The following is a 72,089-nucleotide window of genomic DNA, read 5'->3' as shown; positions in this document are numbered from 1 at the left end:
CACAAAGACAATGTCGCGAGCGAAGATTGCATCTCTCAGCATCCTTTGCATGTCCTCCAAATAATTATAACCAGAGTTCATTCTGCACTACCCTTAGACATACCATCTCTCAACATCCTTCACATGTACTCTAAATAATTATAACTAGAGCTCATTCCTACACTACTCTTGGATATACCATCACTTACATTCATGATAATGGCTATCTGGATCAAACATCAACATATGCATACTATGAATTTTTGCCACCACCACATATGTACATGATATAGGCTACAATTTCTTCCCCCCACCCTTATCCATATTGCATAACAAGAATTTCCTTCATGAAAACCGATGCCTATGTGGGTCAAAATTTACACCCATAGGCTATATGATATCTGCCTCTCTAAAATTGTCTTGCCGAAAAAATATTTCAATTTTTTACTCTTTTAACATGCTTAGGTTTACTCAGAGCCTCCATAGTTACCATCTTCTACATATATATATGAATAGAATTGTACCTTTGCACACCTATAAGTTGACCTCTTTAAACTCTTAGCATTGGTTGTATATCATGCCCACTATCTACTTATAAATAATAGAGCAAATAATTATGTCATGTAAACTGTCAACATAAGTATATACTAAAGGCTTTGCTATTTGGGTCTAGAAATAGACTCAAGGATGTTTGTAGAACTTTTCATAAATTATGGAGCTTATGTTGTTATGTATTCTAATATTTTTTGAGCACTTGTTAAATAATGTGCATATTTATGCATAGTGGTAGAATTTGTCCCAATAAAGTCCATTAAAAAAAGTGTCTTACATTCATGAAATTTATAAAATAAATTTTTATTTGAAAAAGATTGATATTTCTTTAAGTTATGTAGACTTCTATGTCATTTTGTGAGTCAAGTTTATTTTTATGTCACAAACAACAATAGTCTATAAATCTAAAAGGTCACACATGTTCTCAATCTTAAAAAATAGCAAAATTCATGTAATTTTTAAATTTATACATGGAATTCTAGATGTGTTTTCAAAAAATTGTTTTAAAGCCATTTTTGAGATTTCACACATTTTGGGAGGGAATCTTTTTAGGTAACCCTCGTTAGTTACCTATTTTTCTCACAATAGTGTTTGCCTAAATCGTATCAAAATGGGATTCGAAACATGCTTGAATCGCATCGAAATATACAAAAATCTGGTTACACACAATATGGTCTTCTTCCTTCATAGCTATGTGACCCTCTTGGGTGAAGGAAGAAGACCATATTGTGTGTAACTGAACTTTTTTATGTGACCCTCTCATAGCTGTGAGACCCTCTTGGGTGAAGGAAGAAGACCATATTGTATGTAACTGAATTGTTGTATGTGACCCTCTCATAGTAAATGTTAGGAGTAAGGGGGAGTGGTATGTAACCCTTAATCAATTGGGGGGAAATCTTTTTGCAAGCTTTCTATCATGAGCTTTTTAGGGAATTCAACAAAATCTATGAGCTTTTATTAGGATCTCTACCCAAAAGGACACACATTTATATACACACCGTATGGCTCTTTTTAGGTGTGGTAAAAAATCTCCTAATTCCAAAGAGTTGCAAAGGATCCTACATTAAAGGAGAAATTTTTTTAATGAGGTTTTTTGTATCCTAAAAATCTATGAGATTTTTTCACACATTTGGAGTTAGTCCTAGCCATATAAGATGCTAAATTTATCTACATATATCCTAAATACCTTTATGTATACATATAATCAATTTCTCCATATAGACCATGGCTGAGATATCAAGGAGAATAAATATGAGTTTTGCATAAAAGATATTCTACATGCTCTAAGTCCCTTGAAAAAAACAAATTTTTATGCATGCACAATTTGGCCTTTTTGATACCAGAAACATTGTAAGTCCCTTGAAAAAAGTATAAATTTTTATAGATGCACAATTTGGCCTTTTTGACACTAGAAATGAGCTTAGAAAGAAACAACTATAAACATGGGTACCTTTTGATGAGTTTGCTAAACCTTCACACCTGGCAAGAAAAAGGCCTCTGGAGGCCCTTGTTAGAGTCTGTACATGTGCAGAAACTAACAGGGGCCTAAAGAGGAATTTTTCTTGCCAAGTGTGCAGACTCTAGGGGCTTGAAGATGTGCCAAGTGTGCAGACTCTAGGGGCTTGAAGATGCCTTTTTCTTGCCAGGTGAAGGTTTACCAAACTCATTGAAAGGTACCCATGCCTACAGTTGTTTCTAGGGTTTTTGGGCCTTTTGAGCTCATTTTTGGTGTCAAAAAGGCCAAAATGTGCATCTATAAAAAGTTCATTAGAGCTTATAAAGATTATATTATCAAATGGTTATTAGAGATTTATTACTTTTTTAATCATTTCTAAAAGACCAAGTGATGTATCTATTAAAATTATTCAAAAAAAAGAGATTAAAGATTTTAATGGTTGTGTTATCTAATGATTACTTGCAAAGGGCATATTCTTTAAAGACCTTAGTTAGAGAAGGACCAACCGGGGGGAAAGTCATTCTAAAATTGTAGAAGCAGGTCAAGGAGCTATGAAAGGAGAAAACTGACATGAAGAAAGACCTAGTGAAAGCTCAATAGGACCACAAAGCTCAAATGGAGCGTTTGCAACAAACCATTTCAGATTTAACTCATCATTTGGAAGAAAGGAGTTAGCAAGTTATTGACCTTCACATGCAAGTCTCACATTCAGCTGGGGACAACTTCGTTATCCAATACTCCTGTCAGTTCTTTAAAGGATTCTTTAAAGACCTTGGTTACAGAAGGACCAACCAGGGGGAAAGCAATTCCAAAACTACGAAAGCAGGTCAAGGAGCTACGAAAGGAGAAAATTGACATGAAGAAAGACCTAGTGAAAGCCCAACAGGACCACAAAGCTCAAATAGAGCGCTTGCAATAGACCATTACTGATTTAACTCATTGTTTGGAAGAAACGAGTCAACAAGTTGTTGACTTTTGCCCACGGACAACTTTGTTATATGCAATACTCCTATCGATTTTGTTGGTCTGCTCTCTGAAAAACAAATGATGAGTTGATTCTCTAGTCTAATCAATTGGCGAACCAACTTAATAATGAAAGAGTGACTAATCGGAGGAAGCAATAACAAAAGGGGGATAGCTTGTACATTTGTAAGAGGATTATTTTTACGGGGTGAAATATTTAAGTGGTCCATTATTTGTCAAAAGCCTCTACCCCTTTGCCTCGTGATTGGAGTGAAATCAACCAATTTTTGCTAAAGTATACTTGTCCTACTTATAAAAGGGGGATGGAAGGGAGTTTTGACAGAGAGTTCGCAGAACGCCTAGCGGAATACACCACGGTTCTACTAGACAGGACTAAATGACTCCTATGGGGCCATGTTGAAGCCAGTAAACTTGTACAATGGGATGATGAACTTTGGCTTTGAGCACCATTAATATGCTTTGATCGAGCTGCTCTGATCCTATTGCTCACTATTGGACTATACCTAGTTCTTATTCTCTACATATCTATATTGATTATAATGAGGTTCATCTAGAAACTGTAGTACTAGAGGTCAAATATAGAAATTTGTAGAATTTTTTAGAATTGGTACTTCGAAGGATTCTGATTTTTATTCTTCCTCTATGGATAGGTGATTAATGATGGAGCGTGGGATCTGTTTATCCATGCAGTCAACCCACCGGGTTTGCCAAGTGTTAGCGGTGCTATATTATAGAAGATAATTATTCAATTCTAGTTATGTTCTATTGTCATTCTGTGCATTTTGCAAAACTCAGTATGTATTGGTTGAACCCCCAACATGAGGGTAGACATTTAAAGAGAAGTAGTGCAAGTAGGGGTTTGAAGAGGAGTGGTGCAGGTGCTAGGGACAACGAGGGAGGAGGGAAGAGGATTTTGATGGAAAATTAGAGGATTGGCCAATAGAGTGGGTTTTTGGGTTGGTGATGGTGTTGATCCTCCAAAATAAGTAGGAAAACTCGGGTCATATTGGCTAGATAATTTTTGGCAGGTTTATTTAAACGTAGCCGCCCTTTGATTAAAAACATTGGTGAGGGTCAGGTTATCACATGGAATACTTCGTGAGCTTGATGTCTCCCAATGTCCCTGCATACACAACATCATAGAGCAAGGGTAAACACATGGCAAGAAATGAAAAACCTCATCGTATTGAAGCGAAAATGGCAAGAACAAAGCAACAAATTAAATGTCATCATATTGAAGCTGAAATGGCAAGAACAAAGCAAAAAAGCTCATTGTCTTACTCCCCACCTTGGCCACATCAATGAAATGAGAGCAAGAAACCGAATTCTACATTGTAAAAGAGATACCATTAGGAAACCATTGAAGTGCATAAGCTTTATACATATGCTTACATTATGCATAATTTTTATACATATGGATTTATTAAATAAAGCTTTATGTATAAGATTAATACATATGCATAAGCTTTCTACATATGGCTTTATTGTATTGGCTTTATGAAATAAAGCTTTATACATATAGCTTAATGTATAAGCTTTATGCATATGACTTTATGAAATAAAGCCTTATGTTTTTGGCTTATTACATATCCATTAATCTTATGCTTAAAGCTTATGTATAAGGTTGTGCTTATACATAAGCTTAATGCATATGTACTAAGCCATAAACATAATTTAGCTTTATTGTATAGAACCATGTGTAAAGCTTATGTATAAGCTTTATACATAGGCATAAAGCTTTATGTATAAGCTGATCAAGACATATATATATGCTTTATTGTATAGAACCATGTGTAAAGCTTATGTATAAGCTTTATACATAGGCATAAAGCTTTATGTATAAGCTGATCAAGACATATATATATGCTTTATACATACAGCTTTCAAGAGCTTAAATCTATTTTAATATATATGCATAAGCTTTATACTTAAGAGCTTAAAGCTCTTAAGTACAATGCATAAGCTCTTAGCATAATATATATGCATAAGCTTTATACTTAAGAGCTTAAAGCTCCTAAGTACAATGCATAAGCTCTTAGCATAATGCACAAGAGCTTAAGAGCTTCAAACTCTTATGCATGGGATCTTGAAGTTATTAAGCACAATACATAAGAGCTTAAAGCTCTTACGCATTGTGCTTGATGTATAAGATCTTATGCATAAGAGCTTGAAGCTCTTAAGCACAATGCATAAGAGCTTAAGAGATTCTTATGCATAAGATTTGGTAGTTTACAAGATTTTATACACAACTAGTAATTAAATTCTTAACAAAAAAATTTGTAACATCATCAATGTCTACAACATCTATGCTAAACATCATCACTTACCTCATTATATGCTGGAAATGAAGAATCATTTTTTAAGCTATCCATGATAATATTGTCTTCATCAAAATGAACCAAAATTTGACAAGCTATCTATGTTATAGATGAAACATATTTAGCTAAGCTATCTATGATAATATTGCCTTCATGAAAGGGAGAACTAAAATTTGATAGGCTTTGAGTCTACCACCTCGTAGGTAGTTTATGTGCACTATTAAAAAGCTCTAACTCATTCATTTTTTAACCTCTCTTTGAACTAAAATTTGATAGGTTTTGAGTTCGCCACCTCGTAGGCACTTTATTTGCATTACAAAAAAGCTCTAATTCATTCATTTATGAGATTCTTCTCCTATCTTCAATTTCTTTTCTCCTTTAACTATAGCTTCAGTTCCTTTTCTAGGCATGTAGCTATTGTTGGAGTGAAATTATAAGAAAGTATATCAAACATATGCACATTTAAAATATATTTTATAGCAATTTATCTCATATATTTTTATAATACCATCAATCTTGTGTTGCATATGTCTTCTTAAACTTACTTGATATATATTGTTGAGGCTAATTCTCTTATATCACTTCATCAATCTATTTTTGAAGGAAAATTAGTGGTCCTACACATGCTTGTTAAGAAAACAAAAAGACTACTTTTTGGTTTTATTAACACTACTTTTTGGTTTTATTAACACTACTTTAATAACATGACATAAAAGTATCTTAGGACACTTTTATATATCATAGGAAACTTTTATGTCCTATTAACTAACAAACTTTGTGGAATTATTTTGACACATTGGTGTTGTAATATGTTTTCTTTTTTTGACATATAATCAAAGCACGTTAAAAAAATTTGGAAAATTCTTAGAAGCCTAGTTTACACATCAAGGATTTTGAAATTAGTAACAATTTAAAGATTAAGTACTGACCAATTTTTGAGGTTATTTGGGATGCTAGAGTCATAAGGTTTCAATTATTCAATCACCCATTGATTTTCTAAGCTTTTGGAGGCTTAAGAATTCAAAATCCACCTATAGCATAGTTTGGCTATAGTCTTTACATTTCACAATCTACCTATTATTAGCATAATTTGGACTATATTAAGTTCTAATTAAACTCAAAGTGACCTTAGATTTATAGATTCGATAGTATTTTTGGAGAGTTTAATTATGAAGATAAAAATTATTATTATTATTATTATTTTTGCTTATAAAACAAGTACCAAATTCAATCAAAATTTTCATATTACCTCTATAACACTATATTCGTGAGTTTGGGAATTTCCCAACTCCCATTTTTTGAATACTAAAAAGGTGGGACCTAGATAACATGCCTATAAGTTTTTCAAAACCATATCATGTGACCTATTGTTGGAAAGCGCTTGGAAAATGGAATCTAGTGAGCTATAGAGCGCTCAATTGGGAGTAACGGTGTTCAAGTTATGATTAATCCAAAGATTTGACCACGTGTCCCAAACTTATAGGAAATTTCCATATTCCCCAATATGGTGTTCTATAGGATGTTATGAATCATTTATAAGTTTTGGAAAAAGTAATCATGTCTAAAAGTCCATTTTAAAGAATTTTGTCATTAGAGTGGGTTGGGTAAAACATCCGTTAGTTCAAAAATATGAGCATTAGGTACTATTTTGGGGGTGGTTATGTAATAAGGGTCCTCACTTAAGTACACTTTCTAAGCTTTTTTGTAGAAAAAAACTATTCTTTTTAAAAAATGGCTAATCTCATCCATTGAAAAAGGAATTTAACATTGAGCTCTTTTAATGAAACATCACATCCTTAGTCATACACTTAAACATATGGTTTGATCCAAGATAAAAAATTACATCAATTTTCTTGCATCACAAATATAGTATATATAGCAGTTTCCATTTTTAAATAGGTAGACAATATGATCATAAAATGGTAATAACTTTCTTCTTTTAAATCCAATTTCATTTCCATTTTGCATGCCATAAAAACATGTAATGGTGATCTTAACATGATTTACTGAGTAATTTTTGCATATAATTTATATTTTAATTAATTATTATATGTCTTAAAGTTATACAAAAAGAGTAGTTTTTTATATATCATACTTTTTTAAAAAATTAATAATTTTTACTTGATTTAATGACACAATGGTAGGTAATTATGGTGACCAAGAGATTTTGCAGTAGAATCTCTATTTTATTTAAATGACACAATGATAGGCAATTACTCGTATAGTCAAATTTTAATTTTTAACGGTTAGATTTTTCAAGATCTTTATTGGAAATTTACTTTGGAATCTTAGAGAAGGTGAACATAATTAGTAAATTAATTATAGAAATTTATTTTGATGTGATTTATGTAGGCTAGTAGTGCTAATCATGGTAAATATATGAAAACAATTTGGTTTAATTTGAGTTAGAAAGGTCTATTTTCATCCATTTTATGTGAAAATAGCTCTACCTGAGTATTTCTTCCTTTCCAAGCCACCCTTGGAAGGGAAGCCTAACTTGGGTTGCCAAGCCTACTCGGTTATGTAATGTTATAAGCTTAGGTGCAAATTTGTAAGGTGGCCATGCATGTGCCCAAGTGTACATGATATGTCATCTACTCATGTGGAATTCATTTCACCTCAATATTGTGCCACTTCATTATGCCACCTCGTCATTGATGACATTGGCATGCCACCTCACTATGTCACCTCATCATTTACGACATAGCATGGCACCTCATTTGAAGTCAAGTCACATGTATTGACACATCATCAAAGAGGAGAGTTACTCTCTCACTTGAATTACCACATCATCAAAGAGGAGAGTTACTCTCTCACTTTAATTACCACATCATTAGTCAATGTCATTAGAACATCCACCATGTGAGCCTCTCACATCATCTTTGAGTTGGTACCACAAGTCACACATGTGTATGTCACATCAACAATCTACCCTGCCACGTCATTAACTCAAGTTACCATGTCATCATCACCCCATGCATGGATGCATCTATTCATAGTTTTGAAAACATGTATGTAAAACATAGTATATTTAATTTATAGATAATCCATACATGTGTATGTAAAATATTGTTATGATATCAAAAGGTTTTTAAATAAAATATACATGAATTAAAAAATATATTATTATATCTATATAAATTTATTTATTAAAAAATATTTTTAAAAATTAGATATTTTTTATTTCATGTAGTATATATTTATATAACTCAAAGGTATGCTCTTCTTATTTTAACCAATTAAAAAAATAAAATAAATAACATATGTAAATTAAATATTATATTTTTTATAGTTGAAAGAAATATTAAAAAAAAGTATTTTAAAATATGTAATATATGAAATTTATTTTCCATTTTAAAAATCTAACCAAAGATATCATGTGTTTAAAAAAAATCTTATCTATCAATCCATAATCATCCACACGATAATCATCCAATTGAATAAGAAAAATCTTATCTTATGAATTTGATTATTCAATACAACATAAGATAAGAGAGTGTTCTTTCTTACAAATGCACACACTTCTATGCTGATTTCATTTAACTCGATAGCTTGGTATGTAGTCTTCATAGCATTTTAGAGAATGGGCTCATAAAGTCGTAGGAGGAATGCTCACGAGCAAAAAAGAAAGTGGAAAGCACACCAATGAGTACCCTCTAATATTGGAGCCCTCACCTCCTCCACATGAACCTCCACCTCTCCCTACAATTGTCCCCCCTTGGTTTGGATAAACCATGTGAGCCTTCCTCTCCTCCTCCTCCTCCATCTAGTAAGAGAGTGGATGCAAGAGCCACCATAGGCAAGCTACCCATATGTCGTGTGTCAAAGAATCTCACTCCCTTGTCACAATCTTTTGTTCTCACATTCCTTATTAACCATCTTGATGTAGCCGAGTGTGGTCGGATTGATGAGCGTCTACAGAGCAAAGTGAGCACGGAGGTTCTCAATATTGTTTGTCACTCATATGCATTGATCAAGAAGAGGAAGACTTTAGATGCATTGGTAAATTATTGTGCTATTTTAGTGGCCATATGTAGATCCCACATGGCAAGTGAGATGAGTGCTATATATCACATTATTTGCATAGCACCACACACTCTTAGAGATGGTTCCTTGAGGAGACAAAGTCTAGAATGCAAGATAAGAGCTACATCGCGCGTTCTTTGCATATAGCACCATCCACTCTTAAATGTGGCAAAGTCTAGGTTTGTAGATGATGGCGGGGTATTGTGGGGTTCCAGTGGTCCTGCCCTTAGGTGTAATCATTTGATACACCAAGGTACTACTAGAGAAATTTTGGGAGGAGAATTGAAAGCCTCATGAGTGTTCAAGAAAGCGTTGCAAAAAAGTCTCAAAGGTTGTGTTCATCAAACATGGGGATTTCTTTCTTGAGGTGAGTCAAACATCCTCACCTCACCTCTTAGGATTAGCTAAAGATATTTTGAGCAATACATGCCATGCTAAAGATCTCTCACTACAACATGTCAACATTTTTTAGTAGCATCGAGGCCTTCACGATGTTAGGTCATTTTGTCCTACATAGTAAAATTTCATTGTGTAACAGTGAGAATAGCAACAAAATTTCACTACTATTTTTGTCGCTCAGTAGTAAAATTTCATTGCTAATGAGCAACAATTATAGCAATGAAATTTCACTGCTGTACTATGATTTTGATACTAGGTAGTGAAAGTAGCAACGAAATTTCACTGCTATACTATGATAAAAAATTCCATAGAGTTTTTGGAGATTGAAGTTAGGTTATACATGTTACATACATACAGAAAATGCTGACAGTTTTTAAAAAACATCCATCAAAACCCTTAAAGCCATGTTTGAAAAAAATGAAGATAATTGTTTTAGATGGATTTGACAGAGAACCGGAGTGAGGAGACACACGCACTGTAGACACCAATAGGTGGGGATAAACAATGAGTGGTACCTCCCCAAGTACACACAGTAGTATATATATCTATGGATAAGGCTAGGACCACTAGGCACTAAGTACGAAGCATACTTAGTGTACTTAGCAGTACTAGACTAACAAACTGTTACATAGGGTGGCCAGTGCCTTTACCCCAACAACCTCCCACTTAAAGGCAATGTGCCCTCAAGAGAAAGAAAAGAAAAAACAGCATATACATCATAATGTACAAGACCAGTAGACTGGCCTTAACCTATACCCATTAGCCGTCTGCAGTATGCAAACCGCTCAGCAGCCAATCCTTTTGTCAACAGATCTGCCGGATTGTCATCAGTGTGAACTTTCACAAGCTGAAGTTGCTTGTTCTCAAGCACCTCCCTGATAAAATGATACTTCACGTCGATGTGCTTTGTCTTTGCATGAAAAACAGGATTTCGTGCCAACTGTATGGCACTCTGACTGTCACAATGCAACAATGGAGTATCACTAGAGTAGCCCAAATCTGCCACTAGCCGAGATAGCCATATAGCTTCCTTGCATGCCTCAGTGGCTGCAATATATTCAGCTTCTGTAGTAGACAGAGCAATGCATTGCTGCATTCTAGATACCCACGACACTGCACCTCCAGTGAAAGTGAAAACATATCCGGTAGTAGACTTCCGGGTATCAGGGTGACCGGCATAATCAGAGTCTGTATAACCCTGCACTTTTGCATCTTGACTGTCGAAACATATACACAGGTCTTGTGTACCCTTTAGGTATCTCATGACACCTTTCACTGCATCCCAATGCTTCCTGCCAGGTTTAGCCATGTATCTACTAACCACTCCCACTGCAAACGCAATATCGGGCCTGGTTGCAACCATAGCATACATGAGACTGCCACACGCTGATGCATACGGAATCTTTGACATCTCAGCCCTCTCGGCATCTGTCTGAGGGCTGTCCAAAGCACTGATTTTCACATAAGGAGGCAATGGAGTACCAATACTCTTCCCCCCCTCCATGTGAAATCTCTGCAAGACCTTGCCAATGTATTCCTTCTGAGACAAGTATAGCAACCGCTTTTCCCTATCCCGAAGTATCCGCATGCCCAGTATATGGTTGGCATCACCAAGATCCTTCATATCAAAGGTCTGGTGCAATCTTTTCTTCAAGGCATCTATCTCCTTATGAGATTTTCCAGCAATCAACATATCATCCACATACAAGATGAGGATCAGTAAACTGCCATCTGAAGCTTTCTTGGTATACAAGCAGTGATCAATGTCACTTCTCCTATAACCTTGGGTTCGCATGAATGTATCAAACTTATGATACCATTCTCTGGGTGCCTGCTTAAGACCATAAAGACTTTTCTTCAGTCTGCACACAAGCTTCTCCTTTCCCTTCACTGTAAAACCTTCTGGCTGCTGCATAAAAATCTCTTCATGTAAATCACCATGAAGAAATGCCGTCTTCACATCCATTTGGATCAAGTCCATATCTGCATGTGCAACCAATGCTAATACAGTTCTGAGAGTTGTCATCTTAACGACGGGAGAGAATATCTCATCAAAGTCAACACCATATTCCTGCTTGAACCCCTTGGCAACCAGTCTGGCTTTATGCCTTGGCTTTTCACCAGGTGTGACTTTAAGTCGATAAACCCATTTGCATGGCAGTACTTTCTTGCCAGTAGGCAAGGGTACCAATTCCCAAGTGCCATTTTTGTGAAGACTGTCCATTTCAGACTTCATAGCAAGATCCCATTGAACCTTGTCTGCCCTCTGCCTAGCCTCTCTGTAGCATGAAGGCTCTCCACAATCAGTGAGCATTAGATAATCAAAGCCAGGAATAAATCTGTCTGGCTGCCATGTCGGTCTTGTTGACCTTCTAACCTGATGACCATTATCAGGAGGTGGCTGTCCAGCCTGTTCATTACCCAATTCTGGCTGCATTTGCATGTCAGGAAGGTCAACTAACTGTGGTACATCGATTGGGATATAATCTGCCATATCTGGCTGTCCATTTGGACCTGCTGCAGCATCATTTAATGGCTGATTATGCTGCTGTTGTGGCTGATTTACAGCCGGTTTGTGTTGCCCATGATGCCTGTCATCATCAATAGTTACTTTTAAAGGTCCCTGCTGTACAACAGGTTCCTTGAACATGACGGTTTCATCAAATACGACATCATTGCTGCGTATTAATTTTCTATTTGTGGGATCCCATAATCTGTAGCCCATCTCACCTTTGTCACCATACCCTAGGAAAATGCATTTCAGAGACTTTGGATCCAATTTAGTTTTGTCCTCCCTGCGTACATGCACATACACGACACAACCAAAGACCCGTAGGTGTTTGTAAGACGGAGGCTTACCCGTCCATGCCTCTTCAGGCACACCACCACATAATCTCTTATTCGGTGACCTATTTATAAGGTGCACAGCTGTCTTTACAGCTTCAGCCCAAAAAGTGTGGGGCAATGCAGCATGTGACAACATAGATCTGACCTTTTCTTGAATGGTCCTGAACATTTTCTCAGCGGTCCCATTCTGTGGAGGATCATACGGTGCAGATAACACCCTTTGAATGCCCTTTGCCTCACAGAATTCCTGGAACTCTTTGGACAAATACTCTCCACCATTGTCAGACCTCAAAGCTTTCAGTTTCTTGCCTGTCTCATTTTCAACCAGTGCAACAAACTTAGTGAAAGCAGTAAAGGTATCACTCTTTCTTTTAAGAGTGTAAACCCACACTTTGCGGGTGGCATCATCTATAAATGACAAAATGTACTTTGCTCCTCCTAAAGATACAGTAGGCATCTCACATACATCGGTATGGACAAGCTCCAAGAGCTGTAATTTCTGATTTGATGCCCTCTTATGAGGAATCTGTACTTGACGACCGTAGAGACAAAATTCACATTTCTTTAAATCTGAAAATTTTAGACTCGGCAAGTAACCAAAATGAGCCAGTTGCTCCATTCCCTTAACACTCATATGGCCAAGCCGGCTATGCCACAATGAAATCTTTGGCAGCTCGGCGGCATTTACATCGGAATGCGGACAATGTCCTGCATGAAGTGAATACAAAGTGTCAAGTTTGGGACCTCTGGCTATAGCCATTGCCCCTTTGCTGATTTTCCATTTCTGATTACCAAAAGTGGTATGATAACCATCGTCATCCAACAACCCTGTGGAAATCAAGTTCTTCTTCACCTCAGGAACATGCCTAACCCCTTTGAGCATCATCTGCTGGCCATTCTCAAGCACAAGTCTGACATCACCAATACCAATGATCGAACATGCATGGTTATCACCAAGAAATACAACTCCCTTCTTCCCAGCTGAATATCTGACAAACAGATCTCTGTAAGGAGTAACATGGAAAGAAGCTCCTGAATCTATAATCCAAGAATGCATATCTGATCCATCACCAGCATGAAGTGTATGAGCCTCCAGTGAAGAGGTGAAGCATACCTCACGTCCACTGTCACTGTCACTAACATAAGTAACATGCAGCTCCTCTTTTTCTTTGCCCTTAGACTTGCCTTGAGCCTTGCCTTCTTTGGCTCTTTCGTCGTTCTTTTTCTGAAAACATTTTTTCTCTACATGTCCCTTCTTGCCACAATAATTGCAGACAAGATCTTTCTTCGAGCGGGACTTGCTCCTTTCTCTTTCTTTGTCTTTACCACGTGTCTTTGACCTGCTGCGTGTATTCAAGGCATTTGACTTCCCAATAGCATTATTCTTTCTATTCATCTCTTCCTGTAGAAGAGCGCTCTCCACATCTGCAAATAACAGTATGGCATTCGAATTGCTAGTAGAAGTCCTGAATGTATCCCATGACTCAGGTAGAGAACATAGGATGAGTGTAGCTTTCAGCTCATCATCGAGCTTCAACCCTTGGTTGATCACCTGGCTGAATATGCTGTTGAACTCAATAATATGAGTGGACATAGGTGTCCCCTCCTTCATCTGAAGCCCAACAAGCTTCTTCAACCAATAAGCTTTGCCCGTGGCACTTTTCTTGGCATATGTATCCTCAAGACGCTGCCACATTCTCCACGCAGTAGGTTCATCTCTGATGCCTACAACCAGTGAATCAACAACTGTAAGCATTATGGTTGACATGGCCAAGTTGTCCATCTTCTCCCACTGCTCATCAGTAATGTTAGAGGGCTTAACACCCTTCTCCTTTATAGGTTTGTACTGGTCCTTCTGCATCAACACATTGTAGCACTGTGTCCTCCATATGTCGTAGTTTTTAGCTCCTTCAAGCTTCTTTATCTGGAACAAGGATGACACGTCGCTGCTGGAACTCATGGTAAAGAAGGAAGAGTTTGTTCCTCAATGGAACTGCCTGACTCCCTGTAGGCGTGCAATTAAGCACTAGTCACTCCAAGAAAATTCTCCCGCAGCGGAAGTACAGTCAAAAGTGAACTGTGTACTGTTTTAGTGGCACAAAACCACCTGAATATTCTTCTCCCACTTGCTGCAGAAACAGTACAGCAAGCTGATTCTGCTGTTTTTACTGGCGAAAATGCAGTACAGCTGCGTATAAACGCTTCAGAAAAAATCCCAGAACTGATATAATGATTTACAGCTGCACTTTTTTGAATTCTGCTGGTCAAAACAGGTCAAACCTGCTGTTTGACAGTCCCAGACTGTCAGAAAAAAGTAATTTTTTGATTTTTTATGAAGATCACTGATTTTAGACCTCCAATTGCTTCAGTAACTTCCCCCCCGACTGAATATACAGTCTAGAGGTGAAGTGGCTCAAAAGCCCTCTGAATGCGTGAAGATAATCAGAGATTTGACCAGAAGATCTAAATCAAATTTTGCACTTTCAGTGCATAATTGTGCTCCACAAGATAATCTGCTACATGTAGAATACTCCCACTTGACAGATTGCCGGTCAGGCTACAAAAGCCCCAATTTGACAAAAGTCAAAGTTGGACAAAATTGAACAAATCTGCCCCAAAAGTGAATGTACTCACAACAGCAAATTACAGCATTTGTCCCACGGACAATGGCATCAAAAGCCCCTTGAATTGACAGCACATTCCGTGCATTAACACAGTAAATGGCATCACGCTGCTACTGCTCACAAGGCATTTGACTGCATATCCATTTGGGTTGCATCCAACATAGCATACGCTGCAAGTATCAAGCATAGATCTGCCCAATGCATACACTCAGTGCCAACACTGACGTACAATCACTGGCCAAGTGATAAGACCTGTCTCGACACTGTTTGCGGCATAAGCTAAGCCTCAGTGCGAGTGTAAGCCCTGCCACAAGTAGAACACCTGCACCTGTACGTGTATATGCACAATACGCGGTACAAGGAAATGAAAATGGCAGGAATGGAAAGTACAATGCAAGTAATACAAAGTACCTGGCTAATGTGCCAATGGCAAATGTGAGAGGAGCAGCCCACAACAGTAATGATCAGATGATCAATGCGTAGAGCCAAGATCAACACACAGACTAGCAATAGGATCTCCACAAACAGGAGCAGCATCAAGGAGAAAAATGAGCAGATAGCTGCTCACAGCTGGTATATCGCATTGTGCAATACTTTCTAGCGCAAGAACAATTTACTAAAGAACTCTTGCATATTCCAAGGCTTGAGACTCGAAATTATCTGCCTCAATCACAAGCTCTGCTTCTCACTCGCAATGGACAGGTCGGCCAGAAGTAGATCAGCCCCCAACTCGCCCAGCCATTGGTATTTTGTTCAAACAGGCACTAGATGCTTTGCTGCAAGTGCTCCCAGCTTTCCCAAAAAATAAGCTTCAGATGGCGGCCACACAGCAGCCAGCACAGATTGCACCAGCAGCATGGAACAGCCCGCCAGAGATGCACCAGCAGCAGCCAAACGATGGCAGCAGCATGTCGTCGATTAAGCTGGACAGCAAGGAGTCGCCCAGCAGCAGCCAAACGATGGAGAGCAGGTCGTCGACCACAGAGGGAGCAGCCAGCTCAGAATCGGCAGCCCACAACTCAAGCGATGATCAGCCTCACAGAGAAACGACCAGCAGATCGAACTCGTCAAGGCCTCCAGCGTGAGAGAGAAGCGAACAGCAGCCCTCAAGCTCCATGATTGAGCTCAGACAACTCGCCCACAGCAGCCCGTCGGCTCTCCAAACGAGCTCCTCAAAACAGATCCGCTCACAGCAGCATCGAAGAGGGAGAAGAGAGCATCATGGGGAAGGGAGCCTTAGCTCTGATACCAGTTGACAGAGAACCGGAGTGAGGAGACACACACACTGTAGACACCAATAGGTGGGGATAAACAATGAGTGGTACCTCCCCAAGTACACACAGTAGTATATATATCTATGGATAAGGCTAGGACCACTAGGCACTAAGTACGAAGCATACTTAGTGTACTTAGCAGTACTAGACTAACAAACTGTTACATAGGGTGGCCAGTGCCTTTACCCCAACAGGATTCCTCCTGGCACAGCAGTGCGATATTTGGGATGCCAGATTAGACTAGATTTGTCACCTAAGTAGCAGATTGCCTCTCTTCTTCTGAGCATTCGGAAGAAGCTTTTGTATTGGAGTACAGCTCGGCTATCCTTGGCTGCTGGGAGGGTGGTGGTGGCAAATCAGGTGCTTTTAGCGACCATGTGGTACATTATGTCTTGCTGGATCTTCTCGAGCTCTTGCATTAGCCAGGTACAGAGGCTAATCAAGAACTTTCTTTGGTTTGGGCAGGATGGTCAGCCAGCCCGGGCAAAGGTTTCTTGGGCAGTTATTACACTGGCCCAGGGAGGCTTGGGCATTATAGATCTAGTGGATCAGAGTAGAGCCTTATTGGGAAAGCTTATTGTTCGGAGGCTGCTTCCAGGCGCTGAGCCTTGGAAAGAGCTTAGCTTCCTATTTGCGGAGTCTATCAGAGTCAGTTTTTTGAATATCGTGATAGAATCAGCTATCTGAGTTAGCTGTCTAAACAAAGGTTCGGAGATGTTCCTGATCTTGAGGAAAGGTGTTAAATTATTCAAGATTCACACCATTCTAAGGTTTCCTAAGACTTGTAGATGTGCCGCATGTTTGGTAGAAATCGATCCCCTACATCAAAGGAGGAATTGCAGGTCACCATCGTCTCAAAAGATAATTCTACATAGCTGACCTTACTAGCATGATTTAGTTGTATAGAATTCTGGTTACGCCTACGTGATTATATCAACGGAGATGAAGCACAACCTAGTGACAAACTGCTAATCTTGGATCATTTAAAAATCTTGTTTTGTATGTAGCTGCTAATGGCAAAGTGAACACAGTGAATTGAAGCACAACCTAGTGACAAACTGCTAATCTTGGATCATTTAAAAATCTTGTTTTGTATGTAGCTGCTAATGGCCAAGTGAACACAGTGAATTGAAGTGAATAAATGGTCAACAATTGATACGTGTCATCGATATAATCCCACGTGCGATGGGTTAATAAGGTAAATAACTATTTCAGATAAAAGAAACCATTGCATAACTCAGATATCCAAGGAGAGTTGCTAGATGAAGTTACCATAGGAATACGAGGTTGCATTCACTGATCCCATACACAGTTTCCACAAAAATCAGGTTTTCAGTAATAAATAAAAAGGAGGTGGAAGCAATATTCATAGAAAACCTATAAACTACATATATTGGAGTCGTAACATTTCCATTTTTACCTTTAATTTTTTAAAATTTAAAAAATCTACAAAATGTTAAGCACCTCAATCCTATTTTTGCTCCAAAACGTGCAAATTATTAAGGAAACCCTTTAAAATTTTGAGTGTGCAAGTTTTGTGATGTGTTGTCCCTCTGATCCTCTCCCAATATTGTTAAGCCAATTGATACGTGTTGACCATTGATATAATCCTACATGCAATGGGTTGTTGATGAAACAAAGAAAACCCTTCATAATGTTGAGTATGCAAGTTTTATGATTTGTAACTTGAGAAAAATATGTTTTATGAGCACTAGGTGGAAGTAGTGATAGTGAAACGGTGGGTAAAGTGGTTGGCTTTGAGGTTTTGTGCCACAAGTGGTTGTTGGTAGTCAGGTGTTGGTAGGCGAAGGGTTTGACACACGAGCGATTTGATGGCATTAAGGCCACAAGCGGCTTGTTGGCATAAGAATAGCATCTTAAAGAGTTTTCAAAACATAAATGTATACCACTAGCCTCACTGCTGCACCGCTTACAAATGCCCAAGTCTCCTCAATGATGGAGAAAAGATTTAGTATGGAGTACAAGTTACCTTACCGCAAGTGTCAAATCCATTTCTCACCTATAAGGTGGGTTTTGAAATCCCCTTACCACTCTTAAAGCTGCAAATTGATATTCGGCAAACAAGAAGTAACAAAGGGCACTCCTAGCAACCAAGCACTGATGGAGCACAATTGGAAGGGATGGATAAAAAACACCTAGAATACCTTTCACGAGGTCAAGGTATGATAGAAAGTAGGAAGGAGGGACTTATGCTAATATCATGAAAAAGCTAACCCATGACAATATAGCTTGCACCAGCATATACAACAATATAGCACCTATACACACTAAAAATCCGACTAACCATAAAATTTTAAAAAAAATATGAAGAGAAAGAGCACATCAAAATAAGAGAATGAAGTACGGATGTTATTACTACAGGCCATGAATATGGAATTTTTGTGGATTGATACAAGTGACCCTATCCTAGACCTGTATTGTCTGGATTAATACTATCAAGGGTAGCTAAGCATTCCTCATTTCCAAACCCACTCATGCTAATTTTATGCACCATTAGGGGACCGATGTTGAGCCACCTTTGTGGACCTATTCTCCCTACACTACAACAAAATGATAGTATAGCAACGTTTTTAGTAGCATTATTATAACTAAAAACTTTGGAAAATGTTGAGATAATTTTGTTGCTACTATGGATGGTACTATATCTGCTATTTTGTAGGAGCGCTACTCACACAGCAACATCATTAGTAGCAAAATTTTGTTGCTGCTGATGAGCAGCAAAAAACTCTACTAATAGCGTTGTTGAGCAGCCAAAAATGCTGCTAATAGCTGTGCTGAATAGCGAAATAATGTTGCTCAGTGAAAATAAACCTACAAAAAAAAAGTTAGGGTAAACTAGGAAGTTCTCACTCTCTCTCACAGAACTCCCCACTCTACCCCAACTTTTTAAAAAAAGTTGTATGTCCCAGTTGTCTCTCCCCGTGCATGTCTGTAGTTACCGACTACCAGCATACTTAGGTAGCACCCGGCATTCATTGGGAGCTTCTAGTGCATTACGGTACTTAACAACATGCATTGGAAGCTATTGACATGCCTAGGTAGCACCTGACATGCATTGGGTGCTCCCAGTGCATGCGGGTAGCTATCGACATACTTAGGTAGCACCTAGCATGCATTGGGAGATCCCGATGCATGTTGGTAGCTACGGGCATGCCTATGTAGCACCCTCCATGCATTGGAAGCTATCGGCATGCCTAGGTATTACTCAGCATGCATTGGAAGCTATCGACAGGCCGGTAGCTACCGGCATACTTAGGTAGCTACTGGCATGCATTGGAAGCTACTGGCATGCATTGGGTGCTCCCAGTGCATGCGGGTAGCTACTGACATACTTAGGTAGCACTCGGCATGCATTGGGAGCTGTCGGTGCATGTTGGTAGAACCCAACATGCCTAGGTTGCACCCTAGCATGCCAAGGTAGCACCCGACATACATTGGAAGCTACCGACATGTCGATAGATACCGGCATACTTAGGTAGCTACCGGCATGTCAGTAGTTATACTAGCATGCATTGAAAGCTACTGGCATGCCTAGGGAGCACCGCCAACATGCATTGGGTGTTCCTAGTGCATGTGGGTAGCTACCAAGATACTTAGGTAGCACCCGCTTGCATCGAGAGCTCCTGGTGCATGTTGGTAGAGCTACCAGCACACCTAGTAGCAACTGGTATCCATTGGAAGCTACCGACATGCCTATGTAACACCCAACATGCATTGGACGCTACTAGCATCCCTACGTAGCACTCGGCATGCCAAGGTATCTCCTAGTGCATGCCAATAATTACTTGTATGCATCATTTTTGTGCTGCTGAAAACACTGCTCAACAAACAACAAAAAGTGCTGTTGACCAACGTTTTTAGTAACAAAAAAATGCTGTTAAGGAGTGAAATAATGCTGCTGAGCAACGTTTTTTCACTGCAACATTAAAATCCCTGAGATTTTTCCTTCCAAAATGCTACTGAAACGCTACTAAAAAAATGTTGATGCTCCGATGTGTTGTAGTGCTATAGTTCCCCTTGCACCATTTCTTAGCTGTGAGAGTCACATGTTGTCCACAACATCCTACTTATGCTGGCATTATAGAACTTATTTTAGGTACTATGGGACACAGGACTCTCGCAATCCATGGTAGGAGAAACACCACAACGACATGATGACATGAGTGTACTTTACCTAGTGGGAGGACCCTATCAAGTAAGAAATACACAAGAAGAGCTTGTAAAGAAGGGGATGAGGGAAAAAGCTTATGCACTTATACCGTCATTCTATGGAATTATGTTACCAATTCCTTGTCCCTTCTAGAGCATGGTAGGTAATGGCCTAGACAACTTCGCTAGAGCGGTAGTAGGTACTTAGCTCACTTTTTTGTAGTACCCATGCCATATCACAATGAGGATGCACTCAGCCCGTTGCCTCGTACACCAGAGGAGACATATATAATAGAATCAAACCATGAGGATGATGAGCTTAGTGACACTGTGTTTGACCCAACGTATGACTTATGATGACCTATTGCATTGATTTTTTAAAGATTTTTTAAGGTTCACAAGAAGGGAAGTTCTCAACATTACAAGTACAATTCGCAAGACCGACTTCCCAACCATACAATCAACCAAGTGTATTCTAAACCAATCCTCAACTAATGCTATTATTTTCAATCATTTTTATAATTCTTGATTCAATGTTTTGAGTGCTTTCTTGCATCGTTCTATGAGACTGGTCTATCACTTTTCTAGTTATTCCTTCGATAATTATTTAGGATTTGGTCCTAGTTCGATCCTTACTAAGATCGACTATAAAGTATGCCAAACGAGTAACTCCACCTTCCTTAGTGTGCTCTCTTTAGTTAGAATAGAGCCTTCTAGGTGAATTTCGCAAGTGAAGATAGTTTAAAGAGAAAACAAAAACAAAAGAAAAAAAAGGCCCAAGAAGATAACCATCACCATGTGCAATCTTTTGGCTCTTAGTGATGGAGCCTTGGGACCATAGCCTTGATCTCCATGGGATGGGTCCTTGTGGCTAAAAACCTACCAATAAAGGGCTTAAAAAAAACCATTGCTATAGCGGTTCTTATATACTCTTGTATGAGGTCTCTAGGCCATTGCTTGGGTCTCTGCAACAAGGTGGTGCCCTACTTTTACATTTTAATCTTCTTATTAAATTTTTTTAATAAAAAACGGATGAAACTCATAATAATCACTTAGCAGTTTCATTTATGAGGCTAGATAATAGCTAATGGTTTCACCAAATAGACTAGGGTTATTACCCAAGGCATACTCTTTGCTCCATCTTTAGATCGAATTCGGTCCAACCTTAAACCCTTGTCTTAATAAGAAAAACTTGACCATTCATAACAATATTTCCTCACTGCTTGATTAGGTTTTTGAATTGTGCTTAAACTTCAATTATTTTTTACAAGAACACCTTACTGGTTATACCATGTTTCCTTGTAGACCCTACAAGACCTTAGACATTTTCAACGCAAACATGCATCCACTAGCATACAGCCTCGATGCATCTTCATCAACATATTCTGAGGACATAATCTACATCATGAAGGGGGGTATATTAAACCTTGCTGGAGTCCTATATGGTGTCGTTTTGCTAGCCACCGTTGTATCCTTTTCACCACCTTTGGGGCACAAGCACCGGAATGGGTGGAATTCACTTGAAAATTATGTATTGTATATTTTACGTGTGTGCTCATCGTTTGTCTATTAAAGGTTTACGTGTGTGCTCGTCGTTTGTCTATTAAAGGTTTACCACGGGATTTTAGGTAGAGAGTACTATTTGTGGATTAGTTGTTACACAAGCTAGAGTGGCCAAATGAACCCTAGGTCCTAATTTTAACTTTGGCTACCCACAAGCGTGTAAACCCTAGTAGCCACACATAAGAGGCAAAATGTAACTCTTATAGCTCATTCTCTATGCTAATTCAATAGAGTGCTCTTATTCTCTATCCACTATCTTATGTTATTGCTTGCTTACTTTCTTGCATGTCTGAGCTCCTATGAGGCTCTTATGTATGCATGCTTGCTAGCCTGTCTGAGCTCCTATGAGACTCTTATGTATGCTTGCTTGCTTGCATGTGTGAGCGAGTGTGAGAGACTAAGTGGTGATAGGAGGGTCAAGCTTCCATTGGAGTGCAGTGGGGGCGGCGGTGGAGTGGATCTCTAGAGTGCTCCTACAGTGACGGTCGGCAACCACGAGCATCCTAACAATGAGCATTCAATGGGGTGAGTGGCATGCCCCCGTTTGCATTTTGTGCATAAGGCCATGGTAGATTGGGTTCTCAGTTGATCTACTTATTCTCTCGAGTGTGATTAGGCAAAGCCCCACAACACTTGTTCATTCCCTGCAGCTTTTTTGTGGCATAAGGTCCCTCCACACACACTAACAAATTTTGGTCTCACCATCTGATGTTGTTCTAGCATAATGGGGTCAAGAAACCCCACATTTTTGTTGTTTGGGTCCTCTTGGGGAAATCCGCATAGAAATGGAAGAGAGAGCACCATATGCCATATGAATATCGCTTAATGATACTTTGCAAGTCTGTAAATGGTGTCCTCTATGCACTTGCAAAGTTTTAGATGTCATTGGGACACAATGGGGTCAAGAAGTTAGCTCAATGAAGATATATATATATATATATATATATATATATATTATAGCATAAGCATTAACCAAGTACATCATAAGGAGTTTATGTAAATCAATTATCAATGATTTTTCCTCAAAACATTTATACAATTTTTTTTAAAACAATTATCAATGCTTATACCATCCCTTACATCAATACACATACAGACATCCATATCCATGCTTTTATCAATGCATATACCGACGTCTATATCAATGAGACGACGAAAGCTAAGAGTAAAAAATTTCTTTCTTTCTTTAAAAAAAATCATCGGTAAAGAACAAGCATCCCAATGGATATACCAACACACTGATGGTATTGTATGAACATTTATACCGATGTATATGTTGATGCCATGGGCAGTTTGGAAAAAAAAAATCCTAAGTCTAAATCATCGGTATATACGACGATATTAGGTTTAACTCTTGTAGTAATAAAATCAAGATCATGATGTCAAAGAAGAGGCCTTCTTGAAATCTTTTGAAAGATGCTACAAATTGAAAGTTTTTGCAAGACCCCATAAACAAGGGAAAACCCTTAGCACTTCAAATAGGAATAACAATATTAAGGTGAAGAGCATGCATGCATAAGAGCCTTATGGATAAAGCTCCACATAGATCTCTTTTTTAGAAGAGCTCTATGCATAACTATATGCACTGGCCATACATGCATAATTGATATATTGCATGATTGCATGCATACATCATATTATGCATATGTCTAGGTGTATGAGCCACTAATTAGTGTAAAATTGTGTTCATGATGCAAGACTCTATGCATGTGTAGAGATAGCTAGATGCATAGAGCATTTATCTATGAATGCATGCTCCAAGAAGGCAATTAAAAGGAGAAGAAGAAGAAAAAGAAAAAGAGGAGGAGGAGGAGGAGCATGAAGAAGAACTAGAAGGAAATCAAAGGAGTTTTTCTTCTTCTTTGTGCGTGACAAAAGAAAAAGTAGAATAAATAGAAGAGATATATGAAGATCACCTTTGCATAAGAAGTAGAATCTAATGAGAATAGCTCACCTACGCATAATAAAATTAAAGAAAAGAGAAAGAAGAAGGTGCATAAGAAGAAAATGGAAAAGAACAAAAACAGGAAGATCGCCTTTACTTGTAAAACTCACCAAGGAGGTCACCTTGCCATGAGATCTCAAACTATCTTATAGAGTGTGGGCATGGCTATTGTGCAAGAAAGACATTTTTAGTTCTACCTAAAACAAGAAGTAGGAAGTAAGGAGATTTCCCAATGTTGTTATGTTTCCTACTATTGGCATTGCTATATTGTTCAAAAATGGGCATAGCAAAGCGAATTAAAAAAAACTTCTAATAGATCACTTTCTTATAAATCACGAGTAGATGTCAACATGATGAAAGAGATTATAAAAAATATATGGCATTTTCTTTCTTTTATTTCTTTTATAAAATCAATTCACCCTATTCTTAGTCCCATACTAATATTTAAACCATACCAAATTGAAAAAATTCCCATTAACAGCTATGAAAACACTTTTCAAGAACTTGAATATACTTTTGAGATACACATTAAAGTGAATTTTCATTGTTTAGGCTACCAAAACATGTATGTAAAATAGATCATGAAATTCTAGGTGTCAAAATAAACTCCACTTTTTCACATACTTTTGAGTGAACTATCAAATAAAATAATGAGGGGTCATAATCATACACTCTTATTGCTGAATTGCACACTCATATGTATACATTTATACTCCATTAGAGATACTCTTTGCAGCTCATATTATAGTCTAGTATTTTATTTTATGATGGGTGTAAATGTGCTGCACACTTTTAGAAATTTACCCTCTCTCTATCACTACAACACATCAACATTTTCAGAAGGGAAATGTTGGGGCTTTTAACGCTATTGAGAAGTAGTAGCACTTTTCGCTGCTATTAGAAAACGCTACTAAGCAACAAAAAAAAAACGTTGTTGTGAGCAGTGCTTTTTCACTACTCAACAACATTTGTAGTAGCGACAAAATGCTGCTACACTAATGCTGCTACACTGTAAAAAAACAAAATGCTGCTCAGCAGCGTGGCCTAGAAAAAGTAATCTCGCTTCTTTTGCCACCGTGCCGATTTTATCTCTTGAATGTCCTAAACTTGATACTTTGGATTTTTTGTAGGTTTATGTCTAATCTATTTCTTCTACCTCTCCTACCCTATCCTCCTTAAACTCAAGCAAGGTATGTCTTCTCTTTTCCTTCATAGCCTATGCAAACAAGCTTTCCATGAAAGATTTCTTGTGAGTATTTTCCTTCTCTTTCCTCTATTTTAAGTTTTTATTTTCCTCTTTTTTCCTTCTCATTGAAGCTTAACCCTAACCCTAACTCTAACTTAAGTTTTATGTTTCTTCTTTTTTTCTTCTCATTGAAGCTTAATCCTAACCTTAAATTCTACAAAGAAACCCCAATAAAGAGCTTTGATGTAGAGCTCCATCAATGCTCTTTATTAGGATTTCTTCATAGAATCTAGGATTAGGGTTAAGCTTTAATATGCAAAGGGAAAAAAAGATTCAATAAGTTTTATATGTTATGCAAAATCTTTAATTAAGATTAGGGTTTTGTATATGCTTTCTATTAGGGTTAGGATTAGGGATACTAATACTTTTTTTTCTTTATTTGGTTTGATTTTGTAGGTTATTGAGACGTACAAGCCTCATAAGGTAAGAGATCTATTTCTTTTATGTTTCCTCTCATGCTTTTACATATTATAGGATTTGTAAGTTTTAGGAATTTTAAGATTAGGGTTTGTTATTTTCTCTTTTCTCTATGGTGGGTACTCTTTTGAGAGCTATGCTTCTCTCAACAAGAGATGGCCATATGCCTTAGCCTCATGTATGAGGCTAGGGCATAAAGCTTATGCATGAGTTTAGTGAATAAATCTCACGCATGTGGCTTATGCATTAGCCATATGCATAAGCCTCATGCATGAGGCTTATACATAAGGTTTATGCATGAGGCTTATGTGAATAAGCCATATGCACAAGACTTGTGCACAAAGCCTCATGTATAAAGCTTATGCATTGGCGCCATAAGACTCTATGCATTAGCCAGAAGCCTCTATGCATAGCCTTTAGAGAGCTATGCCATCTCTCAAGAGGTGGCCATGTACCTCATGCATTTACATTTATATGAGGCTACTGCTGCCTAAAGCTTATGAATGCATAAAGCTTATGCATTGGCCATATGAATAAGCCTCATGCATGAAGCTTATGCATTAGCCATATGCATAAGCCTCATGCATGAGGCCTATACATTAGCCATATATATAAGCCTCATGTATGCAGCTTATACATAAGCCTCATGCTCAGGGGGTTCACCTAGAAATATGTAAGTATACTACATGAGTTCAAATGAAGGGGTTTTTTTATTCAAAATTTTAAGGTAGCTTTACAGAAATACATTTATAGAAGGGTTTTTTTACTGATTTTGAAAAAAAAACATAAATCCGTAAAGAAAAGGGGTCATTTTATTCATGAAAAAATCAATGATAAGGGGTTTCTTAAACACTCCTTGAATGCACATGATACATAGGGTTTCTTAGTAGTACATGCCCTGAGACCTCATGCATGAGGATTATGGATAAAGCTTCTACATGAGACTAATACATAAGCCTCATGTATAAAGCCATATGCATAAGCCTCATGCATAAACCTTATGCATAAGTCACATACGTGAGGCCTATGTATAAGCTCATGTATAAACCTTATGCATAAGTCACATACGTGAGGCCTATGTATAAGCTCATGTATAAACCTTATGCATAAGCCGCATACATGAGGCTTATATTTTAGCCAGATTCATAAGCCGCATGCATAAGACTTATGCATTAGCCAAGTGCTACTGACATGCCTAGGTAGCTTCCAATGTAATCCGAATACTACCTAGGCATGCCGGTAGCTACCGACACACACCGGGAGCTCCCAATGCATGCTAGTAACTACCGACATGCACTAGGAGCTGCCTAGTCATGTCGGGTGCTACCTAGGCATAATGGTAGCTACTATTGGCATATCGTAGGCATGCAGGTAGCTACCAACACAGGTGCTACCTAGGCATGACGGTAGCTACCAACATAGGTGCTACCTAGGCATGACGGTAGCTACCAGCATGTATCGGAATATCCCATGCATGTCGGGTGCTATATCGGCATGCACTAGGAGCTTCCAATGCATGTCGAGTAGCTACCGACATGCACCAGGCACTACCATTACACGTAGGGTGCTATCTATGCATACCGGTAGCTATCGACAAGTCTAGATAGCTTCCAATGCATGTCAGGTGCTACCTAGGCATGCCCTAGGCATGCTAGTAGCTACTAATGTATGTCAGATGCTACCTAAGCATGCCAATAGTTATCGACATGCACAGGGAGCTCCTCATGCATGCCAGGTTCTATCGGCATGCACTAGGAGCTTACTAGGAGCTTCCAATGCATGTTGGGTGCTACCGGCATGCACTAGGAGCTTCCAATGCATGTCAGATATACTACCTAGGTCTGCGGTAGCTCCCAATGCATGCCAAGTTCTACAGGCATACACTAGGAACTTCCAATGCATTTCAGATGCTACCTAGGTATGCCATTAGCCCCCAATGTATGCCAGGTGCTACCGGCATACACTAGGAGCTTCCAATGTATGCCTGGTGATATATGGGCATGCTAGTAGCTTCTAATGCATGCGGGGTAGCTTCCAGTGCATGCCAGGTGCTACCAATGCATGTCGGTAGCTATTGACATGCACCGAGAGCTCTTGTTACACGTGTTGGGTGCTACCGGCATGCACTAGGAGCTACCTAGGCATGTCGGTAGCTACCAACATGCACTGGGAGCTCCCATTACGTGCCAGGTGCTACCTAAGCATGCATATATATGGTTTATGCATGCATAAGAGTTTTACGCATTCATGTTTATGCATGGATAGATGGCAAACAAATTGCAATGCAATGTTACATGTTAAGGAAGAGTAGATATCCTAACAATATTTTTAAGTATATTGCCTTGAACTGGATCTTATCTTTTAAGAAAAAAAGTTTACCTTAAATAAAAACATAAAATCATGTTCATTAGTTTGTATGTCTACAGTTTGAAGCAGTGGACCGCCTCCCTATGCAAGATAAATATGATTTTACATTACAAGGGGGTTTGGAAGCTCTCTTTTTGAAAGAGTGCAAGATGAAGGATGGATTGTTATTTCTGGAGGCCATGCTTGGCAAAAGCATGGCAAGTAAGTACATTCCTAAAACCATAACCTCTTTGTTTTTTCAAAACTAGGTTATTTCTAGATTGTTATTTCTGGAGGCCATGCTTGGCAAAAGCATGGCAAGTAAGTACATTCCTAAAACCATAACCTCTTTGTTTTTTCAAAACTAATTTTCACTTGTGGTAGTTTTATTGTGTTTTAGGATCATGTTACTACAAACCATGTTACTACAAATGGTGGTGCAAATGTACAAGCGAGAAGTAATAAAAATGTGAGAGAAGAGTGTGGAGCTACAAGGGACAATAACAATGGAAATGCATAAGATGTGGAGCCCTCAATGTAGCCCCTAACTTCATAGATTTTCATTATGCTTTATTTTGTATATGACCTTTTTGGACTCATACACTTATGTAATTTTGCTAAGTATTATAATAGAATTATGACATTTGCCCAGTATGAATTGTAATTTTTTTTTTGTATTTGTAAAGTTAAATTACATTATATATATCAATGATGATGAGTATAACTTGAACTTGATGTATTGAATAATTTTTACTATATGTGTATCAAAAACAAAAAAGCTAGGGCGGAAGAATGGGGAGTCATCACACAACTGGGACTCCCTAGTCTGCCCCAACTTTTTTTGTGAAATACTTGCGAAATAGGCCGGACATTTCTATGCCCTTGTAGTTATAAAAGCACTACTACTTTCATTGCTAGACCCTAATTTTGTTGTACTCTCTCTCTCTCTCTCTCTCTCTCTCTCTCTCCACACACACACACACACACACACACACATCCACACACATGCACACCTACATTCACACACACCCACATGCACACCTACACAAACACCCACCCACATGCACACCTATATTCACACACGCTCTCATGCACATGCACACACGTGCCCATATGCATATGCATGAACACACATGCACACACACATGTATATGCACACACACATGCTCACACACATGCACATGTACACACACATGTATGTGCACATGCTCACACACAAACACACACACACACATCACATACACATACACCATGTACATCACATGTACATGCACACACACACACACACACACACACACACACACACACACACACACACACACACACACACACACACCCATGTTTTCACAATGATTACAAGGAGGTACCATCATTTGATTTTTTTTTTCAATTATCACATAGTGGATAACAAAAAGAAACATGTCCCTACATATGAGCCACACATTTTATTGGATGCAACATCCTCCTACACAATCAGTAGAAAACTATGCAACAAGCATAGCCAATCTTAAAAGATAATTTATGTAAATCTAGGCCCTAGATTTAGATTGATCAAAATTCACGATCAAGCTTACAAAAGTTTTTTTACTATTAAATGACTCATGGAGGAAAATGTTATCAAATTTATGTAATAGTATCATGCTTGCGTTCATGAAGCATGAAACAAAGTACATGAGCACTCCATGTATGGAGGTTTTCCTTCCTCCAAATGTTTGCCCACCAATCTCTAAATTTTGGGAATCATAATTACTAGACTAAGTCCAATTGGGAAATTGTATTACACACATACTAAATGTAGTTGAGAATAAGGCTCAATAGAATAATATGTGGCAAGCACTTGACTAAGTCTGATTGGGAAATTGTGACTCACATGAGCTAAATTTAGTGGATAATAAGGCTCAATAGAACAATATGTGACACTCACTTGCAAAATAGAACAATATATGACACACACTTGATTAAGTCCAATTGGGAAATTGTGACACACATGTACGAAATGTAGTGGAGAATAAGGCTCAATAGGACAATATGTGACACTCATTTGTAATGAAAAAGCACTTTAAGTGCTCATTGAGTACCAAAATTCTTCCACTATGTCAAAGACCTTATCTATTCAATTTATTTTTTTTAAAAACTTACTGAATTCATGCCAGGAAACTATGAGTGATTTTTAACTTTATCGATACATGCAATTATTCTCTAGCATTTTTGTTCCACATATAAGTACCATTTTTAAGCTTCTAAACTTAGTTTCTTTAATATACGATGAGACAACTTGTGTAAAATATATTTTTATGTACACTTCATTATGATGAGACAATTTTCTATTATTTATGTATGTTTCAAAATAATGACAAAAGAATCTTTAGTAAAGCTAAATGAGCTCAGCATGACCATTGCTACAAAGATTATATGGCATGATGAGGCCTTTTTTGAGTGATAAAATTATATATATCAAGGTGTAAGGAAACAAATTTAAATATATCAATGCTAATTTATGTGGTATAGTGATGCTAAAGCATATTCCTTTAGGCTATAGTTCTTCCAAGGTATTTACATTTTCTATGAGTTGATGTGCATAACCATCAAATGGCACTTGTGCTTGTTTTTTTGCTTGCTCATTCTTTGGTAATTTTTAAGTCTTCATCATGAAATGAATTTAAAATCACTTTTTATATTCAAAAAACCATAAGATTTTTATGTCAAACTATCACATTCTATTTAAATTTTCACTACAAAGTCTCAAAGTATGTTTTATTTATAACAAGAGTACATGTAAAGAATTGAGTTTTTTTGTTAGAAAGATGGTACGTGTAGTTGGAATGTATATTTATGGTCAAGTAATTATTTTTTCATATGTAAGTAAAGGGAGCTTAATATATTGCCTTAGTTATATAGCTTTATTCGAAGTAATGCAAATTTTGCTTTGTTTCTAAGTGACATTTTATACATCTCTAGCTTTTGTATTCAAACTAATGTCAATGAAGTCACATGTTTACAATGAATCTTTTATTTAGGTTACTAATATTTCAAATAGATCTCTCAAGAAACAAAGTCTTTAATTCAATGTGAATTCCTAGTGGCTAAAAGACCATGAAGGTTACATAAGGGAGTAATATAGCAAGAATGGAACAAAGGGAGGAAATATATATCGCAAATACATACAATAATTTAACTCCATTTTTTTAGACTCTTATTTTTTAGAAGTCATATATTTTTCTAATTTATATTTCAAATTCAATCCACAAAGATCTATGTATCATTCTTTCAAATATATGAATCATTCTTGGGAAATGTGCTATGAGAAGTTTTAGAACCTAAATAACTTATATATACTATTATAAAGTATTCTAAGATGTGAAAATAAAAATATGCTATAATTTTATCTATTATTAATTATAGTCATGATATTTCATAAAAATTATGAGTATATAAATCAAAGCATTATTAAACAATTTTACATGAGTATTCACTAGAATGAAGTGCCAAGTGATAGGATGCATCATAAAACAATATAGTGAATATTTAGTCAAAATTTTAGTACATAACATTCCAATGAATGCAAAAGTGTCAAATTATTAATACAAGCATCATTGAAAAAAGTGCTTGATTATTGACACCATCATTTAAAAAAAACTAGAGAAGTATAATATATATTATACACTTATAACTTGTGTGCTTGAGACCTTAAATACCATTGTTTTCATGAATGTAAAGAGATGTGGGCTATCAACATGCTATACTCAACACGTGATCTATAAAATATGCATTATAGATCTATCAAAGGCATCATATATAGAATTTTTCCTTTACTTAAATTTATAAATGTTCTTATTGCTACAAAATAAACACTTAAAAACTACTTATCATAACCATTGAGATATGAAGACATTTTTGTATGTCTAGAAATAACAGAAGGAGTTACATGCTTTATATCTAGGAACAAATGCAATAGGATCATGTACAATTTCATCATGGCATTCACTATATATTAAGTAGTAGACTAGCTAACAACAAGCTCACTACAAATCCCTTGGCTAGATATTTTAAAACAAACCATTCAAAATTTATTTATAAAGATAGTAGTTCATAATTAAGAGTTCACCCTCTCCCATAGAGAGACCATGGGCTCTGATGGTATGGTCTAGTGTGTGCTCTCTCCACTTTCATTTTTAGTAAGTCCACACTATAGCAATATTAATTTCATCATTATTAAAACAAACCATTCTCAAAAAATATTTATGCAGATAGTCGTTCATCTTTAAGAGTTCAGCCTCTCCCATAGAGAGATCATGGGCTATGATGGGCTCTGATGGTACGGTCTAGTGTGTGCTCTAACCACTTTGATTTTTAGTAATCTCACACTATAATGATATTAACTTCATCATTTTTGGGTTCATACATTGGCACCTGGCACACTAAAATTTTTGACATGTCTCAAATGCATGGCTAGTGTGTCGAGTAGAACACACTAAAAGAATTCAAACACTTCACTTGTAGCACATGAACACACTCAAAGAACTCAAACACTTTGCTTATAGTGCACAATACACTCAAAGGAGTCAAATACTTTGCTTCCTATGCACAACATACTTAAAGGAGGTAAAAACTTTTCTTGTAATGCACATTTCTTCTCAAAATGTGCAATTTGGACATTTCTTTAGAAACTATTGATGGACTTTGGGAATTCATGTCTACTATGTGTTGCAATGAACTTTACAATGAACTCACATTTTAGAGCTAGTTTGAGTATAATAATTTACTATCTAAAGTGGTGTAAAACTAGTTATCTTCTAACATTTCAAGTTTGTTAGTTTTTGGCAAGAAAACTCAAAATTCTAACTGAAGATTTTCTAGTAGAGAATGAGATGAGACACCCACCTACCTAGTGAGATACCCACCTACCTCTATATAACTTTAGAAAACATTCACACATATAAAATAAGTACTACATTCGCACATATAAAAGTGGTACATTCACACAAGTAACAACATATAAAGAAGGTAATAAAGGGAGTCACCCAATGGATTTTTTTAAATCTATTGGTTCCTTTATTCTTTAGAAAATCTAGGTCCCCCTGCTAATTATAAGATGAAAGTTGATGAGTTGAACACACTTGTGTTTTAAAAGAAATCCATCCAAATCTCCATTAGGATACTTTAATTTGTCAATAAATGAGAAGAGAGGATCAGAGATAAGTTCCATGTTTCCCCTAGTTGCTTGGCTAAGCAAGCAAGTGGTTGGGCCATAATCTTGGATTTTTCCCAACATTTTTCCTAACATGTTCTAGTTACGGGATTCAAGAGCATGGACGCTAGATGGACTAGTAAATTGGTGGATAGCTTAGTAAGGGTAAGAGAGTGAGTAAGGAAGGCATTTTCTTGAAGACAAATCCCTACTTGCTTACTTTAAAGCTGCAAAATCTACCTCAAAGTAAGCATTACAACAAACATTGTAGCATGCCATCCCTCTTGGTGCCTCCTTGCTTATAAATATTAGCTTTAAGCTTCATTGCATTAATAAATTGTTAATTTTTTCACACACATAGCATTTTAACCTTGTTCTAATGTTATTTTCCACCTTAGTATTTTGAAATGATGAAATTAATAGAATCAATTATCTTGTTATACAAAGATGTATGCATATCCCATAAACTTACATAACGCCTAAAGCACAACCACATCTCATTGCCTCATCATCCTTTAGCATGTCCATGATGTACATGCTAGTTAAGCACAACATATAATGAAAGTGCTAGTCAAATCTTTAAAAGTGATAATCAAGTCTTTTCAAAGTGTTGGTTAGGTCTTTTGAAAGTGCCAATCAAGTTTTTTGAAAGTGAGGCTCAAGCACATCATATATTGTTATAGTAGCACATCATATATTGTTATAGTAACACATGATATTTATTGAAATAGATATTAAGAGAAATATTCCTTATGGTTGAAAAATAGGATGATAGATATTAGAGTGGAAGGAAAAATGGTTCAAATGTTAAGAAGCATAGAATGTATAGTACTATTGTGTAGAAATTCAATATATAACTAAATTTCAAATTTAAAAAGCATTCTAACATATAAAACATGTTAAGAAACAAAGGCACCAATAGAAATAGTTTTCTTATTTAATGGTTCCTTTATTCTCCAAAAAATCGCATCTCCCTTTTTATTAGATGAAAGTTTTGAGATGAACACGTGTTTTTTAAAAATGCATCAAAAGCTTTAATTTTTGAAATAAGGGAGAAGAGAGAATGATGAGGTGAGTTTCATATTTTACCATCTTGGATAAGTAAGTAAGAAAATTAAGTGGCTACCAAGGAATACAAAGCATTGGGCCACAAACTTAGATTTGAAAGTTTTCTCAAACCACATGTTGTATTATGGGCTTCAACAAGCATGCAGGCTTTAGATAGGCTAGTAAATTAGATAGACTTTAACAAGGGGAACATAGAGAGTGATAGAAGTGATTTCTTGAAGTTGCAAAATGAACTTATAAGCATGTATTACAAAAATTGTAGCCTACCATCCCTCACAAATGCCTCCTTGCTTTTAGCTATTATCTTCGACCTACATTGCATTAATAATTTTAAAGCATTACTTTTTACATGCATAGTGTTTCAACCTTTGTGCCAATTTTATTTTCAAACTTAGCTTTTCCAAATTATGAAATCGATGGAATCAATTATCTCGCTACACACAATAATACACAACTTTAATATCTTGTGTATTCAACATCTCAATTTTATATGGTGTATATTCAAATAGCTTTTACATGCCCTAATTAATCGAGCCCTACTATCGTTGTCATTTAATACGGAGATAAATCCCATAAATTTGCATCATGCCTAAAGCATAACCATATCTTATCCTCCCTATCATCCCTTTCTCTCACGTGTGTGACACGACCACCCACCCCACTCCTAATATGGTGCCCTTACATATACCGTCCCCCTCTCCCCATGGAAACAAATAGAGGCTAATATTAGCCTAATGGATAATCAAAAGGGGATTTCAAAATAGTTAGTCTTATTTTCATGTCCTCCTTGGAGAGAGAGAGAGAGAGAGCTCTACCTCTTGTAATGCTAAAATCTCCCTATTGGCAACTCATGGTGTTAGTGACACTTTCATATAGAAAGGGTACTTTCATCATCTTAAAATTTATAAAAGTGGTGTATTTAGATTATTAAAATTTACAAAAGAGGTGTATCTAGACTCTGAAAATTTGTCGATAGCACATGCTTCACAGGGTATGACGTTCCGAAGCCATGTATAAACTGCTCTAGCATCTATGCCCTAAGCATGGTTTTAAAGAAGTGATATTTTGGAAATCAATGTTTGGAGGACCCAACAGCCATAAAATTGATGTGGCTGTCAATGGGACCCAGGCAGAATGCATATGACAAAAGCATCTTGTGTAAATCTACCTTCATCCCTGTGTTTATAAATCTGATGACCCACTTATCTACTTCCTCCATATCATTGAAAAGATAGGCAAAGAGCTGAGCATTAGCTGTGTGAGAGAGAGAGAGAGAGAGAGAGAGCACGCCGTACCTTGCACCTTGTTGCATGCATGCATGAGAAGTTGACATGTAATTAGAAGCTAGAAGAGTTTCCAAATCTTGCATAATATATTTTTCAAAAGCTTCCACCTTAGTATGACCATATTATTGATTAGTGCATTGGTAATCACAAAATTTGGGGATAAACGGGGACCATTCTATCATATTTTAAGACAGATCAATGAAGAATGATATACTGACCTCAGACCACATCCCTCACAAGCCCCCCAAAAAAAAAAACAATGGTTCAAATCTGAATCTCACTTTTCCACACTTATTGTGTTATAGGACAATGTGTCATCATGACATTCTCTCTCCTCTCCCTCTCTCTCTCTCTCTCTCTCACACACACACTCTCTCTCTCTCTCTCTCTTATGAGTGCATGCAGCTGTAACATGGATAGATGTGTGTATACATATATACCTACGTACATGCATTTTGATGGATGTAGACGACCTTACGCATAATAATAACATTAACATGCGTTAAGCTAATAATCGAGTGTGCACGGAGGTACGAGCAAGAGGCCATGATTGTACAGTTGGGGGATTTTATGCTTGCAAAGCAGTTGTGCACGGAGGGGGGGAGAAGGGGGCGGCAATTCCTTTTGGGTGGCGAGATGATGAACGATGCAGAGGAGACGGTTGCTCTGATGCGGCGGCCAGGGTCTGTCAGTGGCCGATCATGGAATGGGGGAGAAGAAACCGCCCATGTGGGCGAGCTGCGCATCCCCCCCGCATCCCCCTCTTTGAGTGCATCCTCTAAAGTCAAACTGACTTTACATGAGTGCCTCTCTCACTCGCCACCTTTTAAAAGAGTCCGTTTATTGCATTAGCGTTCCAACCAGTGCTAAAATTATTATAAAATTCATAGGTTTTTTTAGATTTTGAATAGAGGAAACTGATTGTACTCCAACTTGTCTTTTTTCTCATTGGCTTCCAAAAAAGTTTTTCTCTAGCACTACTTCCAAACCAAAACTTTCCAAGCAGAAAAAAGGCCTTTTAAAACTAAGTCCGTTCAATTGCAAACATAGATTTTGAAACCCGAAAACTCTTTAAGATGCTATTCTTATGCCAACAAGCCGCTTGTGGCCTTAATGCCATCAAATCGCTCGTGTGTCAAACCCTTCGCCTACCAACACCTGACTACCAACAACCACTTGTGGCACAAAACCTCAAAGCCAACCACTTTACCCACCGTTTCACTATCACTACTTCCACCTAGTGCTCATAAAACATATTTTTCTCAAGTTACAAATCATAAAACTTGCATACTCAACATTCTGAAGGGTTTTCTTTGTTTCATCAACAACCCATTGCATGTAGGATTATATCAATGGTCAACACGTATCAATTGGCTTAACAATATTGGGAGAGGATCAGAGGGACAAATATTTTTCTCAACACATCACAAAACTTGCACAGTCAAAATTTTAAAGGGTTTCCTTAATAATTTGCACGTTTTGGAGCAAAAATAGGATTGAGGTGCTTAACATTTTGTAGATTTTTTAAATTTTAAAAAATTAAAGGTAAAAATGGAAATGTTACGACTCCAATATATGTAGTTTATAGGTTTTCTATGAATATTGCTTCCACCTCCTTTTATTTATTACTGAAAACCTGATTTTTGTGGAAACTGTGTATGGGATCAGTGAATGCAACCTCGTATTCCTATGGTAACTTCATCTAGCAACTCTCCTTGGATATCTGAGTTATGCAATGGTTTCTTTTATCTGAAATAGTTATTTACCTTATTAACCCATCGCACGTGGGATTATATCGATGACACGTATCAACTGACTCGTCAACTATTCAATGCCGCTCTGATCCCCTCCCAATGTTGTCGAGCTAATTGACACATAACGTCGATATAATCCCAAATGTGATGGTTTGATAAGACAAAGAACTGTTTAAATTAGAGAAAAACTTTATTTGTGGGGTGGGGATATGTGGGATTATATCAACGACATAACTAGCTTGACAATGTTCAACGTCTCTTTCATCCCCTCAGAATGACAATGTGCTCAACATAACATCACCTTGCTCCTCAGTAGTCCTCGTCTTTTGAAGGTTCATGTAGAGTGTCCCCACATCTCTCCCCTATCGTATCCCTGTTTTTTTAATCACATTATTTAAACACTAGTTAAAGATATTTTTTTAGAACAATAATTGCAATACAATGTCATGGATTATATTACAAATTACTAATGAGCTATACAATAATGAAATGGATTACATTACAAATTACAAATTACATAGTTCATTACACCTAAATCTTAAACTACATTTTGCTGAGCTCGTTGCACTAAATTGACAAGCTCATTTTTACGAGTTGTTGTTTCTTACGTGGAAGAGATAAGATACAGCATCACCTTGCTCCTAGACAATTTTCAGGCTGTAGGCTGAGTTCCCTAGCCCCCCTTGACATGCTTTGCTGTTTGAGCATATGACAAATAGGAGATGGAGGCTTCACTAGGCTTGTCAGTGTTCACAAAAAACCTACAAACTATATACAATGGAATGTAACATTCTCATTTTTACTTGTAATTTTTTCCCACTTTTAAAAAATCTGCCCAAACTCAAGCATCTAAGTCATATTTTAGCTCCAAAATTTGCAAATTCTCAAGGAAAAAAAAGGGGGGGGGGGAGGGGGGCGGGCTGGGAGGAAAGAAAACCCTGCAGGCTGGAAGCTGAAGTGGTTTGTTGAGAAAAAATGGTTTTTTGTGTTCACAATACTGGGGCTGGTTGAGTTGTGCGATTCCTGCGGGGCCTGCAACTGCACTGTACTTACACAGCTGAAACCAGTGATCATCAAGTACCAGCCAGCAAAACCCACTACCATTCAGCTCTGATGGTCATGATATTCGTCTGCAATAGATCAGCAAATAGCGCACCCTGCTGGCGTAGCTGCTGTTGAGCTGCCAACCAGCATGATATGTATAGCGTAGGCTCATAGCTAGCGAGTCTTTCAACATAGTAATAATATGCGTACATGATGAATTTCTACAGAGCGTAATATTCTACCTACGAAGGGATGTGGCCGCGTCTGGCCGCCAGGCGCCGGCCTGAATCTAACCCCAAAATCAAAAAAAATAAAAATAAAATAAAAATAAAAAATAGAAATGAATATGCTTTGGGGCGGGAACTGGTGACAGAGAACGGCCATGTGTCCGTCTGTCCGTCCATCATTCACAGTCACGGGCGGCCAAAATCTTCTGCAATGCTAATGATGATGGTGCAGCCAGTTAAAATTCCACTTCTAAGCTCTCTGTGTGTGTGTGTACTGTGTGTGTGTGTCTCTCTCTCTCTCTCTCTCTCTGTACAGAAAGGAGAACTTATACTGATCATCAACCGCCAGCGCCTCGAATGCATGCAGAAATGGGCTCGTAGGGAGCACCGATGAGCTCAATAGTGTATAAGATAAGCAACCTGCAATCTAGTTTGCAAGAATTCTGGTACCCATTAGCACCATCGTCGCTTTGGCTTCAAGCCTACTGTGTGGCCGGCCTCCCTCTTGGCTTAATTATTATTTTACTTTTATTATACCACTAACAAGAACTTAAACCATACATTATTGGCATCCCTAATTCTGCAAGCAATAGACTTCCTTCTTTTTTAATACTAAAACAACAACAAGAAGGTGGACTTCTCTAAAGGATACTTTTAGCAAAAGGATTGCATGAGCATGCAAAGTCACCAGCTTTAACCTTAATTATTAGCTTGTATAATTATTGCAACCACAAAAGAGAGAGAAAGAGAGAGAGAGCTGGAGGATATTGAAGATGAAAGCTTCTGCAGATCATGAGCGTGATGAGTTGAAGGCAGATCTGCCCAAGATGAGCAAGCCCAGTGGCACCAACAAGAGATCACGAGCTCCTGCAGCAAGCTCGACCTGCAGCAAACAACAGCTTACAGAGGGCGGCAACCCACAAGAGCCCGCAGCCAATTCTAATGCTGGCTGCCGTCGCAGCTCCAAATACAGAGGAGTCACACGGTACAACCAGCTTAATCTACCACTAACTACTAATCATGGCATCTCATACGTTAATTACATCTGGATCTGGCTTTCTTTTAATCCATATTCTCCACACAACCGCCTGCGCGGCCGCCCACCATTAGAATTCGTAGGACGGCACTTTTTCAGCTCCATCGCTGCCGACTGTGTTGTATAGCCCCGATCTCTCAACACGTGGACTGCATAGTTCTTCCCATTCTAACCTAATTCTGCGATTTAGAGCACAATTAGTAGGACGGAGTTATCACGCACGGCCGATTGCGGCTGTTCACATGCTAATTATCATCACCTTATAGGTTACAAACATCTTGCCAAAGGTGCCATTTTCAAATTAGTGAAAGGGTTTATGCAAGCCTGATGCTATTCTAATTGCTCTCTTTTTTTATTTACTAAATTGATGTTCAGGCACAGATGGACGGGGAGGTATGAAGCACATCTCTGGGATAAGAACTCCTGGAATCAATCCCAAAGCAAGAAAGGAAGACAAGGTTAATCAACATCTAATCCAAATTATCGCGGGAGATAACGCAACAAAATAAATAAATACTCGCGATTAGGTCCAATAATTGTTAATGCTTTGTAATATGCATTGATCTCTATTAGAAGGTTTTCTAATAAATAAGTTGATCATTGAGCCACTAATCCATGCTTAGGTCAGGTAACTGTAGCTTCCAGCTAGCACACTCTTTTCCAAGGGGGTTTCTACTGTCTGATTATTATCTAACGCTAGTGTTATGTTGTGTTGATTACGATGCGGGAACCTCGACCATTGAACGGATGACAGTGTATCTAGGTGCGCTAATGAAACTTATAATCATGTTAAGCTGGAGTACTTAGCCATGTTTACATTACAGACTAGGGCCCAACATTGAGGTTAATGGTTTCTTATCATATTGCAAGCAGGAGCTTACGATGACGAGGAAACAGCTGCCCGTGCATACGATTTAGCTGCATTGAAGTATTGGGGTGGACAAACCATTCTTAATTTCCCAGTGGGTATCTCCATAGGACTAATTATGCATGGATTATTCATGGATTGATTATGTAAAATCATTAATTAAAGCTATCTAACATCGATTACTCTCTTTTACATAATTGAAGCTATCGGGTAAGATTACAGTATCATTAATTTGACATATACCAGCTCGTTTTAATAATTTATTGCTCATAGTAGATTTTTTTCCTTTTCTTCTTTCTCATTGATCAGTTGCGTGAAAATTAAAAGTAATTCTTTCGCATATCTGTTATAAATATCATAATTCCAAAGTAAAGCCTTACTGTTTCCACGCTAATTTATATAAGCTCCTACTGCTCGCAGCTTCACGGCTATGACAAGGAAATGGAGGACATGCAACGCCACACAAGGGAAGAATACATTGCCTCGTTGAGGAGGTGAAAAATGCGCTTCTTAATTACAGCATTATTGCATGTACATTGTTCACTAAAGCACTGTGCAAGTTCATAATTCTAGTTGTTCTCATTGAGCCGTAGTCTCTGGATTAATGTGATTCCTCTTCAAGCAGAACTAGCAATGGCTTTTCAAGAGGCGTTTCCAAGTATCGTGGGGTGGCAAGGTAATTGATGTATAAAAATGCAAGGAAAAAAATATTATTGTGAGCCAGTAAGTGCATAAATGTAATATATAATCAAGCTGGAAAAAGGACTACATAATTATATTCTCTCTTTTTGTACGTGATCATGTGTTGGAATGTATATTTAATGCTTTGCAGGCTAAACATGTGTTGGAATGTACGTGATCATGTGTTGGAATGTATATTTAATGCTTTGCAGGCTAAACAATTCCGAATTCTCGTGTATATTTTTCTTTTCTTAACAAATAAATATTTGCAGGAATGTATACTAGTAAGGTTGGAATAATAATCGTAACTAATAACGATATATATATATGGGACAATGTAGGCATCACCACAATGGCCGCTGGGAAGCCCGAATTGGTCGGGTCTTTGGCAACAAGTACCTTTACTTGGGCACATACAGTAAGAGATGGGCATAATTATTCCATTAAATTCCACAAGTAAACGTAACTTTTATTCATTGTGGCCCTTTATAATTAGCTTTTTTGGAGTTTAATTAGTCGAATATGAATAGCCTGCAAGCAGTTATATATTGCTATCAGCTTGTTGACGAAATTGTAAAATTATATACAAGGCACCCAAGAGGAAGCTGCGATCGCCTACGACATCGCAGCAATCGAATACCGAGGGTTGAATGCAGTGACCAACTTTGATATGAGCAATTACGTGAGGTGGCTGAAGCCAGAGCAAGCTGCATCCACAATGAATAAAGGCAGTTATAATAATTATTATTATCATCGCATTCCATCCCAATCAAAGGTTAATTACCCCGATGTTCAGCTAGTTTCTAAGTGCATGCAGCAGCAGCAGCAGCAGACGAGCCACGATCATAATCGGCAGAACATAATCATGCAACTAGAAGACATGGCCGCATCGGATTACAACCTAATCCAGGACCGAGCTAGTGCTATTTGCACTCCTAATCAATTGGATGCAGGTGCACATAGTGTCGATTACTTGAATCAGCTGATTACACCTGCAAAATGGATCGCGAATCATGCTTCAGTGGATATTGCAGCTGGTGATCCCCAGATTAATATTGATCATCATTTGGACAAATTATTAGGTGAATACCTTTCATATGCAGCTGCAAATTAGTACTAGGTTTATTCTAGCCTTAATTATCTGATTAGGCATGCTATTAATGTGCTCGAAGCTTACAATATTTTCATACATGCTATTGAATACACTTGCAACTTTAATTTGTTCCTGCAGCAGCTGATTATGGTGCTGGCGGGCAAGCCAGCGCTCTTGGGGTCTTGTTTCAATCCCCCAAGTTTAAAGATTTGCTAGAGAAGAGCACCACATCAGCAATGGACACTCTAGCAGACACGGCCTCCTCCTCCTCATCTTTCTCATCAGCAACCCATTTAATCAATAATGATTATCTTAATCCTGTAATCAAACCAGGTGGTTATCTAGCTGGATTAATTAGCCCTCAAGCAGAAGAATGCATCAGGTATATAGATCCCATCTTCGACTTCTCTGATATAACTCCCTGCATCCAGGACTCTTCCATTTGCTCCTCCAATGATCTCAGCTCCATCCAGGGAGCAACCTTATCAGATCTTCCCAACGTTGATGAGTCAATTGACAAGTATAGTTATGGTTATCAGTACCCGGCCCACTATAACTGTAATGCTGGTGGTGAATTAATGCTAGATAGTAGCCTAAGCAACAGCTTGGTTTCCTTGTTTCCTCCATTCAACTTTCATCAGCAATTGCAGAGGTGAGAATATAGCTTGTTCATTTGCCAGAACTGTGGTGTACAAATGATTTGTATATTGAAAGATAGGTACATGGGAGCTCAATTATAACGTCTTCGGAATTAGCAGCTGACATTATGTGAAATGTATCTTAACGCTAGTATGGGTGTGGGTCTTCATATGGCTACGCTTATCAAGCTTCAGGACCATTAATCGAGGACGTTTTAATATTTTTTTCGAAGTGCTTGTATATTATGTCTCTTGGTTTGGTCACTAACATAGAGCCAATTTCCACGCAGCGTAGTTTTGGCACCAGTTGTGAACCCAACCTCTCTCGAGGAGCTGAGTTCATAACCATGTCAAGTTGCCACAGGTTCATAACTCTGAACTTGTCTTTTAGTTATGATTTATATTTAATTAGTACCATCATCAAATCTATCTTGCAATAATTCCATGCATACCAATTGGTCTATCTCTAAATCCATCATTGGATGGCTCCTATATCAATACAAAGTCCTCTTCCACTACTTGAAGAAAGAATGAAACACAATTAGGATCTCTTTGGTCCGAATGAAAAAAAAAGGAAGAACCACAAAAAATTTACAAGAAAATATATACAATGCTTTCCTTTTATCTATAGATTCATCAAAATTAAAAATCAAGTATAAACATGTTTACAATATTATGGTAGAACGTATGTGTATCTTGAATCTTGCCATAATTTAGTTGAGTCAATAAAAAATCCGCTTAGATGCTTCTTGACAGTTGCTTGAGTACCTCTATATGCCACTTTGAACTACTTAACATCAAAGATGAACACTTTGAACTACTTAACATCAAAGATGAACACTTTGAAATCTCTAAATCCAATCTCCAAGATGTCTTGTCGAATTGTTCCACAATATTCAAGTTTCTCCGCTATAATATTATTATCTCTTCTACTAGCTCGACCACCTTGGTCAGAACTTGCCATTACACCACAATCATATGTGATTCTCTTGGAGTCCACACATTGAGTGCAAAAATGTCGACCTTCTGACCACATTGCATTTTGCACTTTATATTGCAACCCAATCAAAAATCTTAAATATAGCTTATATGTAAGCAATTTAGTATTCAACATTATATATCTTAGCAAAATGGAATATATGTTAGTTGAATATTAAAACATCTTTACTTACATGGTAGTCGCATCTCCTTGCATACTCCCATTCTTCTCTTGTAATCTCCTCTCCCGTCCTTTCGGCTTGCTCCAGGGTATCTCTAAGCCATTCAATATTACAATCCTTTGGAAGGGCCTTTAGGTTGGGTGGGTATGCCATGTGCCTTTGTGTTAATCTCTTAAATGCTCTTCTCTTCTCTATCCTTATCTTTCTTGCATCTTCATATTTCTCAATCCACTTTTCCATCATAGAAGTGTTAAGAAGACAAAATGTAATAATCTTTTTGCACATGGACTCATCTATCTTTCAAATGTGTCCTTTTCCATGTGATACCATTCGTTCATCCTCATCGTTGTGCATGAATCTAGTCATAGATGGATCAATTTGTTTCAAATATTCTCAGATGTATACAAGAGATTCTTGCACCAACCATCCCTCTGCCATGCTTCCTTCTGGCTGTGCCCTTTGTTTCACAAAATCCCTTCAAGGTTTTCATGAAGTGTTCAAGAAAGAACATCTACCGGCTATGAACAACACGACATATGGGTGGTTGCAAGATGAGGTTATCTAGTTTCATGTAGTGGGCGCCCTTGGCTTTAGCTGGAAAACATGCATTTTTTCAAGAAGAATAGCCAATCTCTCATAGTAAGCCAAGGCGTTTCACTTCAACGTCTTCTAATAAAACATCATAAGCAAAGTTGGGCACCTAAAACTATAATCTGATCGAATATCCAATAATTACAAATCCCCTTTTCTTTGGGAACCAAGTTTGTAGACAGGCCCTGTCGCTCGTAGGTTTAGACAGGTACAGTGAATGTGAGTAAATTACCTATAACTTTTATATTATTACTCATATGATGTTCCCACTTTGCATATCACAAATACAAATAACATAGAGCTTAACTTGATTTATCGAGCAATTTTTGATGTGTTCTACTATTTTCTATATTATTTAAATGGTATTAGAATTGTTAAAAAACATACTATTTTATCCTCCCACCACATCTACCATTTAAAATGCTCAAATTGTATGGATCTAGTGATGATTAGATTGGGAAAGATTAGTATAACGTGGATATAAGGTAAAATTACAAATCTAACGGTTGGATTTTTGTAGATTTACTTTGGAAAATTTATTATGACTGTCAGAGGCTCATTAAATCAATAGTAATTTAATTCTAGAAAATTAAATATTGATTCTTTCAATCTAAAAACTCAAGGGATCAATACTCTTGTTGCCATAAATTTATTAAAAAAAAATTGGCTTAATTTGAGTATGGGAAGGTCCATTTTCAATCCCCCCAAGTGAAAATTCCCATATTGTGTCCACTCTCCCCTTTTCAAGTCTAAAACCAATCCTAGTTAGGTTTGAAAATCTAGGCTTGGTAAACTTCAGAGCTTAGGTTTCATTCCATGTGTGAGGCTTGGGTAGGCACAAATCTTATATATGCATGCCACTTTATGTCCACATGAGCTTCGAGAGGATCCACATAAGCAGCTTGCCACCTCCACCCTCCATGTCAACATGGTCAACCTAGTTGACTCCCCACCTCATCATCCTAGTCATCATTAATGCCACATCATCTTGCCACCTTTGCATGCCACCTCGCACTTGGTGACATGGCATGCCACATCAACCATAATAGTGCCACATGTCAAGAGAATGCCACGTGTTATGCACGCATGTGACACGTGGCACCTCCTTCCCACCTCCCCTCTTTTTTCAAAAACATATTTTTGAAAAAGTTAATTTAGTAATTTAGAGAAATAGAATATAGAATTTTAAATAATAAAATATATATAACTTATTAAATAAAAGAATTTAAAATCACTAATTTTAAAGGATTATATTTTGGGATTAGATCAATAATATTATTATTAAAGTTCATATTATTAATTTAAAAAAAATAATTTTTTTAAAATTTAATATTTCTTAAAATTTTTTATGTAGAATAAACCTTTGAATAAAATTTAAAAAAAATACTTTATTAAAAAAAACAGTTATATAATTATAAAATAAAAGATATATTTAAAGATATATTTATATATCTAGTAATGATAAATATTTAGACTTGTTAATAAATATTATTAATAATATTAAATTTTAAGTGGATAATAGTTTATCTTTAATTATCTTTATGTTTATCTTAATTATCCAATCAATCTTAGATAGGAAATCCAATGAGATTTGAAGTGGATAACCTATTTTTCCTATATAATCACACATCTCTAGTACTATCCCACACTTATCTCTAGTACTATCCCATCATTGAGCCTTTATAATATTTTCTTTCTTAGCTTCCTTGAGAATGGGTTCTCAAAGTCGTAGGAGTCGGAAACGTGATAGGACTAGACTTCCCCCCGTCCACCAAGTTCAAGAGGAGGAGAGGAGAAGGGTAGCTTGTGAGAGAAAGAGAGAGTGGAGAGCACGTCAACGAGCAACACCTTCTGTTGGCGATGATCCAAGCCTTGCTCCTCCTCTTCCACTTCCTCTCCCTTCGCCCTCTTCCCCCCCACTACCCCTTAGTTTAGATAATCCACATGAACCCGCCCTTCCTGAGTCCCCTTCTCTTCTACAAGAACCCACCCCCTCCTTTGGGTGCCCTTCGTGTGGATAGGAAAAAACTATCAAAGTCAGGGGCACATCGTCGTGCCCATGCAATCTTCCATTCCTATTTCAAAGGCCTCACGCCTTCATCACAGGCATGTGTGCTTGATGCTTTGATTGATCTACCCAACATGGCCAACTGCAGGGCGCTTTCCGACATTAGAGGTCGAAGAGAGAGGAGAGCTAGCATGGCGGTGCTACAAAGTGTTCGTCATTCCTATATAGTTGGCTACTCCGACGGGCTATTGTGGCAGCCATAAGTAGCTCCCAAATGAAGGGTAAGGTTAGTGCCACATCTCGCATCCTTTCCATAGCACCACACGCACTTAGAGTTGGGTCTATTAGACGACAAAGTTTAGATGCCAATGAGGTTGGTGCTTTGTGGGCGAGTAGTGGTCATGTAGCTAGGCATGATCGCCTACTAGATGAAACCACTAGAACCTTGATAGAAAGTTTTTGGGAGGAGAATTGTCGTGCCTCGCCAGTTTTCAAGAAAGCTTTGCGTAAGAGAGTGACAAGAGGAGTGTTCATTGAGCACGGTGCTTGCTTTCTTGAAATGACCCAAACTGAGTTGTATTCTCAGTTTGCGGCTTCGTATCCAGAGCTTAAAATTGGGCAAAGGTCATTTGAGGGGTGTAAGCCTTGGTTTGTGAGGTACTCACGTTAGCGTGACACATGTTGTTGTCGCTACCATGTTGAGTTCAAACTTTTTTATGATGTGTTCCGTTCTCTTAGTGGGCATAGAGAGTTGCCTCGTAGTCCTCGTGATTTCATCCACTCTCTTTTGTGTGCACGCACGGAGGATGCCCAGTTCCATAGGATGCCTTGTGTGGAGAGCAATTGCACATCATGTGGTTCACTTGCACATCTACAAATGGTAGATCTTGATGCAAGTGACCAAGAGATAGTGGCATGGCAACATTATGAGTATGTGACACACCAGCTCCAAAGTGGTTTGGACAGTCCCGGAAGTTGCAGCTCGTGGAAAAACATACACCACATTGTCACTTCATAGCCACATTTAGGGAGCAGATCTACCCCTATATACGGCACAGTCATTGTGCCAAGTGGCAGGATCGTCAGTTTTGAGCATGCCTGGCAGAGTTTCCTATTGGTGTGGTCGTCTCTGTGATTGATTTTGCAGAGAACTACACCTTCACACCTTTTCAGGAGATACAATCTGAGTATTACTTCTCAAAGCAGGTAATGGTTATATTTCGTAATATTTGTTTTGTGTTTGAGCTACATTACTTATTTGATTTTTTGTGTCCTAAACGTATGTATTGCTTACCTCACCAGGTTGCTATTATGGTGCACATTAGCTATCAACATGCAGAGGCTCATGTAGATGGGATAGCGAGTACCCCCGAGACCCGTGTCATTATTCGAGAGTATCATTTCTATATCAGTGATGATCGTTCACATGTGCAACACTATTTTCGTCTCCATGACGATTTTTTAGGAGATTGTGGGATCAGATGTGTCCAGCGATGGGTTTGGTTGGATGGTTGTGGCGCACAGTTCAAGTCATCACGACAATTCTATTGGCTCTACAGGTAGTGCTTATAGTTTTCTTACATTTACAATTAAACTAAATTTACTAGAACATCTTAAAGAAAACAATAACTAAGACTATCTTTTATGGATTTATAGGTGGCATGTGCAATCTAGTATCCCAGTGATTTGGTCATTCTTTAAGACTGGTCACGGGAAGGGAGAGCTTGATGGTGCGGGCGCGTGTGTGAAACGTGCCTTGAGGCGTCATCAGCTGCGGCAAGATGCTCAACGGTTCAGAGATCCGGGCCACGTAGTCGAGTGGTGCTCCCAACATTTGTGTGGGAGTGCAGCATCATCGTACCCCAAACGTGATGCTCCGATTGTTAGGAGATTTTTTTGGCATGTGGATGGTGGCATGATTGACCGTAGAGCCTCCCATGATTGTGACACAGTACCTGGCCCCTTGGGCTTACATTCCATCAGGAACACGTGCATGGCGGGCCCCACGATTTACACACGACGGTTTGCATGCTTCTGTGGAGCATGTATGGATGGCGATTGGTCACATTGTGCCTCGAGAGGATGGGCAGATGCATGGATACAGACATTCCTCTCCCCCGAGCATCCTTCACATCCATGGCCTCTTAAGCACCAAGAGACTTGAAAAATCCGCACTGGGCGCTAATTACCAATCCAAACATGCTCCGATTGTGACCAAACTTTGCAAGCATGTGGGGGTGGGTCCCCCCCACATGCTTGCAAAGTTTGGTCTCCATTGGAGCATGTTTGGGTACGATGGTATGGGGAAGGCCCGGATTTTCCATGGCCTCTTAAGCACCAAGAGACTTGAAAAATCCGCACTGGGCGCTAATTACCAATCCAAACATGCTTTGATTGTGACCAAACTTTGCAAGCATGTGGGGGTGGGTCCCCCCCACATGCTTGCAAAGTTTGGTCCCCATCGGAGCATGTTTGGGTACGATGGTATGGAGAAGGCCCAGATTTTCCATGGCCTCTTAAGCACCAAGAGACTTAAAAAATCCGGACTGGGCGCTAATTACCAATCCAAACATGCTCCGATTGTGACCAAACTTTGCAAGCATGTGGGGGTGGGTCCCCCCCACATGCTTGCAAAGTTTGGTCCCCATCGCAGCCTGTTTGGGTACGATGGTATGCGGAAGGCCCGGATTTTCCATGGCCTCTTAAGCACCAAGAGACTTGAAAAATCCACACTGGGTGCTAATTACCAATCCAAACATGCTCTGATTTTGACCAAACTTTGCAAGAATGTGGGGGTGGGTCCCTCCCCCATGCTTGCAAAGTTTGGTCCCCATCGGAGCATGTTTGGGTACGATGGTATGGGGAAGGCCCAGATTTTCCATGGCCTCTTAAGCACCAAGAGACTTGAAAAATCCGCACTGGGCGCTAAATTACCAATCCAAACATGCTCTGATTGTGACCAAACTTTGCAAGCATGTGGGGGTGGGTCCCCCCCACATGCTTGCAAAGTTTGGTCCCCATCAGAGCATGTTTGGGTATGATGGTATGCGGAAGGCCCGGAATTTCCATGGCCTCTTAAGCACCAAGAGACTTGAAAAATCTGCACTGGGTGCTAATTACCAATCCAAACATGCTCTGATTGTGACCAAACTTTGCAAGCATGTGGGGGTGGGTTCCCCCCCATGCTTGCAAAGTTTGGTCCCCATCGGAGCATGTTTGGGTACGATGGTATGGGGAAGGCCCGGATTTTCCATGGCCTCTTAAGCACCAAGAGACTTGAAAAATCCGCAGCACTAGGCACTAATTACCAATCCAAACATGCTCTGATTGTGACCAAACTTTGCAAGCATGTGGGGGTGGGTCCCCCCCACATGCTTACAAAGTTTGGTCCCCATCGGAGCATGTTTGGGTACGATGGTATGGGGAAGGCCCGGATTTTCCATGGGCTTTTAAGCACCAAGAGACTTGAAAAATCCGCACTGGGTGCTAATTACCAATCCAAACATGCTCCGATTGTGACCAAACTTTGCAAGCATGTGGGGGTGGGTCCCCCCCACATGCTTGCAAAGTTTGGTCCCCATTGGAGCATGTTTGGGTACGATGGTATAGGGAAGGCCCGGATTTTCCATGGCCTCTTAAGCACCAAGAGACTTGAAAAATCCACACTGGGCGCTAATTACCAATCCAAACAGGCTCCGATGGGGACCAAACTTTGCAAGCATGTGGGGATGGCCTCTTAAGCACCAAGAGACTTGAAAAATCTGGACTGGGCGTTAATTACCAATCCAAACATGCTCCGATTATGACCAAACTTTGCAAGCATGTGGGGGTGGGTCCCCCCCACATGCTTGCAAAGTTTGGTCCCCATCGGAGCCTGTTTGGGTTCGATGGTATGGGGAAGGCCCGGATTTTCCATGGCCTCTTAAGCACCAAGAGACTTCAAAAACCCGCACTGGGTGCTAATTACCAATCCAAACATGCTCTGATTGTGACCAAACTTTGCAAGCATGTGGGGGTGGGTCCCCCCCATATGCTTGCAAAGTGTGGTCCCCATCGGAGCATGTTTGGGTACGATGGTATGGGGAAGGCCCAGATTTTCCATGGCCTCTTAAGCACCAAGAGACTTGAAAAATCCGCACTGGGCGCTAATTACCAAGCCAAACATGCTCCGATTGTGACCAAACTTTTCAAGCATGTGGGAGTGGATCCCCCTCACATGCTTGCAAAGTTTGGTCCCCATCGGAGCATGTTTGGGTACGATGGTATGGGGAAGGCCCGGATTTTCCATGGCCTCTTAAGCACCAAGAGACTTGAAAAATCCGCACTGGGCGTACCAATCCAAACATGCTCTGATTGTGACCAAACTTTGCAAGCATGTGGGGGTGGGTCCCCCCACATGCTTGCAAAGTTTGGTCCCCATCGGAGCCTGTTTGGGTACGATGGCATGGGGAAGGCCCGGATTTTCCATGGCCTCTTAAGCACCAAGAGACTTCAAAAACCCGCACTGGGCGCTAATTACCAATCCAAACATGCTCTGATTGTGACCAAACTTTGCAAGCATGTGGGGGTGGGTCCCCCCCACATGCTTGCAAAGTTTGGTCCCCATCGGAGCATGTTTGGGTACGATGGCATGGAGATTTTCAACAAACAATATGATAGCCAAAGTGTTAAAAAATATAATAAAATCAAGAACATCAACTAAAATGTAATGATATTAATGAAAAAATCATAATGATATAAACATCAAATAAGTACATCAGAATGAAAATGAGCTACCCCAGCTAGTTTGAGGTTAGTCACTGTCCATAAATCTAAGTACAATGTAAGTGAGCTAACCGAGCTAGTCTGAGTTTAGTCACTATCAACGGCAACCCAATCAAAATCGTCATCTCTAACTGTCGGTCAACGTGCGCGTCGAGGCTACTGTGCACATCGAGGAGGCTGTGCCGGCTGCTGTGCGGGGGTCGTCGAATGTCTACGGGGAGGTCTGCCTCAAAGGCAGGATCGTGAGCTGGTGCCGGTGTACTTAGGAGCTCACGAGTCCCAAAAGCTGCTATAGCCCTCTCTCTCTCTCTACGTCATGCTAATGCAAGACGTCTCTGTCTGTAAACCCAAAATCTATAATCTGCAAACGGTACGTGTCTACCACTCTGCTCGTGTAAGCTCCTCTGCTGTAAGGACACGCTGCTCTTGAGAAGCAGCACTGCTGCTAGCACCATCACCCGAGGTGCCACTAGGACCAGCACCACCCACGCGCTCATATGCTGTGATCTGGCTCTCATGTAGGACTCTCTGGTATGCATCAAACTCATGTGAGCTCCACTCAATCTCTGGAGGCACCTCAGGCTCCTGATCTCTATCATCGAAGGCGTCGAGTCCCAAGTCAATAGCTGATGTAAAATCAATAGGCCTGCCAGTCCTAGCATCTACTCGAACGAGGCCTGGGTGAAGATCATCAATGCCCAAAACTCTGTATGTCGCTAGGTCGACACGTGCACGACAAGAGGGGCATGCTGAGAACCGTACTAGCTCCTGGGTGATGCAAGACAAATGGAAAAAATGTCCACATCCCAGGGCATATCCACCTGTAGTATCAATGTCCTCGATACATAAAGCGCAACACGCATCAAGTAGGAAGGGTGGTGCATCCTGAGGGAGAGGTCGTCGAAAAACCTCTGTAAACAGGCCGTGGATATAAAGGTAGGTAAGGCACTGTCACGTTCGAAACTCTCAAACATGCAGCATCAACTGCTCTGCCCTATGCTGGGCAATCCGCTCCATAATTTGGTGATGCTGTGCCTCAGCTCTAGAGCTCTCTACCTCGGTCCGAGCCTACGCAAAAAAGTAAAGCATAAAGATAATTGATTAGTCTCTCTCATTAGGTATTACTTAAAGAAATTTATAACTTAGGACCTTAATTATAACTCTTTTATGTGCAAGAGAAACCTACCTGCTGGATGTCGGACTCTCTCAGATGCTGTGCCTCTGTAGTAGTTGCCTCTGCCGTCTGTAATGCAGCTCTGAGGCGGTCAATCTCCGCTCTCGCCTCTACCAACTCCTGAGTGAGTCTCTGAGTGGTAGGTGTGGGACCCTACGTGACACAATCAACCATGCCGCTCATGTAAAAATACAGAAAAGTACATATAAACATGTAAATAAATGACTAAAAAAACTTAAGAAGTAATAAATATGTAAATACCTCGACATCTGTCGTCGGTATCGATCGTGAGAACAGGTGCACCACGTGCTGGATCCCACTCTCCATCTCTCCACCTTCTCTCCAATGGCATTGTAGGAGGCGAATGCAACATGGCTTCCCACTTTACACCTCTCATCACAATCAGAGAAACCTCTTATGCATAAAGCTTGCATAAGACTTATGTATAGAGCTTATGCATAAGCCTTATGCAAGCTTATGCTTAAGGCTTGTAAGCCTTATTATGTATAAGCTTGCATAAGACTTATGCATAAAGCTTTCCTAAGCCTTATGTATAAGCCTTATGCATAGAACCTATGCAAGTTTTATGCATAGAGCTATATGCATAAATGTGTTGCTAATCACTTTTTCCATGTTATGTTTTGTAGGTCTTGCATTGCATAGTTTGAGTGAAGTGATAATAGATATGGGGCCTTATTGTAAGCCATTTAGAATGTTAGTTGAGTTAGGTTAGGTGGCTATAGTGGAGGGAGATCCCTTGATCTTCTCACTATCCTTCTCTTGTAAAAGAGAAGTTGCCTTTGGCTTTAATAGTGGGAAGCATGTGAAAAACCCTCAGAAACTACGATCCAAAAGGGGAGTTGTCCACCCTGCTTGTCTAAGCAGCATTCTAGGAGGACTTAATAAAGTTCTAATATCACATGAGAAGTATAAGAGTTCTAATGTGTTCTCATGTTATTTAAGCTTAGAGAGTTCTTATGTTATTTAAGCTTTAAGCATTCTTGTGTTAGAGCGATGAAAAAGGTCTATATCCTATCTACATAGAGAGACTTGAGTATCCTGAGCATCATTTCATCTCTTGAGGTAAACTCTAATGTTCTTATTCTTCTCATTTATTTGATTTTCACCCTTGGGTTCTGGGGTTTCAAATCTTATATTCTCTTATGCTTTATTTGGATTGCAAGCTTATGGCTTATACATAGAGCTTATGGCTTATGTATAGAGCTTATGCATAGAGATATGGGGTGCTATTGTAGGCCTCTTGTAGGCCATTTAAAATGTTGGTTAAGTAAGGTTAGGAGTGATTACCCACCCATGAGAGTAGATGGCTATAGTGGAGGGGGAGCCCTCAATATTTCCACTATCCTTCTCTTGTAAAAGAGATTTGCCTTTGGCTATAATAGTGGGGAGTGTGTGGAAAGTGTTACCATATATATATAGGCAGTGATGTGTGTGAACACACTTAGGACCGCCGGGGCACTTTTTCCCTCTTTAGGAGGTTTTTTCCCCCGGCTTGTATATACGCCCATCCTTCTAGGGCTAACTTATCTTTTGTACATTGACACAATCTAATACACTTTGTGTTGTGTGCATTCTTGCTTCTTCTTCTCCAAGCTTTGTGTGCTTTCCTGCAACCCTAATTCCAACAATTGGTATCAGAGCAAGCATCGGCTCCCAGGGCTACGCCGCCAGCACCCTCCGACTCACGTTCTCCGATTGAGGTGAATTTGCATCTGAGGTCATTTCGGGCTCCGTTTTTGCATTTCAAGTTCTGCACAGGTGTTTTCGTCATTTTCTGCAGAAATTTCGACAGTGTAGTTTTCTGCAAAACAGGCATACGTGTTCTATTGTGGACCGTGCTACATAGCACAAGTTGTCTTCTGTTCAGTCTTTGCTTCATTACAGGTAGCTTTTGCATCAGTTTCAGTCAGTGGCCATGGCTGATAACAGCAATGATGTATTTCGCATGTTATCTGCTGAAGACAAACTGGATGGAGACAGCAACTATCCACTTTGGGCATACATGATGCAGCATGTTTTGGTTGCAAAAGGAGTGTGGAACATTGTGCAGGGAATGGATGTACGTCCAGGTTCTATGGATGTAGGATCTGTTGAGGATGTTATAGGTTCTAGCAGCTCTACTGTTGCTGCTGTTTTACCCACTGCTGAACAAGCTCGTTGGGATGGTAAAGATGCACAGGCTCATGCCTTGATTGCACTTTCTGTCAAACGTAACATCACCCCACATATTCGTTCAGCTAAAACAGCAAAACAGGCTTGGGATATTCTAGCTGGTTTGTATGCAGGTCGTAACGAGGCAAAAATCGCTTACCTGCGTAAAGAGCTAGAATTGAAGATTATGCAAGAAGATGATGACATGAATGTTTTTCTTGCTGAGATTAAAGATCTCAAAGAACAGTTGATTTCTGCAGGTGAGATTATTCCTGATCATTCTCTTGTGCAGACTGTTCTTGATGCTTTACCTGAGACATATCAGACTTTTGCTTCCACGTGGAGACTTCTTAATGAGGACAGACCTGATGCTGTCAAGTATGATACTTTAGTCAACAAGCTCTTGCAAGAAGCGCAGTCCAGGCAAAACAGGGCCAGGCAGCGTGCAGTTGATCAAGCATTTATTGCTGCCTAGCAGCAAAGAAGAAGTGGTAAGGAAGCCCCTTCCACTGTTTCTTCTTCTATTAGTAGGTCTGCAACTTCTTCTCCTTCCACAGGTAGCAACAATAAGTCTGACAAGGCTCTTGATAAAGGCAAGAAAAAGACCAGGTGCAACTATTGTAAGGCAAATGATCATGTCATTAAGAATTGCCCTAAGCTAAAGGCTAAAGAGGCAAAGAAGAAAGAGTCAAATGCAGCCACAATAGCGGATGCTTCCTCAAATGCAGATTCTGCAAATGTTGTGCAGGATACAGAATGGGCGTTTAGCGTGTATTGCCAGTATGACCCATCTGTACATGATGCATGTTTGGCAGTTTCTGTTGACTCTCATGTATGGTATTTTGACAGTGGTGCTACAAAGCACATTACCTCGCATCGTGATATGTTCACTTCTCTTGAGCCTGTCTCTAAAGGGAATACTGTCACATGTGCCAATAATGCTTCTTACCCAGTGAAGGGCATTGGTAAAATTATGCTTACTACTGCAAATGGCAGCGCTTTCACACTTTCAGATGCTTTGTATGTGCCAGGGATAAAGAAGAATCTATTGTCTGTCTCTGTGCTTGCTAGACTTGGACTTGTAGTCAAATTTGTGGATGACAGATGTACTGTTCATGATTTGACTTCTGGTGATACGATTATTGTATCTGGCACCTTGTTTCGTGGGCTGTATTGGCTCAATTCTTATGACAAGTGTGTGGAAGATTCAACAAATGTAGTTTCTGATGAAAAGGCAGTTTCAGATGCAAAACTATGGCATGCTCGTTTTGGTCATCTGAACTTTGCTAGTTTGCTGCGTTTGCAGAAATTTGATATGGTTGCTTCATTGCCCCCTCTTGAGGCACCATTGAAACATGTTTGTGAAGGCTGTATTTTGGGCAAAATGCAGCGTTCTGCGTTTCCAAAGGATGGTTATGTGCGGGCCACTCGCAAATTGCAGCTTGTACATAGTGATGTATGTGGGCCTATGCAAACTCCGTCATTTGGTAAACACTTGTACTTCGTGACTTTCATTGATGATTACTCAAGGCATGCATGGGTATATCCACTGAAGGCAAAGTCCAAAGTGTTTTTGTGCTTCAAACAGTTTATGCTTATGGTTGAAAATGTATTCAATTGTACTGTGGGCACCCTCCGTTCTGATCGAGGAGGGGAGTACATGTCTAAAGAGTTTGATGCATTTCTGGCTAGTCGTGGGATAAAACACCAATGTACAGTGCCGTATACCCCTCAGCAAAATGGTGTTGCTGAGAGGAAGAACAGGTCACTTATGGAGATGGCACGATGTATGGTCAAGAGCCAAGTTTTGCCACATGCATTTTGGCTTGAGGCTGTCATGTGTGCTGCATATGTACTCAACAGGTGTCCCACTAAGGCCTTGCAGTCTATTACTCCATACGAAGCTTGGCATGGCAGGAAGCCTTCTATTGGTCACTTGCGTGTCTTTGGTTGCTTGGCCTATGCTTTAGTGCCTGTGCAACAACGCAAAAAATTGGATGATAAGGCTGTCAAATGCATTTTTGTTGGTTACAGTGCTGAAAGCAAGGGTTACAGATTGTATCATCCGCAGTCAAAGCGTATCTTGATTAGTCGAGATGTTGTTTTTGTGGAAGATGCTGTACAGCCTTTGTTATCATGTACCAAAGAGACAGGTGTGAGCTCACGGGATGTATTTGATACGTTGTTGCCTCTCTTTACAGGTGGGAATTTAAATGTAAGTCCTAATGAGGCAAATATTCAGCCTATGCAGATTTCAAACGACATCATAGATCAGTCTATTTCTGATGCAGATTTACAGGATGTAATTCATGAGGATAGGGCTGAAAATGAGCAAGCTAGAGGTATGCCAAAATGGCTGGTGCAAACCTTGCGTGATAGTAAGATTGATGCACCTATGACTAGTCGTACTCGTTCAGGTTTTCAGCATGCCTCTTATGCATCAGATTGTTATGCTTTGGCTGTGTCTAGTATGTGTGAAGAGGAAGAACCTCTTTCATTTGATGAGGTACAAAATTCAGAAAATTGGTTGGCTGCAATGCAAAGTGAATATGATGCTATAATGAAGAATGGTACATGGTCTTTGTGTGATTTGCCTATTGGTAAAAAGGCCATTGGATATAAGTGGGTTTTTAAGTTGAAACGAAAGCCAGATGGCAGTGTTGATCGCTATAAGGCTAGACTTGTTGCAAAGGGTTATGCTCAAGAAAAGGGCATTGATTTTGATGAGACCTTTGCTCCCACTTGTCGTATGACTACCATTCGTAGCATTTGTGCATTGGCAGCTCATAATGGTTGGAATGTACATCAGCTGGACATAAAGACTGCGTTCTTGAATGGAGATTTGCATGAGGAGGTGTATGCATCGCAGCCTCGTGGTTTTGTTCAAAGAGGGCAGGAAAACAAAGTGTGCAGGTTGAAAAAGGCTTTATATGGTTTAAAGCAAGCTCCACGAGCTTGGTATGAAAAGATACATGCATATTTGACTGCACATGGGTTTCAGAATAGTCCAACAGAAAGCACTTTGTACGTTAAACGTGTGGATGGTGTACATCTAATCATTGCTCTCTATGTCGATGACATGCTGCTCACAGGACCAAATGAGAGTCATATTGCTGATTTTAAGGCTGATTTGAATGCCTCTTTTGAGATGTCAGATTTGGGGCATTTGCATCATTATTTGGGGATACAATTTAAGCAGTGTGATGGAGGTATTGCTTTGTGTCAGACAAAGTATATTGAGACATTGTTGCGGAGATTTGGCCTTGAAGACATTGTTGCGGAGATTTGGCCTTGAAGACTGCAAGCCTATTGCTACTCCAATGGAGACAGGTTTGAAGTTGAGTCTTCATGATGCTGGAGATCACTTTGATGTCACACTCTATCAGACAGCTGTTGGTTGCCTCATTTATGTATGCATTACGAGGCCGGACATTCAGTTCGCAGTCTCACAGGTGAGCAGGTTTATGCATAGCCCAGGGTCTCAGCATTGGAAGGCAGTTAAATGCATCTTTCGCTACTTGAGTGGCACCATACATCTTGGGTTGTTTTATCCCAAGGGGGGATCGTTGCCGCCAGATTTACATGCTTTTTCGGACTCAGATTGGGCTGGTTGCTATGACACAAGAGTGTCCACAAGTGGTTTTTGTTTCATGCTCGGTAGCTCATGCATATCTTGGTTGAGCAAGAAGCAACCTACTGTGGCCACTTCTAGTTGTGAAGCTGAGTACAGGGCAGCTTTCACAGCTACGGTTGAGTGTGTGTGGCTCAGACGGCTTATGGCTGACTTGGGTGTTGGACAGGAGTCTGCCACCTCTATCTTCACTGACAGTCAGAGCGCATTGGCAGTTGCAAGAAACCCAATTTTTCATGCTCGCACAAAGCACATTGAGGTGCATTATCACTATGTCAGGGAGAGACTCTCAGCAGGAGAGATCAGCTTGGCCTATGTGCCAACACAGGACAACCTCGCCGATCTTTTCACAAAGGCGCTTCCTCGTGAGAAGTTTGAAGCTTTCCGCAAAGCTTTGGGCTTGCTCCCCTTTGTGGATTGATCTACTTCGGGCATGGCACTCCCCTATACATGAGTGCCAGCTCTCGTTCACACCATCACTCCCAGGGGGGATTTGTTGCCATATATATATAGGCAGTGACGTGTGTGAACACACTTAGGACCGCCGGGGCACTTTTTCCCTCTTTAGGAGGTTTTTTCCCCCGGCTTGTATATACGCCCATCCTTCTAGGGCTAACTTATCTTTTGTACATTGACACAATCTAATACACTTTGTGTTGTGTGCATTCTTGCTTCTTCTTCTCCAAGCTTTGTGTGCTTTCCTGCAACCCTAATTCCAACAGAAAGTCCTCACATTCTACAATCCAAAAGGAGCACTATCCACCCTGCTTGGCTAAGTAGTAGAATATTAGTTAAGCTTTAAGCTCTATGCATAAGGTTCTATGTATGTCATAAGCTCTATGAATGTAATAAGCTCTATACATATAAGCCTTATGCATGTCATAAGCTCTATGCATAAGCCATAAGTCATAAGCTCTATGCATAAGGCTTATGAGACTAGAGCCTTATTCATAAAGCTTATGGCTTATGCATAGAGCTCTATTCATGCATACACACACATAATAAATTTGCTTTTTAAGTCCTTATTCTAGAGCCTTATGCATAGAGCTTATGGCTTATGCGTAGAGCTCTATGCATGCATAAGATATATAATAAATTTTCTTTTTAAGTCCTTCTTATTCTATAAACATGATAACCTCATTTTTATAATGTAGGCATGTGGGGGGATGATCCAGACGACTCAAGAAGCCCAATAGCATGTCGTTCAGTGTCCATCATTGATGATCCAGATACAGAGTGACTCTCACAGTTGGGCACTAGTCTGTCGCATTAGTATGGGAGAGAGAATGTGGGGACCATTTTTTCTCCACCCTCAATTCCTTCCGTAGTTAACCCTACTCTGAGGGTGGTTCTACTCCTAGGTTACACACTCATATACCCTTATCCACTCCCATTGGAGGATATATTTCATTTCAAGGTGTTGGGCCTTTACGTGGAGGTGGAGACCAACCCACTCCCCTTTCTTCTGTGACACCTAGTCCATGACCTTGTACCACATCCTCGTCAGATAGGAGGTCTACCTCTTCTAGACGTTCTAGTGGGGGTGGTTTTGGTGGTTGTTTTGGGGGAAGTAATAGATCTGGTTCCGATTCCCCATCACAGGAGGTGCGAGCAAAGCAGGTGGTGGATCCAAATGCCTACGACCTTACGACACTTCCTTACGTGTGAGGAGGACAGATGGGAGCATCATTGAGGATAACAAGGGGAAGCATGTCATAGCACACACGCATCACCTTGTAAATCTTGAGTTCAAAAACATTTGGAGCATTGTGACTAGAGAAATCAATACAATGCAAAATACATTCTAAGTGAACTGAAGACAGAGTTTCCTGTCACTACAACACATTGGGAGCACAGTATCGTTTTTTTGCAACATTTTTGGAAGGAAAATATCGAGAGTTTTCACGATGCTAAGCAGCGATTTGTCACTACTCCACTGCATTTTCACGCTATCGAGTATAGCGCTTTTTACAACAAAATTTCACTTCTCAGCAACAAAAAAACGCTGCTATACTGTAAAAATATCTTGCTTTTTGCCGCTTCTTTTGTTGTCGCATAGTTTTATCTTTTGAATACAATAAACTTGTACTCTGAGTTTTTTTGCAGGTTTATGCCTTATAAGTTATCGATCACTTTTCCCTCTCCTACCCTATCCTCCTCAACCTCAAGCAAGGTATGTCTAGTTCTACTCTTTTCCTTTATCTCCTATACGAACAAGCTTTCCATGAAAGCTTTCTTGTGAGTATTTCCTCTCTTTTAAGTTTTCTTTTCTTCTTTTTCCCTTCTTATTGAAGCTTAACCATTACGATTATTTTCCCTTCTTTTTTCCTAACTAAGAGCTCTCTATTAAATCTTCCTATGGTAAGTGATCTTGATTTTTCTTAATATTTTTTTTCTTAACTTGGTTTAATTTTGTAGGTTTTTAACACATACAAGCCTCACAAGATAAACAGTAAAAAAATAGGCATTTGCTTACCTTTAGTGGCTAACCTCTCCGAGCTAATGAAGGAATTTCCTTTCAAGTTCTTTTGTTGAAACATCACATGTAAAGTTAGGAATATAGTTGCATAATTTGATTAAGCATTAGATAGTCAAAAGTCCTCATTTCCTTACGTACAATGTCAATGTATACTTGTCTCAAATTTGGACAGATTCCATAACATGCTAATATCTTTTACATATAAACTCATATGAGATTCCCACTTTGGATCTTAGATCTTCACATAATATAGAGCTCAACTTGATTTTTTTAGAAAATTTTAAGCTTTTTGCCTATTTTCTTAAAATATTTCAAGGTCTTTAAAGTGTTATAATATATGCCACTTTTGTAACCACAGTAACTACCACTTAAAATGCTCAATCTTGTAGATCAAAAGAGTGGTAGATAGTGAGACATTAGAAGAATGTGGTGGTTAGTCAAAATTGTAAATCCAATGGTTGGATTTTTAATGATCTCTTTTTTAAAATTCTTCCAAACTATCAGAAGACCTACAAATTTTAATAATCTAATGATGAGTAAAATTACATTTTTATGTAAATCATCTAAAACCTATAAGGACTAGTGTACTTATAATGGTGCATCTATGGACATAAATTTGGATCACTCTAAGTATGGAAAGATTGTTTTTTTAATCATTTCATCATATTTTTTATTAATTTTGATTAATTAGACGAATTTATATTAATTTAAGTTATATTGGGTTAATTTGAGTACATGTGTATTTTTTATTAGTTACTTGATCTCATTTAAAGTACCTTGCTCCCTCCCAAATTTGCTCTCTAAGCATTGTCCCAATCCAGCATAAACTAAACAAAACTGGACACCATGGTCTTGCAACAACCCCTAATCCTATGGAAGGGCGAATTTCTACATTGAATGTTACTATTTTTCCACTCTAGGAAGAAGCGACTGAAGTCCTTGGAACTAAAGAGAATGTTTGGGAGTCGAGGGAGATCTTGAGTTCCTTGCAAGAAAACACACACACAAGAGTGCAAGACACGTAACAAGAGAAATGGATGGCTGAATTTTCTTCTATACTCTTCTCTTCTCTACAACCATATAACTAAAAGATAAGAGTACATACATAAAGGGAAAGTACTCTCCTACAATAACATACAATGGTCGATCCACAGTGTGAATCTGACTATATGAGCTGGCGCTATAACTATGCCATAACTCTAGTACTCCATAGTGGTTGTCCAACAGAGCTTGTCTCACCCGCCGGGCTGGCAACATATCAACCATAATCTCACTAACCATGCCAGCGGTATAAGTGCAAAAGAAGTGGATCATCAATGTCCGCAGCACTATTGGAGCTCGATATCTTAATACTCTCCCTTGTGATCAACTCCACATAATGCACTCCAAGTAAGCTCCCTAAACCTATAAAGCTTCTTTGTGTCCAATGCCGTCATGAAGATGCAGCCACCTAATCACCTGCTAGAACCTTCACCCTCCAAAGTGATAATGCACCTCAATGTGCTTTATTCTAGCATGGTATATTGGGTTTCTGGCCAATTGTATGCTACTCATGTTGTCACAATAAATAGAAATTTCCCTATCCATAGGCTCACCCATATCACCGAGTAGCTTCTAAAACCAAGCTACCTCACAAGTCACCATAGCAACATACCTGTACTCTACCTCTATACTCAACAAGGCAATTGTTGGCTACTTCTTACTTCTCCAACTCATAGTAGAACTCACAAATGAAAACATAAAACCACTGGTAGATCTACACTACCAGTCTAATCAGCATCTATGTGCCCATGTAGTTGTATCTATGCACTAGCCTCATAGAAAAGTCCATAATCAATTGTGGACTTTATGTACCCGAGAATCCATCTAGCCACATCCAAGTGTGGCTTCCTAGGGGCCTCCATAAATTGACTCACAAGTCCAACAGCATAGCTCAAGTCTAGCCTAGTAATTAATGGTCATGTAGATCAAGCAACCCACTATGCGCTTGTATATAGTGGGGTCCTCTAAAAGCTCACCTATATAATGACATGGAGGAGAACCATAGAAGAGTGTTACACAATATGCCACACCATTCCATGACATTGGGTAGATTACAAAAGGTGGTAAGGCTTCACAGGGAATGCATGGTTGAGAATCTTCTCCAACCAATGAAGGAGGTGCCTCCACCATTGCTACATGAGGACGAAGAGGATCTCATCATGGAAGACATGGTGGATGATTTCTTTGAATGGGAGATCATAGATGATAGAGAGCAAACTCCAATGTCACGAAAGGAGCAAAAATTACGTAGAGAGGCAAGCACCCCTTTGTATGAGGGATGTTCATACTCTAAACTTTGAGCAAAATTGGAGCTATTAAACTTATGGATGGAGTCATGCAAGTGTCACATGTCTTCTTAGATAAGATCCAATCAATATATTCTCTTAAACAGAAAATATCTCTTGTTTTATATACTCTCCTTGTAGATATTTTGGAATATGATTTCTTATGTTATGTTGTAGGCTTCTCAAGAAGATTCCTCCCCCTCAAAATCTATTACCAGACTCACGAGATGGGTCTCGTAAATTGCTCTCTATGCTAGGTATGGTTTATACAAAAATACATGCATGTCCCAAATGATTGCATGCTATTTAGAGGGGTTAATAAAGATGCAACACAATGTCTACAATGTGGTGAGAGCCAATATAGAGATGATTTGCAAGGAGAAAAAAATCCCCGAAAGGTGTTGAGAAACTTTTCTATCATTCCTCACATCCAACACATGTTTAAATGTAAGGGGATTGCAGAACTCATGACATGGCATGCAACTCATCGCTGAAGCGATAGCATCATGAGGATTATGTAGCTGATTCACTGATGTGGCGACATGTGGAGCATCAATGGCCAGAGTTTCAAGATGAGCCCCATCACTTAGGTCTTATCTTGGGCATGGATGGTGTTAACCCATTTGGCTTCAAGTCCACATCATGGTCTACTTGGCCTATTGTAATGGTAAATTACAGCCTCCCTCCATGGGTGGTAACTAAAAGGGTTCAGATCATGCTTGCTCTCCTTATACCAAACAAGTATAAGGTGGTGAACATGGATGTGTACCTTGAGCAGTTAATTGAGGATCTTGAGACACTATGGCAAGGTATCAAAGTGCATGATGTCTCAAGGCCAATAAATAGACGTGATATGGATGTGAAAGGAGTTTTGCTTTGGATGATGAATGACTATCCATGGTTCTCATAGGGTTCAAGTACATACTTGAACTTTATAACTTTAAACTTCAAACTTGTCTTATTCTACCTCTCAATCGTCTCATTTTAAACTAGGTTTGGCAACCTCTAGACATTATGCATGTCCAATTTGTGGACCATCACTTGTTTAGGAAAGACCCTATACACTAAATAAGGTGGTGTATGATAAAAATCATTGATTTCTACCTCCTTCACATCCCAAGTATGTTCCACATGATGTCTCACCACTTTTGATAAGAGGTAAAGATTGGTTTGATGCATGCACCCCAAATCCACCATCCCATGGGATGTCAAGAGACTCAATCTTCTTTTGACTTCCATATTGGTGTGAGTTGAAGATCAATCATCTCTTAGACCCCATGCATATCTTCAAGAATGTGGTAACAAATATTTGCGACCATTTAATTGGTAAAAGATATACCAAGGGATGAGTTACAAAATATTGGACGCCTTCAAAGTGCATGGCTAATTGTAGATGAGAGTGGTAACATGGTCCTACCAAAGGCACCATGGGTATTAACCAAGAAGAAGAACAATAAGGTGAAAAGTGTGATTTCCTCTTTTCATACACCAACGGGAGTAATGCATTCATTGAAGGGTGCCTTCAAAAAGACTAAAAAGAAAGGAGAGGTACAATTATATGGCCTTAAGATACATGATTGGCACAAGATATTATAGGTATTCAAACATTATTCTTTTATTCATTTTCTTTTTATGGTACATAATTTGTAGGCTCATATACTAAATTTCATTTTTTTCTATGAATAGTTTATTCTATCAATAGCTATAGTTGGTTATGGAGACAAGAAGGTGAGAGAGGCTATTTACAAAATGGTAAGCTTAGTGAGGTATGAATCTTCTCTTGAATTCACTATCTAAGTTATATTTAATATCTAGTATTCTCATTCAACCATAAGTTTAGTATAATAAATAGTACACATGATTTCTATGTATGTAGGTACATATCCTTAAAGGAGATAGATCCTACATCTTTCATTTTTTTCTTTATAATTAAACTCTCCAAAAATACTATCGAATCTATAATTCTAAGGTCACTTTGAGTTTAATTAGAACTTAAGATAATCCAAATTATGCTAATAATAGGTAGATTGTGAAATGTAAAGACTATAGCCAAATTATGCTATAGTGGATTTTGAATTCTTAAGCCTCCAAAAGCTTAGAAAATCAATGGGTGATTGAATAATTGAAACCTTATGACTCTAGCATCCCAAATAACCTCAAAAAATTGGTCAGTACTTAATCTTTAAATTGGTCAGTACTTAATCTTTAAATTGTTACTAATTTCAAAATCCTTGAGGTGTAAACTAGGCTTCTAAGAATTTTTCATTTTTTTCAGCGTGCTTTGATTATATGTCAAAAAAAGAAAACATATTACAACACCAATGTGTCAAAATAATTCCACAAAGTTTTGGAGAGACGGAAGACTCTTTACACTTGTAGCAAGAGTAGCATGATCCGCGTGTAGCTCAATCCAATGGAATTTGCATCCCTTTCGGAGCTAGCGATTCAACCCGTACCGGTGCACGGAAGCTTATCCACGAATGGAGAAAATGCTATGAACACCACTACCTTGACATAGACTTTACACACGAGCTCAATCTTGCCATAGCTCATTCACTCATCATCATCCCACTCATTCATGCAATAATTACAAGAAGAAGGCTAAGCTAATGCACACACAAGCTCAAAGCACACTTCATTCTCAAGCACTTACTTCCCTAGCATGCACACAAACCTTGAAGCTTAATGGAACTTGAAATAAACATGCATTCTCATTCACTACTCAAGCAATGCCTTGCCCATGGATAAGCTAGAAGCTATGGAGAAGCTTAAGCTTGAATCCACTACCACACAAAGCCTAATAGAGAATCCACAAGCATCAACAAAGAAGCATGCACACTAGAGAATAGAGATGAGAAGAGAGAAAAACATCATCTCATTGCATTGAATTAGAAGAGCATTGCTCATACAATAGTGTAGATGGGGAGAGAGAAGAGCTTGCACCTCTATGAACAAGAGGGAGAGCTAGTCTCAAGAGAGCTCAAGCATGAGTTTAGCCCAATGTGTGTGTGAGCTCTCAAATGAGCCACTATTTATACTAAAACTCCTAAAACTCCCAAAACTTCCCATGTGGGATTATTCTCAAGCCCACCCCCACACTCACCCACAACTTGGAACTCTCTACAAGAGCCCTAAATAAGAATGTCAAGTCTCTTGTTTTCCTGCTTCCATCTTTGTGTTGCATCCTTACATTGATCACCACTCGTCACGCAACATTCCCCCCTTTCTATTTTGCGCACGTCCTCGAGCGCGTAGATGCCAAGGAAGAGTAGAATCTCCAGTGTGTACCTGCAAAGCAAAATGATAGTAGGTGGTTTGTGTGTTCTTTTTTTTTTGAAAGCAAAAGTACTGACAGACAATAACGAAACAAGCAATTTTACTGAATAAGACATGGCAATAAACGTCCAATTAGCTAGAGGAAGGAAACATTGAAGTAGTGTAGAGATTGAATAGGTTAGTTCAAGCCTTAATAATTACTACCTGCAGCAGCTAACTAAAGTAAAGAATGTTTTATGCCAAATGTATTGTTCTTTTCCTAGAAGGCAAAAGACAACAATTAATCAAGGGACTATCAAGTAGTATACTGAGCCTATGCTAAGTCAAAGATGTCGGTTCCACATTAATAAATCTAACATAATTATGAAGTGGCAGACTCTTGATATTGCTTAGTGTTTGGTTTAATATTTTAAGCACAACGGCGATCATCCTGGATTAGACAAGCATTTCTCTTGGTGCCTTTCTGTCCTTTTTTTTTTTTTTTGGACAGGGCTCTCTTCAAGAGTATGTTTGCGCACCCGTGGTATGGCTATTCCTTACTACACAAGGCATTGGTCTGGGAAAGGTATAGACCTTCCTCGCCTACCATGAATAACAAGGCAATAGGCCACAAACATATACACTTTTATTTTATTTTTGTCATTCCAATTTTTGTTATGGAAGGTTTATTAGATTGTCTCTAAGCAATGTCCTAGTAATGGCAAGATATCCACTGACGGTCCTATGATTAATTTAGTCTCTTTATCCTAGGTCTGGAACTCTACCTTTAGCACAAAACACTAATTACTTTGTATTGCAAAACGGGTAAAAACAATTACGGTCAAACTTACACTATCAAGTCTAAAGCTACTAAAATGCTATTCCTACTCTAGACCAAAGGAGATGCATATTGACATGCTTAGTAAAGTGAAATTTATAAACAATCAAGCAACAAGAAAAATACAGAAAACATAAGAGATTGGCATGAGTTCACCTGTTTCTGTTAAAGCGTTGGTTGGTGAAGAATCGTTTGCACTTGATTGTATGACTGTCAGTTGCAGTATTGAAGTGGAAGATGTAGTTTGGTGCTTGTATCTGTTTTATTCCGACAAAACAAACTAAAGAGAAAGAAAATTAAAAAGACAAAAAATAAGAAACATTGGTGCTAAACATCGGATTTGGCCGAGGGGAAAAACCCAATGGAAAAAAGTGCCTTGGCTTCTAGTTCTTATTAAGAGAGTACAAGTGCTAGTCTGGGGTGGATGTATGTCTACATTCTCAGGTGGGTGGACATCAATAGCTTTAGGATGTAAAGATAACCCAGAACGTAATCCTACCCATGGAGAAGATGGCAAGAAGGGAAGAAGTGTATCTTCACTAACATATGGTATGGGCACAGTAGGAAGGCTAAAGAGGCACCTATGGTTTTGAAACCGTTCTAAAGACTTACTCACATTGAGCCAAAACTGACATGTAGATTCATGGGGAAGAAGAACCTGCAAAATGGGAGAGGTTAGCAAACGAAGGGTGTCCTCGTGCCATGTTGTCCTCGTGCCATGTTTGAGCTCTTTCCTCTTCCGGGAGTCTTTGTTGGTTGGGTCCATGTTGCGGCATCATAATTGCCCAGAGATTATGTCGTTGAGGTGTGACCCCCATGATTTGCTGCATCATACCAGTGCCATAGCGACGGAAGTATGTGCGACATTGCCAACATATATGGGAAGCATTCCCGAATACCATACGAGCACAGTCACGGCAGTGTGGAAACGGATGATGTTGCTGGTAGTATAACTCCACAAATTGTCGTCCACAGCAATCCTCACCCACTGGGGCATAAAAATATCGGGAGTGCGTCTGAAAAGGTGCAATGCTATAGCCCCCTTGATGGTCAGGGTGAGTGCTATCTAAGTCCAAAGATGGACTGCATGTGTCCAGCCAAGTCTCCATTTGGTTATTCTACACAACACATAAGGGAGTGTTCAGATTTTTTTATTTAATGGAAGTTGAACGAAGAATGCTAGTATGTACAGGCATGACGGAAATAGAGCTAATAGATTCGATAGATGAATTGCCAAAAAGTAGCTTTTGTAGCATGATAGCTCTTTCAAGAATGAGTTTGTTTTTGGATGTAACATTATGCAAATTGTTTGTGGGGTGTTGACGTATGGCACAGGTTCCTTTTTGTTGGACTCTTTTTGGTACCCATTTCACAGTACGTGCAAGAGATTGAAGTTTAGTCGGAGGTGAGATTTTAGCGATAGGCATAGGAAATGCATTGGGACAAATAGGAGGAGGTGTGAATGGAGATGTTTGAACACTTCTGAGCTTTGGCAACCATATGGCAGCTGTGTTCTTGCCATCCCATTGGGCTTTCAAAATTTTCTTGGGTCTTCAGAGTGCCCAACTCTAACACCTATGCCTATAGACTTATGGCTGGTAATGTAATTTGATTAGGGAAAGAGTAGAATACCGATGACATTCCAAATAGTTGGAGTTGTAGGAAGAACGCTCTTTCCTTGATAGTCAGGGAGTCTACTTGTGTAGGAGCGTGATTGAAAGTTGTCGGCTTTGTAAGACAAACTTTGACATTGCTTGTGTTTTGAGGAATAGACTCTGAACTTGATTCGGTTGCAATATCCTCCTTTTGATGTGTTGCCTCTGAGATAGAAGTGAGTAAAGATACCCACTTGCCTTTTTCTTCCCATGTCAGTTTGGAGTATCCCTTCCTGTTCGAGACCTTCTGATGATGTCCGATTGACGCGTCAGCTTGTGTTTCCACCTGGACTCTTTCAGGCTTGGTAAGCATGGTTTCCAGTATTGATTTGGTTTCTGTAAGTGAGGTGGTATTGACTGCTTTTGTTCTTGAGTAGATTCAGGAACATAATTATGTTTTGCTGCAGTAGTCCCTGCATTCTTCTTTGGTAGCCACAAGGTAGTAGCACCCTCGTAGTAGCCTTGGGCTTGCAGAACCTTCTTTGGGATCCACCGTTGTTGAGTGGTCTTGTTGGAGGTGGAACTGTTGGTTTTGGTGAACCTCCTTTTTAGCTTTGTATTCCTTGGATGTTCCTTGGCAGCATTGGGTCTTGGCTTGCGAGCTGCTTTAGGTAACCATATTTGAATTCTAAGTGCTTCCCCCCTTCCGTAGCCTTGTGCATATAAGAGAGATGTTGGCACATGCCATCCTTGCGTATTGTCATTGTCATTATTCACCCAAATCATTGGATCTTTTGAGGTTGTCTTTATCACAGTGGTGGATGGTCTCCACCTTTTGAAAAGATGGGAGTGCCGAAGCACTTGATCCTGTAAGGTGAGTAGAATTTACCAACAAGGTGTATTGTCGGGAGTTCCAGTCCATACTGCATCTGGTGGTTCTAATCCATGATCTGCCTAGAACAACATCCACCACTGCTTGGCTCTTGTTAGCTCTCTCCTATTTGTTTTGTTTTCAACATTCCTCCTGGCTCTTTTGGGATAGAATTTCCTCCATCAGAGCTCTTCTGCTCCTTCGACTTCTTACTCCTCTTGCTGCGTGGTCTACATCGAGTTGATTTCTTTCTCTCTTTTCCATCTTTGGATTGAAACCTTAATCTCAGAGGGTTTCTCAACAACCTCTTTTACATTCTTTTGCGCTTGGGCTCTAGTCACTACTCTTAGCGACACTAGTTCGTTCTCCTCCTCAAATGTCGTGGGTGATGGAATCACTTCAACATAGTTGAGGGGTGCTTTAGCTTTTTGTGCTGCCGGATCCGTAGGCTTCAACAAGCAATCCTTTGGTAGATGGTCAATGCTACACCCTTGGCAAAACCTCTCTATAGGTGGAAACGTAGATGTTGTGCCTATGTTAGCTAAGAGGGGTCGTGTCTTGTTTGGACATTCTCTCGCCCAATGTGGTCCACCACATTTGTAGCATGGTCCTGTTTGTTGCGTGGGGTATAGTCTCTTTGTAGGATATGGTCTTGGATAACCTTGAGTCTTGGTTGGCTGATATCCTATAAGCATCAAAGAGCTTGGGTCTCCATTAAAGTCATGAGCTAGGCTTGGTTTGGTGGGGTTCTCAAAGTAGGGTTCGACAAGAGGATGCTCCACTTCGATGTAGTATGGTTGAGAGCTAACCACCTCCATACCTAATTCAGGATTCTCATAAGCTGTGCCAGGTGGAGGAGGTTGAGCTCCTAGCACCGGCCGTGCTTGCTCTTGAGCAACTAAGGTTCTCTCATGGTTCACAACTTGCTGTCTAGGTGCAGAGTTGGCTGCTTGTTCCCTTTGTATCCTTGCAATGTGATTGCAGTCCGAAGTCACATGTGTGTAGTTCCATTTACAAAGCTGGCACCACTTCTTTGTTGGTTGATTGCCAACCAATGGTGAAAAGGTTGGGCACTGCTCGGTTTTATGGCTACCTCCACATCCTCCCACAGACGTAAGGTCCTGTAGGTACAGTATGCATGTATGATGGTTGGGGTCGGTAGGAAGGTCTGTAGTATTGCCCCATCTTTTTCAATACTATCTCGGCAATCTGATCTGGATTAACTAATGGCACACTAGAGTCAGAGCCCTTCCCAGAGCTACGTTTATCATCCGGATGACTATCTTGGTTTCCCATGCCAGTCATGTCAAAGTTGTCATCGTAATCCATGGCATCCATGCAACACTCATTGAAGATGACATGCTTCTTTGCGTACAAGTGAGCGTGAAGCGTCTTGTTTCGTAAGCCTTCCAGGAAGATAGAAATTAATCTTCCTTGGCTTGGCTTCTCATTGTCAGGGCATCGATTGATGTACTGCTTTAGCCTATTTACGCAATCTCGCACAGATTCTTGATCTTTCTGCTTAAAGGCGTAAATTTGAGCTACCGCGTTGTGCTTAATTCCCATTTTTGAAAATGCAGCTATAAAGCTCTTTTCCAGCCCATCAAAAGATCGCTTTGCCTCAGGCTCTAAAGTCTGAAACCATGATAAAGACTTACTCTCTAGTGTCAAGCCAAATCCTTCGATTTGCGTGTGTATACGTGACTTGCTCCGCATGTATAGCTTGCTTAAAAGCTGCTATATGGTCATATGGGTCACCGGATCCGTCATACTTCTTGACAAGCTTTTGCAGTGCAGATGGTCTCACTTTTCTAGAGTCTCGGCCTCTAACTCTAGGCTCTTCAAATGTCAGTTCACTTGGTCTATGGGGTTCTCTTGGAGGTACATATCCACTTGCTCGTGGTCTTTCTTCTCCCCTAGATTCTCTAATAGCCTCGGGTCTCCTTGTAGGATCAATCGTTGGAAAGATTGGTCCTTTAGCAGTTGTTCGCATGGAAGGTGCTGGTCGAGCCACACTTGGGGTTCTAGCCCATGGTGGTGCTAGTGTTTCTCCTCGAAAGGCAGATTCATCTGGACGTGCCGTTTCTAAGGTAGACACCTCAGTGAAAAGGGGCCTTCCTTTCCATGTCATTTCCCTAACCTCTGGCCATTCAAGGGTTCTAAAGTCGTTCCCCCATCTATCAAGAACACGCTTA

At 39.3% G+C, this 72,089-nt stretch overlaps 1 protein-coding gene across 2 annotated transcripts; it reads left to right on the top strand.

The window, feature by feature from the left end:
• Nucleotides 1-38,993: 38,993 nt before the first annotated feature.
• LOC147635925 (uncharacterized) lies at nucleotides 38,994-43,235 on the top strand. Of its 2 annotated transcripts, XM_086801319.1 has the most exons (9): nucleotides 38,994-39,698; nucleotides 40,125-40,207; nucleotides 40,504-40,512; nucleotides 40,623-40,711; nucleotides 41,038-41,111; nucleotides 41,243-41,293; nucleotides 41,640-41,716; nucleotides 41,889-42,380; nucleotides 42,530-43,235. In XM_086801319.1, the coding sequence occupies exons 1-9, from the start codon at nucleotides 39,487-39,489 to the stop codon at nucleotides 43,045-43,047; spliced, it is 1,605 nt and encodes a 534-aa protein (XP_086657445.1). In that variant the 5' UTR covers nucleotides 38,994-39,486; the 3' UTR covers nucleotides 43,048-43,235. The 2 variants fall into 2 exon arrangements, with proteins under 2 accessions (XP_086657445.1, XP_086657444.1); XM_086801318.1 differs by lacking the exon at nucleotides 38,994-39,698 and having other exon boundaries at nucleotides 40,014-40,512; nucleotides 42,533-43,235.
• Nucleotides 43,236-72,089: the final 28,854 nt, after the last annotated feature.

This window comes from Cibotium barometz, chromosome 8, assembly GCF_041138505.1.
Source record: "Cibotium barometz isolate CiBa-2024 chromosome 8, ASM4113850v1, whole genome shotgun sequence".
Taxonomy (NCBI): Eukaryota; Viridiplantae; Streptophyta; class Polypodiopsida; order Cyatheales; family Cibotiaceae; genus Cibotium; species Cibotium barometz.
Note: the sequence above shows the minus strand (reverse complement) of the source record. Positions and strands in the feature narration are given on the sequence as shown.

What these genes read in the sequence shown, in the direction of transcription:
- LOC147635925 (XM_086801319.1), top strand. Translation starts at nt 39,487, where the DNA reads ATGAAAGCTTCTGCAGATCATGAGCGTGATGAGTTGAAGGCAGATCTG. An exon ending in AAGTATCGTGGGGTGGCAAG is followed by an intron (nt 41,294 to 41,639) that starts GTAATTGATGTA and finishes GGGACAATGTAG; the next exon opens with GCATCACCACAATGGCCGCT. An exon ending in TCATTTGGACAAATTATTAG is followed by an intron (nt 42,381 to 42,529) that starts GTGAATACCTTT and finishes TTGTTCCTGCAG; the next exon opens with CAGCTGATTATGGTGCTGGC.